A 72089-nucleotide genomic window follows, 5' to 3' on the forward strand; every position below is an offset into this window, starting at 1 on the left:
AGCCACCGATCCTAGCCACAATGCACCAATCCTAGCCACAATGCACCAATCCTAGCCACAATGCACCAATCCTAGCCACAATGCACCAATCCTAGCCACAATGCACCAATCCTAGCCACAATGCACCAATCCTAGCCACAATGCACCAATCCTAGCCACAATGCACCAATCCTAGCCACTATCTGCTGTACTACAACGGGTGTTCCTAGTAATGTATCTCAGCATCTTAGCAGCCTTGTCATATGCGGCTATAATCTGTCTATTTCAGGCCATTAATAACAGTTTGCAGTAACCTTCTTGATTTACTTCCGTCAGTGGGGTATCACATATTACTACTTAATATTAATGATTTCAATTACTTAAACTCTTCCCTGTCACGGCTCGGATCGAACCTGCATTACTTAAGACAAGAGACTACCTCTTATCGCAAAGGACTTATCTGGCAGGTATATGTGATGTGAAACGATAAGGAAAAATACAAATCGCAAAATGCTTAAGTTAGCTATACTCTTTTAACGATAAATAGGAGGGAGGGAGGGAGGAAAGGAAGCGATGGAGGGAAGGAAGAAGAGAATAGATAGATGGAGGGAGGAAGGAAGCGATGGAGGGAAGTGGGGAGAGAAGAGATGGAGGGAGGGAGGAAGGAAGGAAGCAATGGATGAAAGGAGGGAGAGAAGAGTTGGATGAAGAAAGGAAGGACGCGATGGAGGGAAGCAGAAGAGATGGACGGAGGGAGGAATGAAGGAAGCGAAGGAGGGAAGGAAGGAAGGAGACAAGACATGGATGAAGGGAGGAAGGAGGGAAGCCATGGAGAGAAGGAGGAGGGAGGAAGGAGAAGGAAAGACGAAATGGGAAGGAAGGGGAGACGAGAAACAGATCGAAGGAGGAGGAAGAAGGGAGAGAAGAGATGGAAGAAGGGAGGAAAGGAAGAAGACGATGGCGGGAAAGAGGAAGGAAAGGAAGGAAGCGATGGAGAGAAGGAGGGGGGAGGGGAGAGGGAAGGACGAAATGGGAGGGAAGTTCAAAGGTGGAAACTGAGAGGGAAAGGGCGAGAAACTGATCGAAAGAGGAAAGAGGGAGAGAAGAGATGGAGGAGGAGGGAAAGGAAGGGAGCGATGGAGGGAAGGAAGGGAAGGGGAGGGACGATATGGGAGGGAAGTGGGAGTAGACTGAGTTGGAAAGGGCGAGAAGATCGGAGGAGGAAGGAGGGAGAGAAGAGATGGAGGAGGGAGGAACGGAAGGAAACGAAGGAGGGATGGAGGGAGGGGAAGGAGAAGAAAGGATGAAATGGGAAGGTGAAAGGAGAAAGGGCGGGAAATTTCGGTGAAGGACATAGAGCAGAGGACGCTTTCGGATGTTCAACACTATTCGGCAAAAATGGCCAAATTCAACCCAAAATAATTATTAAACTCAAAACCGAATCACCCTATCACCGAATCCGCATTACGTATCACCTTACCTAACACAGTGACAACATCAACTCGGCGAAATTTACGATGATGCCGAGTCACTTGCATAACCTAATTCACCTTCACCCCCACTCGGCCCTCACATCTCTCTCTCTCTCTCTCTCTCTCTCTCTCTCTCTCCTTACCGCATCATCTTCACGCCTTCTGCTTATCTTTCACCTCCAGACAACTACGTATTCTTCCTGGTTCAAAACACCGTTATTATCGCTGAAGGAAATGCGCGTATATTTTAGGCGCCCAAAAGCGATTCTTGTTCTCCCGCCAATTTTTTCTATGACGTCACATCCGCTTTTATTCTTCCTGGGTAATTTAAACACCTAATTATCTTTGCAGTAAATGTGTGCGTTTATTTTTTTGGAGTCGAACACTTTTTCTTGTCCCTCCCCGCCAATTTTGAATCCCAGTATTTCCCGCCTTGGTGACAAGTAAAATCGATGTTTATTCTTGACGTCACACAAGTTAATTCAGTATTCTTCCTGGATCATAAATGTCTCGTCATATCACCGCAAAATAAACACCGTACATTTAAGTGTTTATTTTTGAACCAATATGCAAATCTCGTTAAAGTACCGCTATGTTTTTCCCGCCTAACGAAGGGCAGGATCAATGTTTACCTATGACGTCACAATATGGCCGCTGTCCCCTAAGCCCCTTCCTGTTTTTTTCCTCTTCAGTACGACGACTTTTTAAAATCATGCTACTAACAAAATTTTAGTAACACTGGAACTTTGCATGGATCGTTTGTACGAAATGGGTGACAACGTTTATCTATTTATCTCACTGTATCTACTCAAGTTTCGAAGTCATGAAATTTGGAAAAAAAAAAATGCACAATAAATACGAGAGAGAGAGAGAGAGAGAGAGAGAGAGGAATAAGGTAATAGTCCAACTGTACACTGAAGTAATTACGGTACCAGGTCATTAACATCTCGTTTCTGTAACCACATATTGCCGGTAATTACATGGTTAAAATAAGATAGTTACTCCATTTAATTATTCTCTCTCTCTCTCTCTCTCTCTCTCTCTCTCTCTCTCTCTCTCTCTCTCTCTCGCACTTTCACACACCACCTCTTTCTCACGCGCCCATTTTCACACTCTCACCTCTCTCTCTCAAATTTCCACTTCTCTCTTTCACCATGACATACGTCACTCTCTCAGTTTCTCACTCCCTCGCTTTTACACAACTCATAAGCTGTGCAACACCAGGCAGCCATACATTCACCTCTCTCTCTCTCTCTCTCTCTCTCTCTCTCTCTCTCTCTCTCACACACACACACACCTCACGCCTCACGGATCCCTTTCAGTCACTTCTCTCTCTCTCTCTCTCTCTCTCTCTCTCCATCTGGAACTACGTCAGTTTATTTCTGGTTTCATATCTACCGACGTGAATGGAAATATTGGGTGTGTGTGTGTGTGAGAGAGAGAGAGAGAGAGAGAGAGAGAGAGAGAGAGAGAGAGTTCTTTATTTTCTCTAACCTGTGTCTCTCTTCCATCCAATAGAGAATTCAAGCTGTCTCTCCCACCCAATAAAGAATTCAAGCTTTAACCTGTCTCTCTCCCACCCAATAAAGAATTCAAGCTTTACCCTGTCTCTCTCCCACTCAATAAAGAATCCAAGCTGTGTCTCTCTCCCACCCAATAAAGAATCCAAGCTGTGTTTCTCTCCCACCCAATAAAGAATCCAAGCTGTGTTTCTCTCCCACCCAATAAAGAATCCAAGCTGTGTTTCTCTCCCACCCAATAAAGAATCCAAGCTCTGTCTCTCTCCCACCCAATAAAGAATCCAAGCTCAGTCTCTCCCATATCTATCTACCTATGTATCGATCAATTTAAGTAATACCTAAGCAATCGAATCAATGGCACAATCATGCATAATCCCGCGAATGTCATGCAGTGACAAAGCCTTCTCTCTCTCTCTCTCTCTCTCTCTCTCTCACACACACACACACACACACACACACACACACACACACACTTTTTTGACTTATAAAAATGCAGGGGTTAAGATTGACCCGTATTTCTTCAGTTAAGGACGCTCCCTTACACCACTTCCTATGCGATTTACTTTATTACACCTTACTCTTCTATTCCGAGTTATATAAGTCCTTCCAATACGGCCATATACTCTGCATAAATAACGTGCAAAGGGATACTAACTGGCTATATGCAAAAGGAAAAAAATAAATAAATCGGTATGGATAAGACGTTAGGGCGCCTCCATACCTGATGAGAATACGCTTCCAGTTCATATCTTCCCAAATTAATTAGATAAACCTTCTGGAAACTAAGATTAAGCCAAGAAAATGTTAAGACTTATTCAACTCTCCCAGTTTCAATTATCTCCTAGGTTATATACAATATCTAAATATAAGACCGTACGAAGATAAAACAAAATATTAATTATGACTTATATAACCTCCTCTAGTATGAAATATCCCCAAGGGAACAGGAAGGAGGGCATAAGGAGGAACTATAACTAAACCATAGTAATTGTACAGTATATGGCACTAAAGGAGAAGGAAGCGGGAGAAATAATCAAATGTATGATGTGACGAGCAGTAAGAAGTTATAATATGTATGATGTGACGAGCAGTAAGAAGTTATAATATGTATGATGTGATGAGCAGTAAGAAGTTATAATATGTATGATGTGACGAGCAGTAAGAAGTTATAATACTGGAAATAGAAACAGCAGGATATGAACCTAGAAAATAAGGAAGCTGTGGGGGGGGGGGGCGACGTAGTGAGGAAAGTAAAGTGCTGGAGTGTGGACGAGCAATAAAAAAAGACGCGACATACTCCCATCGTAAATATTATTGTTTCTCCCTAGTTAACTTAATAAAACGGTCTGGAAACTATGATTAAACCAACATCCCTGAATGATTGTGTCCCACTTCGAAGAAAAAGAACTGATGAACCACTTACTGTACTGTATTGTGCTAGAGCAACAAAATCAATTATATGGAAAACAGGTCTGTTGTCACTATATGACTTCCTATACAGGCTGTTTATTACAACCTGTAAACCTATCTGTTAAAGGATATAAATGATTTAATTTCAAAATTTAAAAAACTGGTAATATGTAACCCATCTTTTTTTTTTTTTTTTTTTTTTTTCATTTCGAAAAGACGCTGTCAACGTGTTTGATTCGTCAGCGTAAAGGCGGAAGCGACTGTCCTAACCTAACAGTTTCACAAAGCCTTATCTAACCTAGATTAACTGTACCTAATAATTTAAATTATCCTAACCCACTTAACCTCCGGTGTGGGAAATTAGGAAACGAAATCCACCTTTCAGTACGTTAAGATTCTTCCATTTCACCGGAAACAAGTGTAGGCACGTTTTAAGGAACTTGATGATAATAACGGGTGGATTTCTTCTGCAGAAAAGGGTAATTACAACCCTGAATAAATAATACTTGGAACAAACTGGAGGAATACGAATCGAACTGGTGAAGTATTTCTGCAGCTTCAACCGTACATATACCGGAACAGTTTTAATGACTTACAATTAAAGGTCAAAACCACTCACAAACACATCCAGTGCTTGACAAAACACGCTGGGCACTAGCAATTCTGTGGCTAAACGTTTCAGAAGCGAAAAACTGCACAAATAATAGCCCAAACGGTCAAACCAATGCATAGACGACGAAGCACGCCGGTAATATAAAGCATGCATCAACTCATCTCTCTACTTTTTCCCTTTTCCCACTCAAAAGTAAAATATCTACTTACCAAGGCAGTCACTAGTATCCAGAGTCTTCATCTTCGACGTCTATGGAAGCCCAAATTGTCTCCAAAAGCTGTTTTGTCAGTGTAAAACAAGCGCAACACACTCACACACGCCATTTTAAACTCTCCCTCTTGGTGGAGTTGGTCCCATCTTGCTTCCCGCACGAACGGTTTATTTTTCGGTTTCTCCGAAAATAAAGGCAGTGGAAACAGATTAGGTTGGCTGGTCCAATACATTTTTCTGGACTCCATCTTGACGGATTTGGAAGAAAATTAATGTATGCAACGACACAAGAGCAATATTCACACGTCTTCGCAGCGCTGTCACTATTATTTATATATATTTCAAGGTAATAGTCTCCTCAAGAAGGATGCAATAATTTTCACGGCCATTATTATAATTAAATACTTATCATGCGTCAACTGCAATCTTAACTTCTGTGATGACCATTACCAACTTTCCCAAAACTAGGCTGATATTGGGCATTCAGATTATTTCATACTGGTTTTGTATATCTGCATAATATAGTAATTTCCCCTTAAGGTCAAGCATTTTATTCTTCTGCAGTTTCTTAACCTTCACGTAGCTCTGTGGCATAAAAAGGCAATGCTATATGGCTGTACAGCCTCTCCACATCACTTCCTTGTGACTAGCACGTGTTTGTGTTAATACATTACTACAACTCAGTATTTGGGATGGAAGGATGGTAATTTTTGGTCAAACTGTAGTAAAATGAGAACAATACACCTTTGCTACCAGCCTATTGTAGAGATATTTACCATCTACATTATCAATGCTGAAGAGGGACGCCGTCATGTGGTGGCATCAATATAACAGGCGGCTCCGCAGTCCAACTACAAAACGTCCCTTAGGTTCCTCCCGATCCTCCAAAAGGTGGGTGGTGAGCTGCAGAAGAGAAACCTAGTGGCCTGCAGTCCATGTTCAGATAAGCCAGGGGTCACATCTATATATTTCACAGCCACATTCCAGCTGACTTCAATTTCACAAAGTGAAAGTTGCCAGTGAACTAAAATGCTTACTATCCACGTCACTCCCATGCAAAATGTCAACTAGGTAATATATAGTACCGATGTGAGTGTGTGCATTTGTCTACAGTATGTGCAAACGTATATGGGTGAAGTACACATCACTGCCTACATGAGCATGAGCGTGTGTGTGTGTGTGTGTGTGTGTGTGTGTGTGTGTGTGTGTGTGCTTCAAATATGGAACCCTGAATTTTATATGTACTTTACCAACTGCTTTACAGTATAATCATATATTTGAAGGCAGGCAACTCTTTCTTAACTTCTACTTACGGCACCTTGCCTTCCAAGCAACTTTTCCAAGTTTATTCTTAGCAGTCTTGACCACCTTCACTGCTGCTTGACACTCATCCCTAGCATCTCTCCCTCGCCAGTTTGCACTTTATCCCTAAACATTTTCCATAGCGGTTTTTGTTTACAGCACTTTAATGCATTCCAAGCACCCATTCCTCCCCAATCTTGTCTGCGGAATTCTAATACATTCCTAGCACTCATTCCTCCCGTTTATTTCTACTTACGGCAATGTAATGTATTCCTGGCACTTTGTTTCTGCTCATTATTCCTAGCCACTTTTCCTTACCATTTTTGCTTAGGAAACTATCGTATTCCTAGCACATCTTCCTTTCCATTTGCTGGTTGCGATATACTAATTTCCTAGCATTTCTTCCTTACCTATTTATTCTCTTTCAACACTTTATATCCCTCCTACATGAAAATGCGACTTTACCAACATTCCCACACATCCACACAAGCCTACAGTTTGAAAGCTAGCGATTATTCCATGCTTGCTTGGTTCAGCCTTGTTCAAAGTTAATGGTCGCTTTCCACGCACTCTCTACCATAGTTCTCATGACTTAGTGCTTTTATTTTCCTGTTTTGGGACCCTACATACCTCAATGTGTGTGTGTGTGTGTGTGTGTGTGAAACAAAGTTAGGTGATATGAGGACAGTGGTAACGATAGGCTGCAATCGTATCAGGTGGTGTGTGCAGTATGTCCTTGGTCCTTAACATATTTCCACAAGTACACCTCACTCACGTAATTATCTTCCAAATTTTTACCCTTGCGAGGACCATTGGGTGGGGATGGATCATTTCTCCATGGAAAAATTCTGGTACCTCAGACTAATGATCAGTTTTCCTTCACATCCACAAAGCACAGTTTGAAAGTGGATACAGGTATACGGCTACGTGCTAATGTCAAGCGTGTAAAAACAGGCCATCACAGTACAGTATATACATGACTTTTTTTTAAAGAGATGAACTGAAGAAGGAAAAACAAATTAAATAAAAAATCACACATCAGACTATAGGTGTCCCCCATTCATTAAAAAAATAATAATAATAATAAAAATCTATGCATGCAGATCTGTAATCCCTTCAGTCCAGTGCCACATTGTACATTTTATATTTGCACTCTAAACATGACATCATTCAGCTCAGTAGACTTCTTCAACTGGAGGAATTAGACACGGCATTAACACATCCACTACTACCTAGGCTGAATAAAATCGCCTGGTAATGGAATTATTTCAATGAAAAATGTCACTTGATTGAAGGGGTTATGATTTACTGTACTTGGCAAAAATACCTACAAGCTTCTTCACTGCATCCCAGAGTCCAAAATTATGAGCTTCACCTGACAAAACTTCAAACAAGTAGGCATATCCATAAAGAAGTATTCATATCCATTGAACATACCTCTCATCTCCAACAGTCCATTTTCATCCAGTAGTAGTAGTGGCAGTAGCAGTAGTACATGTAGTAAACCTTCCTGTGGGCACTTCGCTAGTAAGTTCGGCTTGGAATTCTGTTATTCTACCAGTTTATCGTATTGTTATGATACAACACAACGCCAGTGAGGGACACCTTCACACATCTGGGACTATACAATTATCCTTTTAATCACATCCTCAAAAAGGAGACTGATGGACTGAAGTACAGTTCACAGGATTCACATTCTGATGAGCCTGGGGTCCCAACAACTCAGTGTCCATGCTAAGGTCTCATTCAGGATTGGTGTGATTATATTACCGGCAATGATTTTACGACATGCTGTTACATCTTGGGGGAACACCAGTGACAGCAGATTAACACAGCTCACAAACCTGGTTACCAGTTCATCAGGTGCTGGAGAGGTAATGGTGATACTGATATAACCATATCCCTCCAAAGCCCTGTTCTTAAAATGTCCCTCATCTCCCTCCCTAAGCCTCCAAATGAAGATGGCAGACTGCTAGAGAAAGGCAACTTCAGCCTGCAGCCCACTGGGACCTGCAGATAAGCCTGATGCCTCAACAAGATTAACAACAACATGGATGGTGGGCTGAGAGATAGTAGTGATACTGTGTACAGTACAAATGAGATCTACCTTTTGAATCTTCACTGATCAACTACTTTAGATACAACTCAGTGCTCAGCAAACATTGGTCAAAGTTTACATCTCTTTATCATTTTGATATTTCTACACATTCCTTTATGCCTTAATCTCAATTATCTACAATAAATGTGGAACATATAGAAACAAAAACTTGTTAATTTAAATCCCTGTGTTAATATTTTGGTAAGAAAATGGTATCATACAGAAGTGTCAAGGCTCACTTACTATCCTCACTGCTGTCAGTTCCTGTATCCACCAATCAAATGTGTTATAGAGTGTGACCTCAGCGATAAGGGACTGAACTAGGAGACTGCCAGAGATCAAGCAGTGTGGAGAGCTGCCATTAGGTGACCAAGGCCAATGCATGCAAGGATGTTGGAACCTTTATAAATGATAGGAACAATATAAACAACATGAGGTCATCAGCATAAGAAAAACAATCAACCAACCATTGTATTTTCATACTGTTATAAATGATATGAAAGAATAGTGGTTACTGTTATGTGCAATGTTTTTCCTTTCCAATTTATTGCATGTGCATTATTTTTTCTTCTTAGTAAAACCTTTAATAATCACATATTTACTACTTTTCCCTTGTATGCCCCTCCCTGTAAAACAAGTAACTCAGAGTCAAATAGCCACCCCGTACGGGATTATGGCGTCTAGCAATAGAAAGATAGATAGATGTACAGTACTAGTATTTCACTCTACGTTAAGTTTCACATTCTCTCATCTCATAATTCAGAAAGATCATGTTCAATAATCTTCTCATTTCCTAGTATTCTGTGCAATATTTTAACTACATTTCCCTTATATGCAGTATTATTCCACTCTCCATTAGCCTTGCCATTTTCTCCATCTTAATTTTGACAGATAATGTTCAATAATCTTATTTCCTACTGTTCTATCCACTATTTTCCATCTTATTACTAAGAGCAATAAGTTATCATGTTTCTCCCTTACAAGGAGTAGTATTTCACTCTACATTAAGCTTGTTATTTTTTCCAGTTCTTAATTCTGAAAGGTAGTTCTGAATTTTCTTTTTAAACTCTATATTTAAATAGAACTGTTCATTGTATTAAAAAAGTCTCTCGGCAGTAGAAGATGTAGAAGTGTGTTGTGGCAGAGTGAGATGTGGCAGCGTGAAGTGCAACAGTGTGTAATGAAGTGCATGTGAAGGTGTGGCAGTGTGAAGTGTGAGAAATGGTAGTGTGGCAGTGTGACAGTGTGTGGTGTAGTATTGTGGCAGTGTAAAGCATGGCAAACATGAGGTGTGATCTGTACTGTGGACGTATGAGTTGTGTCAAAGCTTGTTTATTTTCACATGAAAGAACTAGGCCACAGCCTGAATACAGTACAAAGTCATGGCTACATAAAATTATGAAGAAGGAATTAGTCTCTCCGGTAACCGGTTACAGTGACCGTCAAATGACCGTCAAATCCAATTATGCTTTGCCATCAACTGAGATGAAAAAGGTTTCAGATCTTCATCAGGTTTGAAAAAACATGATAACATCTTCTACTCCAAAGAGACCTCCTAACAAGCTGACAAGGATCCTATTATATCCAACACTTCTTAAACTATCAGGTACTTACCACATACCTATGGCAAGTGGAGGTTAAAATAAGCTTGCAATTATTTCATAATCTTTTTTAATAATGACATTTACGACTCGTAAAATTTTGCAACGCTTGGTCTTTTGCATAAAACATACATATTACTGTATACTGGACAAAAATACAAAACAATATCTGTACAATATATTACAGTTGAAAATAAAATGAGATTTATAAATGTTTTGTATCTTGACAGTAAAACTAAGCCTACACGAGGCTCTCCGTTCTGCACTAGTTATGACAGCTTCTGAAAAATGAAAGAGACATGAGAGTTATACAACCTTGGCACTTCTTACGTCCACAAGCTGCCACAACACACATGGAGGCAGCACCACACTCTCTGCCACATTCTTAAACTAGGGGTCGGGAAGGTGTAGGTAAGCACTGAATTTCTGACAATCATTTGTGAAACTTAGGATGAAAGTAAAGCATTTATTGTCTCTCTCTCTCTCTCTCTCTTCCAAATGAATGTACACTGTTATGAGGCATGCAGGTTACCTACAACCAATTCTCACCACTGCTCAAGTTTTTAATATCCTTTTAGAAACCCAAGATGAGAGCAATATGTGTCTGGCTTACCTACCATTGCAGAACATACACTGTATTATGATATGGAGGGTCACTGCATCAACTGCTCACAACTCTCTGGAATGATAATTACAAAGTGGGGTGCCTCTACAAATCTTTACCTGTTTTAAGGATGCATCTGTTTAAAGTACCCAAATCTACTTCAGTCACATCAAAGGTACAAACATGACTTCGAAAATTAAGCAGATGTGAGAATTCAACATACTTAGCCTACATGCCAAATTACAGAGGACTCTCACCAGTCAAGCAGAGACTCGCTAATTTACTATCATGGATTTCACAAGTGGGAGTCAGAAATTGGGTTGCACTGGGAACTGGATGTGTTTAGCCTAAAATGCACATTAAAGGGCAACACAAATGGTTAACAGACTGGATTGCAGAGAGAACTGGATATGTTCAGCCTACTGTTTACATTACCTGGCAAAACAAACAGCTAACAGAAATAGGACAGCACTGGGAACCAAATGTGATTAACGTACAAGCCAATTTACCAAGCGGATTCATCCACTAGGTAGAGAAACCAAACATTTACCTCCCATCACAGACTACACAATGAGACTGACAGAAACTGGATGACTCCCTACACCTACCCAATGCCTGGTTTTAAAATACAGCTGACACAGGGTTGCCTTCTGGGTGGAAATGAAGACATTGTGGGACCTCTTTATGTAGCAATTTACTTTTCAACAAGTGGGCTGGTGGAGGGTTAGTGCCCCTTCCTGGAAAACCACTAACTCAACGACAAATGGCCACCCCTTATGGGATTATGGCATCTGGCTATAGACAGATAGATAGACTTTTCACATCACACTATTGACTTTTGCAATGTTATGTATAAAAATCTCTTCTTCTTCTTTGGTGGTTTATTTTTCATCCCACATCCTTTTTATAATGTTATGTACAGTATATCACCTTAATACCAACAAAAATGGCATCAATAATGTTCTAAAGGATTATTTTTGATCTTACATGTTATTTTCTCCAGCAATATTATGCATGTCTGTTTAATAATGACAAATTATGCATCAATAAAGTTCAAGAGATTAAGTTTCTCATCTTAAACAATATTTTCTCTTTCAATGCTATGTATACCTGCATATCAACAAACTCTGAGTCAATAATGTTCAAGAGGATAACATTTGCTCTTGTCATTTATACCTACTTAATACTGTCAAGTGGGGTTGGTGGAGGATTAGTGCCCCTCCCTGTAAAGCAATTAACTCTAAGCCCTTGGCCACCCCGTTTGGGATACATGGCGTCTGGCAATGAATGAATAAATGAATACTGACAAATGCTGCATCAAAATCGCTCAGGAGGATACCGAGGTGTAATCTGCAAAATAAATCACTATGAAAGAAGCACTACAAAATCTCCAATCCACATAGAAGACAAACCCATACATACAACCATCAAGCTCCCCAGGCCAACTCTCCCTCACCCCGATCCTAACGACAGCAGGATAGTGGTTGTGGTTTTTAATGTACCAGTGATCCATCCAACATTGTGTCCACTAGGCATACACGGGATTATGTACATCATCATCATCACCCTAACCTTACTGTCCCACTCAATAATGGGATGAGGATGGAATATGTACACACATACAAACACACATACATACATACTTACTGAACACATACACACACACAAGCACATACATACATCTCACCGAACATCACCTGTACAAATTCAGTGGGATGGTAGACCTCTGGGACAGCCTAAGAAAATAACACAGTCACCTGTACCACGTTTTCCTTCCACAAAAACCAAAATATCAACCCTACCGCATTTTCTACTCATAACAGAAGATGGCAATACTGAACATTTTAACTTTTCAATCTTCTGGCTTCTTTGTTTTTATTCTGCACAGATATCTAAAACTGGAGGCATTTGATAATGAAAATTAGCCTTTTCCCCACTAGATAATCTATTGATGATAAATAAAATTGTCCAGAGGCAAAAAACATGAAATTTAAGAGACATCAGTATATTCAATAGGTTAAATATACGAAGCCTCTTGTTGCACGACCTTTAAACTTAACCATGGAGGGTAATGTTTGAAATGCAACATGAACAACACATTTTGAAACTAACTCACTGTGCAATCTTACTTTAATCACAACTACAGTAACCCAAGGTATATTTTTAAAGCACTTTCCTGCAAGTGGTATAAAAAAACATTCCCAAAAGTAATAAATACTGTAAGATGATACAAAGAATACAAGAGAAAGTAGTGTTCCCATGCCAAATTCCTATGCTGTCCCCATAATAACATATATATTTATATATATATACTATACCTGTATGTACAAAATTTTATCCCTAACTAAGCTCCTGCATAAACAATAAATCCTCCATATATGTCAGGGATGTGTTCCAAAATATAACTTTTTTTTTCTACATCTGGTACTGTACATTGGAGGAAACCAGCAAATTAGCTTTAAAGCTTGCAAATTAACTTTCATCCCTTCAATCTGATGTACTTTTGATTTTATTCTTGCTATTTCCAAATGCTTTTACTCGGATCAAGAGAGGCTTTTGGGGCTAGAGGGATTAGATATAGTTGTCACTAATACTTTTGAAATAAGTAATCTCTCGTAAAAGGGACACAACTATCAGAAACTATGAAGAAAAATGCAAATACTATAACTGTCATGAAAAAGAATGGCTTGACAGACATTTTTGTTTATTTTTCCTTTTTTTTTTGAACGTACTGTGGAATTATTAGCAAAAAAAAGAATCTAATGAAGGCAACAGATAACAAGATGTAAAAATACCACTCCTCGTGCTACAAACTGACACAGTGCTGGACTAGAGCTGCAGGCTCCAGGCACCTTCAGCCCCCCCTCAGTCATGACAGCTGTGCATTTTATTCTTACTAAAAACAGACGACATTTATTTAGTTAGGGGGGAGACCCCGCAAAATGATGAGAATAAAAACGGGAGAAACACCACATACTGATAAGAATAAAGCAGTCTCCATTACCTACTTTAGTACAAAATGTCTTCCCTTAGCTGAATATGATATCTGCCAATAACAAGATAGTTCCGCTAAGGGGAGAACACACGACAAAGACAGTAGAACAGTAACTTTTGTCTGCTTTAATAACAGGCCTTCTCTTAGCTGAATATAACCATTAAGCAGTAGCAAGAATAAAACAGACGTCACCAGCAAGGGTTAAGTTCCGTTTTGGGGGCAGGGAGGTGGGTGGGCTGTGGGGCAAATTGATTGGCATACACTGCATAGAGCTGACACACACCCCTGGCTATGTGTTCAGACCAGTGGGTGGCAGCCAGAATGTTATCAAGCTGCATAGATTAACACCTCATGTACCGGTACCCATTTACTGTATTCTCAATTTTCCTACTATACCGATGTATCTGTATAAACGAAACAGAATTGTATACAGCTCTGTGTAAAGTATTTATTTAAGTGGTTCAGAGAGGAAGCATCTAAAATACCCTCACAAAAATTCTAATAATTAAGCTGCTTAGATGAATATAATGTTTTCAAATTAAACATATGTATATATATATATATATATATATACTGTATATATGACCTTTTTACTCAAAGACGCAGCTTCTAATACATCCTCTTTTTAACCAACAACTAAAGAGGAATTCAGAATCTCAAACTGCACAGATACACACACGGTCAATGGTCTCTGGATGTAAATGTTTGAAGACACCATCCCCAACCACCATACTCTATAAATACCCTTCAGTAATCAAAGGGGCGGTATCTAAAAAATGGAGTGTCACAAAATTTTTGAATATCAAGCTGCATACAGTAGGTTAACACCTCAAAGCCTATATTCTTGCTAACTTAGGAGGCCTTTAGCACCTCTTTCTTGGCGATTTATCTTGAATATTACATCTCAGTATTCTCTTTTATGCTATTTACACCATCTTAAATAAGGCAAAACGAGAATCTTAAAGCCAGGTCACTGCTTTCCAACTGTCATCTGAATAGTGATGTGCATGAATTAACAAGATTTCCTCAGTCCCTATGTAGTTTTTTTTTTTTTTTTTTTTTTTTATGCAAGTAAAAAGGAACCAAAGGCCTGAAGCCCACAAAACTGTTCCCTCCAAAAGACTACATAAATAACAAACAAGAGAATATTCATGTGCCACACACAAAAATAAAATGGTATGGAAGAGGTGTTGGCAAGCCTCCTAAACGGATGAGAATACAAGCCAAAGACACCATACCCAATCACCATACCCATATACACAATGTCCCATGAATGTATATCAAATTTGAGAAGGCTATTCTTGGTCCAATTTTAGCGTAATATATGGTATACAATGAGAGGTTCACTTCTCAACCATTACTGAACTACAACAATTGACGACCTCGTGGGTGAATTATGAGGGATACCACTTCTAGCCATACGGTCTTCAGTAACTGTTGATCCACAACTGCACCCATGATGATTTAGCACTGAGAAGATGGAGGATGACAACTTTTAACTCGGAATGTGTAGCGTGTCCTTGAATACGAGGCCTGGGGAGGCTAGGATTATGACTGAGGAGTTGAAAGGATGGATGGGACTGCAGTGTATTGATGCTGTAATGAGGAGGGGTAGATTGAGAGGGTTTGTGCAATTTGAGAGAATGAAGATTGATAATTGCGTGCAGAAAGTGAGAAGTGTGAATGCTGGGGGTAGTGTTGTGAAAAGCAGACTGAAAAAGACTTGGGATGAAGTCACAGAGTGTGACCTCAGGGATAAGAGACTGAATTGGGAGGCTGCCTGAGACCAAGCAGCATAGACAGCCGCCGTTAGGTGACCTAGGCCAAAGCATGCAAGCACGTTGGAGATTTTATAAACAATACAGTATGATATGATACTCAAAATCGGTCCAAGATTAACCACCTTAAGTCTTGCACACATTTGAGAACACCGTGTATAGCTGTATAACCTTTGTATTTGAGAGCAACTTTTAAAATACCTGTACTCTTGTTTTTGATGGGTTACCAGGAATTTCAAATCCTGAAGTGCATAGATTCTAGTCTCATTACATTATATATAAATAGCTCTGTGTAAAATTTGTATGTAAGTAGTTCAACGAGGCAGCATTTAACAGATATATATCTTTTTTTAACTGGCAGTCTCACAAACATTTTAATTATCAAGTTGCATAGATTAAGAATATTCTCCCTTTAACAATATTTACTTGTATATAAATGTCTTTACTTTCAACCTCTGTATTCAGAGAGACAGTCTCTAAAAATTTTTCTTCCTGACAGCCTAACAAAAATTTGGATTACCATACTTCACATGTATTTACATGCAACCTTTACGTACAATGACTCTTACTGGAGGAGTGACTTTGAAAGCTGTGCCTAACATAAATTTGGTACAGTATAATGAGTTGCATAAATATAACAACTGATGAAACTATTACCAACCACAATACTTATATACCATATAATTTTGCAGAACTTAATTATGAATGATTCATACACCCAGCATTTAATATATTCTCTTTTATTTGCCAACCATCAGAATTTTGAATTATCATACTGCAGAAATGACAAAACTTTCAAATTATGGAACCACCCACCTTACCCATAATGTATTTTCAACTCTATGGAACCTTTAAATTTAAACAACCAGCATCAAAAATATCTTCCATTAAAAAGTAACAACAAAAATTTGAAATGCTGAACTTCAAAGATTAACACAAAATTCTGACACCATAACCTACAGCCATACTCTTTAACTCTTACTATGACTGATTTGAGAGGCAGCATCAAAAATACTCTTCTTTATCATTATCAGAAACAATATTATTAACAATTACCAGTTATCAGTTCCAGTCTGATGACAAAACAAAATACTGTCAGTTTAGTAAGTGTCATCTGCAGAAACTAGATAATTACAAATCACATCCCAAGATCCAAGATGAATGCTGAGCTGCCAATTATATAATACTAAGAGAAATAGCTGACATACGGGTGATGAAGACAAAAGTAGTCTGTATAAATACCAAAATACTGGAATATAAGTTGTGTATAAATTATATAACATCTTGAACACTATCTTTCACAAGCATGTACATATGTACATACACATGTGCATGCATGTACATGCACACATACACACACATGCAAACCCACACACATGAATATTCACTCACACATATGCACACATCCACACACAAAAGTCATAGTTATGGTACTCTCTCTCTCTCATGCTTAATTTCTTCAATACAATGATGTCATTCTTATTCTACTCTTGCTACCATCATACAATTTTGTTCAGGTTTTGAGGGTTTTCTGATACTGAAAAAGTTAAAAGCATTCTCCATTATACTCTAAATTACCAGATGTCTTCCCAAATGTCAAAACATAATATAAAGGCAGCATGAATATGAAAGAAAGAGACATCATCCTAACATGGTTTATATTCAGCAACACCGGATGCAGAATACAGAAACACTAACCTGTATTGGTAAACACACTTCTGATAATAACCACATATTACTTTCTCTTATTGGAGATCCGGATTAAGGTAATATCCTGTACATCATGCCTTTATAGTGAATTCCCACCCAATATGAAACAGACATTCATTCTTCAGGTCCAACGTCAATGGAACCATGGGTAGTAATGCTTCCTTTCACGCCTAATTTTTAAAAAGCAGTCAAATTTTGCCCTTTCTTAGAGCATTTTCAATCACCATCATCATCTCAATCAGCAATACTTTTTTAACATTTGGAGGCACATAAACGCTTGTGAGAATATGACGCTAATGGCCATATTTTTAAAACTAGGTGTGCATAGGTGTAGCCCTAATTTCTGACCATCATTTATGGAATACCGTCCTTGTAATTTGTTTGATGTGCTCAGCCTGTAATCTCACAATCGAGTGTCATCAGAAATATACAGACAGACCAGACACGTTTGACCATTATCACAACCTTCAGAAATTTTAAGGTTCAGGCTTTTCCATACCATTACTGTCTCACTTTTAATAATTTGGTTCTATGACACCTGTTGTATGCTGTCTCCTATCACATCCCCATACCCACACAACACACTGCAACTTCCTACTTCATACACACATTATCTTCCCCACCTAATATAAACACACACACACACACACACACGCACTCTTTTTCTAAACCTACATTTCTCTATGTATATACTCTTTCTGATTTTCTCTCTGTCTTACTCTTTTTGTGTATATCTCTTTCTATGACTCTCTCTCACTTGCTCTCTTTCATTCTTTCTCCAAGGCTGGGACTCTCACTGCTCTCTTTCTGTAATTATACTCTCTTCTCTATTTTTTCACTCTTACGTTCTCCTTAATTCTCTTTCACTACGTCTACTATGTCATTAAAAAAGCTAGCTACACTTATTATTTTTTTTTTTAACTTCCTCTCCCTTACGCTATATTTACTTCTGTCTCTCTCTAGGGCTGAGATCCCCATTAAAAAAGTAACTACATTCTTTCCTTCTGACATTTTTTAGTTTCTCTCAAGTTCTCTTAAACTGTCTCTTTCTCTACAAGTTCTCTCTAATTCTGCTTCTTCTACAGGACTGGGCTCTTCATTACAAAACTAGTTAAGTTGCTTGTGCGAAACTGTACAAGGAATGACTACGAAAAAGACTGGGCCTTATCGCGACAATGTGCCGCAAGTAACTACTGTACTGTACTATATTTACAATTGTACCACACCTCTAGATACAAGTGTGGTAGCAGTAATAGCCCTAGGTCATCTGATTGTGAACCTGATGGACTGCGAACTTAAGATCCCCTTTCTGCAATCCATCCTATTTCATTCAGGGGTAGGGAGGGAGATGAAGGATGTTTGTATGGCCAGGCAGAGGAGTTGCTTGTTTATATCAGTGCCACCACATGAAGGCATCCCTCTCCTGCATCAAATATAAATGTAATACTCCAATCCCCCCTCTCCTTCATCCATCTACCTCTCTATCCACCAACCACCTTTTACTGCCCCACCAGGAGTGTAGGGACCAGGGGAGGGATTCCTTTGAAATTTTTAAGGTGAGAGTGACCAGTTACTCCAGCATGAGTAGCATTATGTGAGCAGAACACCCCAACCACCCCCCATATGCAAACCCTCATGGGACACATATGGCTGAGTGTCTTAATTTTCTCCCTTACCACAATACACTAACCTCTCTCATATGTTCTCCCACCTAGTTTAAGTTTTCCTCTTTTTGTATTTTCATTAATTTCACCTCTCTCTCTCTCTCTCTCTCTCTCTCTCTCTCATATGTACAGTCAACTACAAAAGTTAACAACCCTCACCTGCCTCTTTGATCGCTGGAATTGCGTCATCGTCATCATCATCACCATATTCCCACCATCGAACAAACAATGCTCAAGATATTCCTCAAACGAAAATAGTTATGGCCGCAGATGGACAAAATAATGACAATACAAGAGATACCAAACTCAAAACAAAATAGAATCTACGAGAGCTGAAACTTGTTCATTACCGTGTATGATAAAACATGAAAATAAATCTGGACGAGGGTTGACTTGGGCCAGAGGTGTTGCATATTTACAGTACACAATTTTAATATATGGATACATTTCTATCTATCTACATATGTGTGTCTGTGTGTCCATCTACCAGCCTATCCATCTACCATCAGATGCCGTACTCGTAGAACGGGTGGCCACAAACGAACTGCCTCCACGTCACCCTGTCCTCCATTATCAGGTTCCCCTCTCTTTAACTAATCCCTACTCCTCTCGTATAACTTTCAACTCTATCTCGTAATATCATCCTTGGCCTCCCCCTCCCTCTCCCCCCAATAACTTTCCACCCTATCCCACATCATCATCCTTAGCCTCCCCCTCCCTCTTCCCCCTCCCATCTCACTCCCATGCACTCTCCTAGTCAGTCTCATGGTCTCCATTCTCTCCACACGGATAAAATATCTTCCATACAGCACCACCCTAACACCAACCACTTCAAAATTAATACTATACTGGATTTTACACGAAGGGAAGGCAGCCTATAGTTACCATTATACATTTAGGATTAAGTCACCATTTCAGATGCAACTGCTCCAATATGCATACATTTAGATACATTCTTAAACCATCCCACCCCCCCTCAAAAAATAAATAAATAAATAAATAAAATAAAAACCAAATGCAGATCAATGAATATGATGTCAAAATGCTCAGCTGTCATCTATCTATCTATCTATCTATTGCCAGACGCCATAATCCTGTACGGGGTGGCCATTTGACTCTGAGTTATTTGTTTTACAGGGAGGGGCACTAACTCTCCACCAACCCACTTGACACGTAGGGAGCTAAATCTCTCATGTGAGCTTCGGAGATACCCTAAGTTTCTCTAAAGCACGAACTGCGCTTCACTATAATGAGAATGGTTTTACAAGACCTGGGCGCCACAGGAGCCAGCCAGCGCTTGCAACTGCCTGAGTACAGCAGCTTACCAAGCGAGCCATCATTTTACATTCCCATAAAAATGGAAACATTAATACCTGGTAATAATTATCCAAAGGTGATGAAAAGAAGATTGTATCCAAATGCATACGTATCAGAGCAGCAATGTCTGAAATGGCAAGTTAACCCCATCTATAAATTACAAATATATTTATCTATCTCTGAATAAATTCATGGATACCATCAGTGATTCTCACTTTAACATGAAACCTTTGAAATGGAAGCCAGGGAATTGACGCAATATTAGAGATGAAAGAAGTTCTATGTATGAAAGCAACAGTAGTAGCAGTGGTAGTAGTTCCAAACCCTGGCTCGTCTCAAATGAGAACCTGGTGGACTGTGGCCTAAAGCTGCCCTCAACCTGCAGCCCACCATCCTCCTTTACGGGATACAGAGTGACATTTGCGTAACGAGGCAGTGGAGCTCCCCAGTTATATCAGTGCCACCACATGAAGGCATCCCTCTCCACCAGCCTACATGTCAAATGGAAACAGGGTGCTTGGAACTCCAGAGACAAATGTGCTAAGTCCAAGGCTGAAACTTGCAGATTTTACTAATACAGCTGACTTCTTTTCACTTGAGGGAACTGGTCCATTCACACAACTTGTATGTTCTCTTGTGCTTGCATGTATCTGATGAGCCCCCACCCCCCTAAAAAACAATAATAAATAAATAAAAAATATCATCTGGTGGTAAATAATGTGAAAGGAACAACACTGAACTGAAGAGGATAAAAGTGAGAGAGGAATTGGAAGATAAAACCCCTCTCCCCCAACCTGACATTACTGACCTTGAGGCTAATGATGTACAAGGTGAGGGGAATACAGTTGGAATACTATTCTCATCTGATATGGAAGCTCCTGAACACCTTCTTCTAAGTGATTTATTTTGCTTACTACACCTTACTGTCCCAGTCCATGTTAAATAAATCCTTCAAATATCACCATACCCTGCATAAATAATGTACAAGAGGATATTAACCAGCCACTTCAAAAATAAATCACTAAGGAAGAGATGCCAGGGAGCTTCCTTAACTGACAAGAATACAGGTTTAAAATAAAGTCTGCTTGCTTCTCTGTGTTAAATGTCACCAGGATCAGAATGAATTAACACTCACTCACTCACCTACTCACTCTCTCTCTCTTTTTCTCTCAAAGGTACATACGAAGGAAGGTTGTATGTCTGTCCCAAGGAAAAGAATCCACTAACATTCTCCCTCATCCCCTCTCAATGGAACACAACAGGTGGAAGGAAGGCTGTGTGAAATGTCCCTAGAAAGACTATCCATTTTCTCCCTCAGTGGAACATAACAGGGTACAGAACGGTTGTGTTAAATGCCCCACGAACATAGTGCTCTTATGGAAACTCTCACTCTCCCTTAGCCTCCCTCAACGAAACATAACAGAAGGTGGCACAAGGGTATCTTACTCACAGAATGCTTTTTTTGGAACCACTCACTCTCTCCCTCAATGGATCATAAAAGGTTTGTGTGAGGGTATCTTAGCTACTCACAGAATGCTTTTACTGAACCACTCACACTCTCCCATGTCCTCCCTCAACAGAACATAAAGGAAAGTTTGTGTAAGGGTATCTTAGTCACTTACAGAATGCTTTTTTTTTCTGGAACGACTCACTCTCTCCCTCAACGGAATTATAAAACGAAGGTTTGTGTGACGTTATCTTAGCAACTCACAGAATGCTTTTTAACAGAGCCACTCACACCCTCCCTTGTCCTCCCTCAACGGAACATAAAGGAAGGCTGGCTGAGGATGTCCTAGCTACTCACAGAATGCTTGGGGCAGAGAGACTTGAAGGTGTGGAGGTCGAGGGTCCACTGAAGCTGCACGGCACACGGCACGTGGACCAGCTGCGTACAACCCTTGCCCAGGCACCCCACACTGGCACCCGTCTCCTGGCAGTTGCTGCATGACTGGAGGCACAGAGAAACCAGTGAGGCGAAGAAATGTTTGTAGAAAATATTACTGGCATCATCCAGGAAGGTGAAAAATGCTTTGTCAAGAATATTACTGCTATTATACTTAGGGCTGGATGAACAGAGTGAAGTTGGAGTCACACAAGTGTATTTTCTAGTATAATTTTGCTTGGCAATTTGTTGTGAAAGGAATATATTTGGCCATATAAGTTGCACTGCTCAAGTGTCCTCCAGCACAGATAATAAACAAGAGAAGACCACCATGAGATTGGACAGTATATGAATTACATACATGCAATGCTAGTACTACAACATGATTGAGGCTACAGCTATTCTTACAATTTTATTACCAACAAAAAAGTATATTTTTAAGGTTGTACACACCATGGCCTTGGGTGGACAGACATGGTGTGTAGCAACATCCACAAAACACTTACACTATCCTGGGCCATAATTACAGCTTCCTGCAGCCCACACAGTTTGCTATTAGTGACATGCACTCCGGGCGCCCACAGCAGACACGCCTCATGCACCCAACACTCAGTTCCAGGGGGTCTTGGAAGAGCACTGGGGTCGCCACCTGGGTTGCCCGCCTCTGCACCACCTGTCGAGGAGGTGGCGGTGCTGGTGGGCTCGGTGGATGACTGGCCTGACCCGTCCTTACCGCTTCCGCGACCCTGGATCACCACACAGAGGAAAAATTAAAAGTGCATCATAAATATTAAGGTGTATTTATGTTTTAAGTTTTGGTGAATGCCTTAGAAAAAAAAAAAAAATCATTACCAAGGTACAAAACTAAAATCACTCTTTAAAAAATTGTAATTTCATGATAAATAAATAAATAAATAAAGTATACAGAAATAAAAAGTCCCAGGAAGAATTATAAAACTGAAAACCCTGCAGTTACTTCAGTTGGTATCCTAAATCCGCTAAACCACCAGGCACCCAATCCTTCCTAGCCTAACCTGATTTCTCACCATTTCACTGAGGACCAAGAACCAACTAACGTACAGGAGACGAAAACACAAAGGATAGCATTTACAAAGAGTTGACTGAATGAACTTTAATAAATACCCACAAGATCTGATGCCTTTTTTCTTTTTTCTCGCAATCTCCAGACAATTTATTCAGCTCAGGCAAAAGTTTCAGAACAGGCAATGTATACTTTGCATACGTTAATAACAATTCATGTAAAAGTACATCAATTTTTCTACTTCCAGATGAAACAAACTGGTAACTTTATAGGAGGTGTCCCTATTCAAACATAGTGATGTGCCAAAGAAAAATATTTGGCCAGACGAGCATATTATGGCTAATGCCCATGCTGACCGGAAACAGCTACCATCAACTACTGTGTGGGGCAGAGCTTGTGTTACCATGTTTCTGGCCATCCGTTAAGCATGAACACTTTTTAAACTACAGTATTTGAAAATGCAGAAAATGAAAAATTAGGCAAGAATCTAGAGGGCATGCCTGAGTCAAGGGGTTAATTCCCCTAGTCAAAAAGGTCCTTTTTAATTGGGAAAAAAAAAAAAAAAAAAAGGAATTTGCAAGAAAAATGAATGCAAGAAAACTTAGGATGTCATCATATGAAGAAGCTATTTTTAAACATAACATTGGCGCTTTCACCACTAAGTCTCTCTGCTGCACAAGACTTCTAAACAACAGCAAGAATAAAATGTTATCTGCACAGCACTGACGGGGTAAATGAAGATAATTTTTTATTCGTTTACTACCAGGGGTTCCTCCTTAGAAAATTTAAATTCAATAAAACAAATAACACACAAGACAAATGCCCCTCAGTTAATTTAAATTCAATAAAACATATCATGGCACTGAAGGAGTTAATAAAGGATATTTGTAATCCCTTCACTGTTAAAGATTCCTATTAGGCTCCATAAAAAAAAAAAATAATAATAATAATAAATAAAAAACTAAAGCGAGTAAAAAATGGAGCTGGAGTGACAAGACACGATCCAAAAACATTAATAGCAAGTGAAAAGTGGAGTGCATGAGAGGCAAGTGAAACAGACAGAGTTTGAGAAGGAATGCAATATCAATAGGGGAAGCAACACCACCAGAGGATGCAATGTTAACAGGCACAAGTGGACTGGGGATGCAATATCAACACAGGATGCAATGTTACAAGTGGACTGGGGATGCAATATCAACACAGGATGCAATGTTAACAGGCACAGGTGGACTGGTGATGCAATATCAACACAGGATGCAATGTTAACAGGCACAAGTGGACTGGGGATGCAATATCAACACAAGATGCAATGTTAACAGGCACAAGTGGACTGGGGATGCAATATCAACACAGGATGCAATGTTAACAGGCACAGGTAGAGGGGGAATGCAATATCAACAGGTACCGGTAAAGCAAAATCAAAAGAAGAGGCAATGTTAATGTGGAATGCAGCATCAAGTGTGGATACAGTGTCCAGGAAGGATGCTGTGTCAAGAGAGAAATAACACCTTCAGGATTGTCTCATATTTTACAGAACAGTCACTTGCAGTCATGGTACCCTGAAGACTGACCAGAAACTGCAGAGATTTTTTTTTCCCAAGAGCACCAACTGCACTAAAGATACCACCAAATATCAATTCACAGGATGCACTTGACATGGCGATAAGTAACAAATAAACAACTCATAAAATGACCACAAACTCTGAAAGAAAATTAAGAAAACACTGCTCTGGCAATCCCAAACTCGAGGTAAATGTTTGCTTGAGTACAAATGAAATATTGTACTGACATCTTATTCCTGGGAGTACTAATAACCTGACTATTCAACCATTCAATACAAAGGACTTTTTACGAAGCTGAATATAATCATATGGAAAAAACATGAAAAAAAAAAAATGGACGTCTGTTCACCACTCAGGCTAGAATATTACAGCAACTACTGGCTGGAAATTTTTAACACAAACTCCTTCAACCCAAGACCTCTTTGACGACAAAGATAAAAATGAAAAACAAACAAACAAAACAAAAAAGTGTGTCCTTGGGCGGAAAAAATTAATGAATTTTTTTTCCATCATGATCAGTCTAACAAGTCTCTCCTATACTGAATAAAATCTTCTGGAATTAGCTAGAAACACACAAGAAATAGATCCCATAACTGCAAGCATTTTTAACTGTCACTGATATTTGGTGTAAGTCCTGTAACCTTTAAAAATCTATCATAAATACTCATCAGCAGCAGCAGCATTGTCATCATTATCATTATTCCATTTCCCAGTATTATATGAGGTACTGTCAATAAGATAAAGAAGAGAAAAAAAATACAAATACACACCAACAGCAATAAAAAAATGCTGTTAACACTGAAAATGCTAATGACGAATGACAGCATCTGCAAACCTAATAAATAAATAAGTAAATAAAGCATAATCATGGTTGGCAGATCCACTTAAACTATCTTGAAACTGTCAGAACAAAATGGCCATCTTCCTAAGCAACCCAAGACATGTGGAGAAGCAGCCACTGACAAGAACTGCACCAAATACAAACCACAGTACAAAATAAACTAGGGGATTACACAGATGAGTGAAAGAATAAAAGCATTCATGTAAAAAATGGTCTAACAATAATGATACCAATAAAAATAACAAGAGAGAGCAATCAAGAATAACTGGAAATGTTTTCAGGGCAAAGTTCAATATACTAAACAACAGACTGTGACTTCAGGAATCAGGGACTGAATAGGGAGGCTGCCAGAGATCGAGCAGCATGAACAGCCGCCAACAGGTGACCACGGCTGACGCATGAGAGAATGTTGGAGCCTTTATAAATGAAACAAAATGAAACGATGATAACTATACATTTATACTATGATAACACAGTCCACTATGCCCTTTTACCTTAACTTGGCCCAGATTTTTGCCCTTTTGATGCTAACTTCAAGGGGCTGAGTGGCAGAAGCAGACAATATCATGGCTTCACATCCTCTCCAAAGCACTTCCTCATGATCAGCATCAATTTCTAGTGCTAATTCAAGGCTACAACTCAGCATTAAAGATGGAGAGATGGCAATTTCAGGCCAAGTTAGCATAAAAGGAGTACTGTACATGTACAGTATAGAAATCATGAGTGGCAGAAAAAGACAATGTTAACGCTTCACTTCCTCTCCAAAGCACTTCTTCATGACTGGCATCTATTTCTAGTGCTAATTCAAAGCTACAACTCAGCATTAACAATGAAGAGATGGCAATTTTAGGCCAAGTTAGCATAAAAGGAGTATAGTAATCACGATATCTATAAAGTTAATAATAAATCGGACAGTAATGGTGCTGGAGAGGGATGCATTCACGTGGAGGCACCAAAAACGGGCGGTGGAGCTGCCTGGCTATATAAATACCCCTGACTCCCCTCCCTATCCCCCCAAAAAAAAAGAGGATGGCAGAGTGTGGAAGCGAAACTCTGATCTGCTGTCCACCAATATCATATAAGCCAGAGGTTGTAACTATCTATCAATCTATCTATCTTCAGAGACGCCTGGCTTTGTAACTATCTATCTATCTTCAGAAAAGCCTGGTGTTGTAACTATCTTACTATCAATCTTCAGAGGAGCCCTTAACTATGAGGGGTTGCTCATATAAATAATAATAATAATAATAATAATAATATTAATAAATCCATCCATCCATCATCCAATCCTACAAATAAATAAATACAAAAAAAGTAGTGTCTCAAAGTTACCATAATCAAAATAATAATAATAATAATAATAATAATAAAAAATGTACAATCAAATTAAAGACGTTAGTGTTTAGAGAACATTAACATATAAACATTACACCATCATGCATCAATGCATTAACTATACTCCTTTTACTCTAACCTGGCCCAAGTTTTTGTTCTACAGTTTATTTCACGTAACTCTGCAGCAGCAGGAGAAAGTATCATGGCTTTACATATTTTCCATTACACTTCTCTGTGACTAGCATAATAATCATGCATCATCTTTTCTTACAACTGGGCATTCAAGACGGAGAGATGGGAATTTTGGGCCAAGTTAGAGTAAAAGGAGTAGAGTATAATTATGCAATATGGTAGATTAGCATGTACTATAGGTAACTAGCCAATGCTTCTAAACCAGGAGATGCAGGATAATTCACAGGGAAAATTCTCTCTCTCTCTCTCTCTCTCTCTCTCATCTCCTCAACTGTTTATTACCATCACTATCATCCTATTTCCCACTACCATAAATACTGTGTGTCGAATCTACTAACAAGAAAATAAACAACCAAGAAGGACAACCATCATCATCATCATCATCATCATCATCATCATCATCATCCTAGCCCCTATTTCCCACAATCATCTGGACCTCCTTTTCCTGGCCTTGGGTGGAAAAGCAGGTCCGGATGATGATGATGAAAAAAGGGGTGGGTTGGATCAAGAAACAAAGAGAAAGGAAAATTCAAAAATACAATCATCATCATCGTCATTCCACCTAAAAGTTTTCAATGTTCAAAAAGCAAACATCTTTATTATATACCAGGCCCTTTCTATTCATCCAGCAATCATTGTATAAACTGAAAGAAAAAAAAAATAATAAATAATAATAATAATAATAATAAAAATAATAATAATAATAATAATAATAACAACAATCATCATCATCATCTTACCTTTGCTCAGTAACAAGTATTGAAACAACTTGGAAAAATTCTAACTCAGGTCAACTTTACACTTTACCTTCTGAATTAGAAAATAAGAAAAACAAATAAACAAATAAGTAAATCATTATCATCATCCTTTCCCCAATTCCCACCTAAGAATACAGTAAGTGACATTTATAAACACAAAACAGAAGGCACATCAGTAAGAGAAATATTAGCAGAATGCCCAGAGAAATGGATCGAAAACACCTCTAACTCAAGCCTCTGATATTTTGGCTACCGGTATATCTCAAAATCAAGAGAGAACAACATGCGATAACATGAAGGTGCAATGACAAGCAGTAACTAAACAGCCATGCATTCAAGCAAGCATGAGAAAAATACAGATAATAATAAATGAAAACCATTAACAGATAAAAACGATGCATGAATAAAGCAGATAAAAAATAATAATAAAATATGCATGCAAGCAGTTACATAGGATATGACAAGACAGAAGTGGCTTATAACTGTATTATCAGCACAAGAAGCACCGACTATATCTCCCTACTTGTTATTTATACATGTGTTATTTACATCAACTACCTAATTAGCTCATTTGTGAATCCATCATTACCTCAAGATAACGGACATTAATTAAGTAACGTATCGCAGCCTACACTTGCAGAGGTGTCCCCTAAGTACAACCAACATCAGCAAGAACACATTTTAAGACATTATGGTACTGAAGGGGTTACGATACAATTTTTACTCTAACTTGACTCAGATTTTCTTACTTTTGCGGCTTATTTCATGTGGCCCAGTGGTAGAAAAAGACAATACTACGGCTCTACATTCTTTTCACAGTGCCAGTGACCGGCACCATATTCTAGTTATCTACTGTTACAGCACTGCAATCATGATGGGGAGATGACAATTTTAGGCCAAGTTAGAGTAAAAAGAGTACAGAGATAGCTTTCAATCCCTTCACTACAGATGTCAAAACTAAGCTGAACAAAACTGTATGGCAGTATGAAGAATAAATACAAGGTGGTCCGTATATTTTGCAACTCAATTATCATTTGTTGAAAGGGCAGATCAGTCAGCACTACTTTTGTCTACCCTGCATCATTTTCCACCTTCCCTAACACTGTGCTTAACTTTATCCTCTCTCTCTCTCTCTCTCTGCCTATTTATTGCCCTAACACCAAACTTAGCAGCACAATCTCTCTCTCTTCAGTCCACTTATTGCATGGTAGATTTTGTGAACCAGCCAAAATGTCCTTGATCCTCACACAATCAGGCTGCCATCCCCACAACACACAGGACTGGACAGCAAAAAATACGGACCACCCTGCCTAACAGATGTCCTAATACTAAGGGCATCAAGGGACACTATTTCAAACCCACTACCATAAGTCTCGCATAATATATATTCAAATATCTGACACTAGGAAGGAAATTCAAGACAACAGCTCAAGACAGGAATTCAAGACAACACAGCTCAAGACAGGAATTCAAGACAACACAGCTCAAGACAGGAATTCAAGACAACACAGCTCAAGACAGGAATTCAAGACAACACAGCTCAAGACAGGAATTCAAGACAACACAGCTCAAGACAGGAATTCAAGACAACACAGCTCAAGACAGGAATTCAAGACAACACAGCTCAAGACAGGAATTCAAGACAACACAGCTCAAGACAGGAATTCAAGACAACACAGCTCAAGACTGAAATTCAAAACAACACAGCTCAAGACAGGGAACCAAGAACCTGCCAGAAAATGGACACTCAGAAATAAATTGACAGGGAAGAGGACCTAGGAGGCTTTCAAACCCAATGTAAATAAAAAGGACTAGTAGACCTGATTCTTGGATCAATCAAAACCCAAACTATACCTAAAATAACAATACCAATCCATTCAATTCAAATGATGGCCTATTGTAATATTCTTTAATCATCTGGTGACTTTATTCATTGCAGGACTTTTTAAACTAGAGAAGGTTAGTAAAGATATCAACAACCCTTGTAACATTAAAGACTTTTCCTGAACTGAATAAAACTGCATGAAGAGACAAGAACAAAATTTAATACTGAACCACCAGAATGAAGGAAAAAAAAATATATATACTACTTCCAAAATTAACGAACCTAAAAAAAAAAAATAAATACAGGTAAATAAATAAATAAAAAAGATAATCACAATACTCAACAAACACAAACTTTTGTCCACAGAAAATAACAGTTTCTTTCCATCAGTCTCTTCATTATAATCTGAATAATATCATCTGGCAGCAGCAAGAATAAATAAAGTACAAAGAAGCTGTGATACTGATACTGACAGCGACATTACCGTAATTCTAGTGTCAACCAATATTGACAATAATCATGCCCTAATAAGGCTGGGAATTTATAAACTGGAAACAAATGAACAGAAAATGAAGGAATATGATAAAATAGCCATGATAATATGCACATGGAAATTGAAACTTTTTAAATATAACACAATGTCTATAATAATGTTATTGAAAAACTGTATAGCATGTAACCAGGTACTGTACAAAAAAATGCTAAGTGTGCAAGAGGGGTGATGGGACAGTGGAATTAAAAACAATGTGTGGGAAACAGTACAGCAACGAGATGAGGAAGAGATACTGAGAGAAAGAACACCAAGGGAAGGGTAAAAGGGGAAGCAGAGATGGGATGTCAGAAATTCCAAAGACAAAATCAAACCCAATGTGTAAATAAGCATGAAAATAAAATGCAGAACTTGATGAAAGGGTGAAAATAAGAACAAAGTGAAGAAAATTGTGCAGAGGCAAAGTGCGAAGGAAATGCAACGAGAAAGACAGTAAACAATGAGTTGAGAGAGCGAGGGCACAGAAAAAAGGTAAAAAGGGGACAAGGTGCAGGAAACAATGCATGATGAAATGAAAAGATACATAGAAAAGAGAAAGAGAGTGGAGAAAAGAGAAGCAGAAAGATGAACTGTTTAAAGCACCATGGGACAAATCAAACCAAAAAATATACATGAGGGTGGATGGAAAGCTTAAAAAAAAGAAGAAAAAAAAAAATGATGGGAGCAATAATTAAAAAGGGAAGTGCTTGAAAAATTGCAGCAGTGAGATACAAAGAGATTCAGGAGATAGAAAGTGAGAGTACATACTGCATTAGCTAACAAGATAATCAACTGACGAAACCAAACCATATACGATGATCTAGGTGGAAAGAGAACGTAAAGATACATGAGAAGTGGGACATACAAGAGAGACATCAAATAAGGAGAGGGAAGGTGATGGGAAAGTGAAATGGAAGGAAACTGGAATTAGGAGGAGGCTAGGGAAGATAAAGGGGAGATAAAGAGGAGTGAAAAGAACAGGGAAGGGAAGGGAAAAGAGGAACAGGAGGGGGAAGAAGAGAAGGACGCAAAGAACCGATACAACTCACAAGAGGGTGGGTAAGAATATGGGGAGAAGCTATGAAAACACTAATCTAACATACGGATACTGGAGGGCCAACTAGGATGAACTAAGATTCAGGCAGAGCAGGGCAGTCTACAGGGTAAGGAGGAATGCCTATGGGTAGGGTGAGACTAGGAAGGTTTGACAAGAGGGGGCTGAGGTGGGCCAGAAAACTGTACAAATGCTGAGAAGATTGGGTGGGCTGAGATACATGATTCATAGGCAGGGCAGGGCAGGGCAGGGCAGGACAGGGCAGGGCAGGGCAGGACAGGGCAGGGCAGGGCAGGATGGATGGGTAGGACTGCAGGATACAGGGGTACTCACCAAAAGTAAAGGTAACTGAAAGCAGGCTATGGGCATGATGGGGCAGCATGGCGATGGGTACAGCATGGTTATGAACATCAAGGTAGGATAAGCTAAATACATGACTCACAGGTCAGGATAGGACAGGAATGGGGTGAGAAAAACTGGGGAAGGGTGTGACAGGCTGGGCTACCTTATAGGAATCCGAGGATGGGCTGTGGACGGGGTAGAGCGAGGCAAGGTGAATGAGGGAGGGAGTATGGTGGCATTAAGTGAAAGAAGTTATGTTAAGGAGGGGAGGATGTCAGGGTAGTGGCATTTGTGGCAAGGCTAAACAGAAGGCTGAACTGGGAAGGGGAATGAGGAACTTAATAACAAGGTGAAATGCTAAAAAAACGTCAGGGCAAGTGGTGGGATGGTTGTATAGGTAAGTTATTGTAAGGTTGTGGTATCCAAGGGCAAGCTGGTGGGGAAGGCAGGATATGGTAAACACGTCAAGGCAGGGCTAAACAAGGAATGAAAGGGTAGTGCAGGGCTAGACACGACAGAACAGGGTTGGACAGGGTACCACAGGGCAGGGAGGGGCTTGGCAGAATGAAACAGTAAAGCATGACAAGCAGGACAAAACAGTAAGAGTATCCCATGGCAAGATATGGTAGGGTAGGGATAGGATAAGATAGGGCAAGGCAGGGTAGACTAGAACATGAAAATGCAGGGCAAAGTGAAAAGAGGGTAAGGCAGGCCAGGACAGGCTACAGCAAAACACAGTAGGGTAGGGTAAGGTAAGGTAGGGTAGGGTAGGGTAAGGTAAGGTAGGGTAGGGTAGGGTAGGGTAGGGTAGGGTAGGGTAGGGTAGGGCAGGGCAGGGCAGGGCAGGGCAGGGCAGGGCAGGGGCATAGGGGACCTTACCAGCATCCTGGCGGGGGTGGCTGCAGGGACAAACCTCCAGGGGGGGGACGACCCACCCAGCTCCAACTGAGGCAGAGACCCCACATGTAAACAACAACCACCCACAACAACAATAACAACAACTCATCCTTTTACATACACTATTTTAAAATTATTCTGGTCTATTATTATTTCTCAATTTTTATATTCTTCTACACTTTCTGGCATATTTATTAACATTCCTCAAACATTTTCACTGTATATATATCCTATCAACAGTTTTCTCCCCATTAATTAACATTCTTCATTTTCTTTTTATACACACTGTACATTCTTTTTACACTTTTCTGCCCTATTTACTAACATTTTCCTCCATTTTTTTTACACACAAAAATTCTACTTACATTTTTCAGGCCAACTTACTAGCATTTCTCAATTTCTTCTTATGTAGGGACCTCAGCTGCTTCCATACAAATCTATTTTCTCTTTATAAATTTTTCTAGTCTACTTATTAATGTTAGCCAATCTTTTTTTAATAGCAAAACTTCACCTGCCTTATACCAATTCATTCTCACTTACATTCAGATTCATATATCCTTATAATTATCCACACACACTCAATTATTTCCGGCTTGGTTACAAAAATGTCCCTCAAAGTCCCATCCTATCCCCCCAAATGGGGATGGTGGCAACAGCAGTGCGGCAACTCCAACTAACACTCCATCAGGCTTACATTCATATAAGACTGGGGCCACAACAACATCAAATTTTCTATCATAACAACTGTATCTTTTACTTCATACAAACATTATCTCTGTCTCTATTTTAAAGAACTATTTAATTACTTTTTTTTTTACATCAAGGCAAACTGCTAAACATTATTGCACCCTTTCAGTCTGCTGTCATCATCATCATCAACTGTCATCGTCATCATCATCATCATCACCATTATCACTCTATCAGTTAATTCCAATAGGATACACAGACTGACACACATCTGCACAGCCATGACACACTTTCACTTTTACATGCATCACTCCCTATAGACTCCCATTCACTACTTGTGCTTCTCCAGCATGGGAAAGGGCTCATTTGGGTTATCATTCTCCCTTCAGATTATACAGCAATTTATTCACTTTAACTTGGCGGAGATTTTTGTTCTACTGAAGCCCATATCTCATGGCTCGATGTCCGAATATGAAACTACTAAGGCCCTGCATCATTTCCATACCACTTCTTCATGCCTAGCACCATATTCTAGTATTCATCTCTTATTAAATTCCGATATTCAAGATGAAGACGCACCAATTACACCTAGTTCTTTCTTAAATGAGTTAAACTGTAACATCACATATTTATGTCATTTATGCCAATACAGCTGTTTGCCTTGCAGTATTATGTGCAATATAGTAACTAGTTAATATCTACCAGAGGTGTGATAAGCTAATGAGGCTGTGTTTGCTTACGATACTGATTTTCAAAGTCATAGCATTGTCCTATTTTCTACCAATACAGCAAATAGGTCTTTATGGCATTATTTTACTGATAATAACTCTCACTTTCACTATCAGAATAAACACCTATTACCATATTACCACATACACCATCATCATTAAATATTCCATCATCATTATTATCGTATTTCCTAGTACTAAGTGAGATGGGTTTTAAAGATCAGCTTCCCATTATATGATCCTGAATTATATAACACCTTTACCCATATTGCCATATACTGTACCTCACCATCATTACCTTCCACCATCATCATCATCATCATACTAATAATCTTTCCCACAAACTTGGAGGTTAGGAAACAACACTGGTTTATTATTTTCCAATGAAGACCAGTCACATCAAATCATCATAGAAAAATATGTATCACTAAGTTCATAACCTTCATCTTTATTATGGCCAAATGCTGATTAAAACGAGGGGGAAATGAACACTGGAAGATAAAAATTGCAGTGTGTGAGTGCCTAGTTTCTCCTCCACATTCCAAAGTTCCATATAACCAAGGAAAATAATACATCAGATACGTTCAACACCAACACCTCTGTTATGGCTAAATGCTGATTAAAAAAGGGGTAGACGTGGAAACTGGAAGATCGACAGGCAGCGTACAAGTGCTTAGTTTCTCCTCCACCTAAGGACCCCAAGACTCATAGTCATCAGGTAAGGAGGCTCCCTAGCACCTCTTCCTTAGTGATTTATTTTCCAAACTATCTATTATCCTCTTTTTTTTTCCTATATCTTTTTAATATCTAAATAAACTGCATGGATAACTCACTAGAATATAGCAAGGGAGTAGAATCAGAAATCATCTAGTAAGGAATAGGTGTTAGTAAGCTTCCTAACCACACAAGAATATCATCCCAAGTTCTATAAGAGATGCAGTCAGCAGTCAACAAACTATGCCATTAGTAACAGCATACAGCCTTCCTATGTAGCTAGGCAGCGCTGTTAATTTCCTACATAGTCATACAGTGCTGTTAATTTGTTAGTACCTCTACTCTGGAGGGATCTAAGTGAAGTTAAGAGCCAAGAGAAATGAAAACAAATGCATTCAAGAGTTTAGTGCAATGCTACCAAACCCCCTATATCATCTGTTCATTCTACTGTACATTGTAAATGGGAACACAGGCCCCAGATTACCCCTTGTGGGTGTGGGGGCCCCATGCTAAACTAACAAAGACCAGAATATTGAAAGGTTAGTAATTAGACTATGCCCCTGGTAAAATAATAATAATCACCATCATCATCATCATCGCCTTGTTTCCCAATCAGACTTCCAGCTGTCAGTTCACCACTATCCTCCTGGTTACCTACAGATCACTAAAAACTGATCCATTGCCATCATATATCTAAGCCGTAAAGCAAAATTATATCCAAACTTAAAAGCAAGATTCAAAAGCTTATCATCATCATCACCCCAATCCTTATTCCCATCTAACAACGATAGGAAGGGGTTTAACTTTTCATATTAACTAATTATATATGATGCCCTGCCTAACAATCAGGGCTGTTCACAAAATAACTAAAGGAACAACAACATTAATATCAAATATGGTACATACCTAATAACAAAGTTCATACCTATATATCTGATGGCAAAGGAGAGGGACTGGGCATATATGTAACAGATAAAGATTACTGTAGTAGATTGGTGGCTATCACTGACCCTGGGAGGTACTACTATGAGAGTGAAAGGCAACTACAATCTTGGTAACTAGCCAAACAGCCATCACTCTGGCAGGACACACTCAGCCAAAGGTGCAGAGAGCCAAAGTCCAGCTGAGACTCTTAACACTGCCACAGTTCTTAATAAATATCCCAGGGTTCTTTTTCCCAACAGTTTCTGGCAAATGAACAAGCACTTAGCCGGTTGTGGTACTTGGCTTAGTTTACGGTCCATAAAATAAATAAATAAATCCACTGTACCATGGCTAATCTCGACAGGGGGATTTCTTTAACTGAATGATTAAATTCCATACACTAACTTGACAAATACAGCATCACCATTATCCTAACCTAAATTCCCGCTTTTCAAAAGGGTGGGTAGGATCCATGAGAGAAAATATTAAGAATGTAAATTATCACCACAGCATATGGTATCTTTTCAAAACTCATCACCCAATGCTGATTTCCCACTAATTTCAAAAGGTTAACAGACTCAGAGAAAAAAATACTGACATGTAAATACTGGAAAGAAAACTGCTGTATGAAAATAAAAATGCTAATACTACACTCCTTTATTTCAATGGATACTTGTAGAATAATAATAAAAAAGGTACTGGCATAACTCTGTAGGAACCTGAACAAGAGAATTTTCAAACAACTGTAAACCAGCTACTCAACAATGCTACATCTCCATCAGAAAATGAAGAATTATAAAGTCTTGCTCTGACATGGAGAATTTGAAGCTGCTCCTCCTTAGCTATTTTTTTTTGCATATTATGCCTATATATCCTCTTGTATGTTACTGAAGCAAAGTGTGTTGATATTAAAACCACTGACATAACAAATAAAAGAATGCTAAGGCATAATAAGCAATATAAATTGCTCGGGAAGAAGTGCTATAATGCCCACTCTATCATTTAGAATACGACTAATATTCAGCTCAGGTATTGGGTATCAAATCAGTAACACTCTTGGTACGCTGAGAAGGGAAGAAATCTGCGTGAAGCCGCGTCAATCACACATGATCAAAGGTGACTAAAAAAGGTGATTGGAAAAGCATGAAAAAGTGACCAAAGCACCAATTAACTCCTTCAATGTGGTGACATCTTTTTGTACAGAGTGTTGTGAGGAGGGCTTAGGATTACCAACATCTACCCTGCACCACTTTCCTGATTCCTATGTCCCTTTTCAGATTTATTGTGACTGCATTACCATCCCCACTGATTAGATGGTTAACTGGTAACTTCACAAGCAGCTATGTTCTCCCCACACCAGCAAACTGAGCCATCCCCACATCACGAGCTAGAAAGACAATATACGGCCCACCCTATACGCTATTCTTGCTGCTACCAGGCATTTTACATAGACTGGGAGAGTGCATTACTACAGTGCATTTACCCTAACCTGACAAAGATCTCTAACCCCTTTCAGCTCAGTTGATGGCCAGGTGTAGTCAGACTGGAGGGCAGATTTGACTGATAACCGAAGAGACTCATTCCTACCCCACAGCTAAGGCCAATCAAATTCAAAACAATGATGATTCAATATTAAAGCTGAGTGATCCAGTTCCCTTACATGAAAATAAACTGACTATTGTGACAAAATTAATGAAGGCCATGCAACATCTTTCTAAGCTTAAGCATTCTCTCCACGACTGAATAAAACTGGACTGGACATGGCAAGAATAACGTTAAGTAATATATGTAATATATACCAGTGACATAAATACCTGTACTACAACCTCTTTCACGCTCTCTCTCAGCTAGTACTCTGGTAAATGGTAATTAGTTTTACAGGTAGCAAAAGGCCTTTTACAAGCAATTTTTCTGTAAAATATTGTGAACCTCAAAGCAAAAAAGAACATCACATACAGTACGAAGACATATACCAAGGACTTTCTGTAGTCAAAAAGACATCACCATATTGAAGGGGTTAAACCAATCTGCCAGTCTGACTCAGGTGATGATCAGTGCAAGCGTAAAAAGTGGTGATCAAAAAAACCATCAGGCATGGAAAAGTTGAACAAAGTTACAATGAAGTTCCTCTTACCTTGCGACTCTCCTGTGACTGATCGGAGGTTGACTCTCTCCGCTGTGACCGTTTCTTGAGTTTTGCCATGTCTGGAGGTGACGAGGATTCCACTACTTGGCCCTCCACCACCTGTGGGAACTGTCGCTTGGTCAGTGTCAGCCCCTCAATGAAGTATGGCCCGTAGAGGTCTCCAAGTTGCTTCGCGTGGCTGTAGTTCTTGCAGAAGGAACAGTACCAGGTTGTATCCTTGGAGAATGCATCGTAGTTATTGTGTAGCGTGCTGTTGTACCCCACTTTAGCTGTCTTCTGTCTGGCCTCAATCTTACAGTAAAATTGGATACTACTCTTGCGCATGGTCCTCTCCTGCTCATCCTCGTTTGGAGCATTTATGATTATTTCCCTCGTGCGGGACTTGTCTAGCCGCACTACAGGCCCCCGACGCTCTGTGCTCTCCCCCTTCTTCTTCCCTTCCTCCCCTGCCTTCTTCTTCGTCCCTCCATCAAATTCATCCTGTCTTGGCTTACTCTTGACTTTGCCCTTGTGAAGTTTGCCCTTTTTCGAGTCTTTCCCCTTCTTGCCATTCTTTTTGCTCTTAGGCTTGGCTGATCCCCCCTTATTAGTGCACCTATGAGCAGCACAGAGAGAATCAGCCTCCCCTTCAAGCGAACCTCCCATGCCTGCTGCCTCCTCATCACTGGTTTCGTCATGTTCATCCTCACCATCTTCCTTCCCATCTGTGTCTGGTCCATCATCACTCTCTGCCGTGCTATCTAGGTTTTCTATATCCTTGGGCACATAGTCCTCATCTTCACTCTCCTCATCCTCCATATTCAGGAGCATTAACAAGTCATTCATCTCATTCTCATCCATGTTCCTTGGAGGACGAGAGGATCGCTTAGGCCGCTTATCAGCATAGCTCTCCTGCCCTTCTTCGCCCCCACTACCTCCAGGCTGGGGTATGCTTGAAGCCGTCTCCTCCAAGAACTTTGCGATATTTTCCACCGTTTCAGCATCAACGTCCATGTCTATCGCGCCCTGGGGGACCTCTAAATTGTCTGGTGTGATGGGTGGCTGGGGCAAACAGGCATTATCTAATTCATTAGCCACACCCCCCACCGCTGCCACGTCCACCATATTATCACACACGCTAGCTGCCGCGTCACTCACATTAGTCTGCCCAGGGTTCACTGCACTCGACGTTTCCTGAGTTAACAGATTTGTGCCACTTTCCTGGGGCTTAAACATAAATACATCATTATCACCACCACTGTGGGTCCTAAGCTGCGAGTCATGGCAATCCACCGTTACATTTCCCTCACATTCAGACACTGCACCAGTACCCCCCTGCACCACTTTCTCATCCTGAACCTCTGCCTTTGCATCCAGGCTCTCAAACTTGTGTTCCTGAGTCCTTACTGCATCGGGCATTTCACTCTTGGATTCAGACTTAACAACATCAAACTTGTTAGTGTCCTGTTTGGCACTGGCACTGGCCCTGCGCGTTCTAAGTCTCCTGCCCCCATGAGATTCCGCCTCCTGGGTTATCACAGATGAACTTTCCTCCGAGGTGCCCTGGGTCACGTGATCTATATCAGCTTTGTTATTGATAACGGCCACAGGGCTGACCTGAGATGCCTCGACCGGCTCAAGGGTCTTCCTTCCTCGGCCTTTGCGTTGCAGGTGCTCACATCTGACTCTCGAAGGGTCACCGGAAGAAGCAGTCAGAAGCATGTCATCGCTTGGTTGCCCTCCAAGTTCCATGTCCTGCTTCCCTGCCACTTCTGCCTGCCTCTCTGTCACTTCTGCCTGACTCCCTGCCACCTCTGCTTGCCTCCCTGCCACCTCTGCTTGCCTCCCTGCCACATCTACCTCTGGGATGCCACCCAGGCCAAATGCGTCGTCAGGTACACTTTGATACTGTTTGGTTTCATGTGGAAGCACATTGGTTACGCCTCTAGTGGATTTCTTCTTATACGCTCCTTTCTTTGGGTATTTTGGCCCCTTCTTCTTCTTTCTCTTAGTTTTCCCTTTGGGAGTTTTGGGTTTTGTGCTGGGTTTCTTTGCAGGAGGGGTAGCCATCTCTGCTTCCAAGACCGAGTTGCTCAGCCCAGAGTGTTCTACTTCTGCCTGGCTCTGCTCTACGCCACCCTCCAAGCCCTGGGGTTGCGTAGGCATCTCCTCTACTTCTGGCAGTGTCTGTGTAAGGCTGCTGGGGTCTGGCTGAGCTGGGGGAGCCTTATCCTGTGTTTCCTCAGAGGTGCTTTGGTCTCCTATGCCCCTCAGGGCCCTCTTGCGTGCCCTTGTCCCAGGAGACCCCAGCATGTCTCCTGGGGTTGAGTTTCCCATTGATGTCTCCATTTTCTCCTCACCTAATGCTGTGGAGGGGGAACTGGAGGAAGCAACTGTGGATATATCTACCCCTGAGTATGGTATTGTGGAAGCCGGGGTATCTTGAGGTGGGGCAAAGTGAGTGGGACCTGGGACAGGTGTGGTGGGAGGTGGAGGAGGGGTGACAGCAGGGGTGCAGACAGTGGTGTTAGTGGTATAGGTGGTGCTAGTGGAGTAAGTGGCACCAGAGGAATATGCTGTGGTGAAGGGAACAGCTGAGGTGAAGGGGGTAACAGTAGTGGGAGGGGGAGAGGGGGAACTGGAAGTTGTAGGGGTTGTGGCAGTCACTGGGATGGGTGTAAATGATGAGGGAGAGATTGTGGTTGAGGGGATGGATACGGATGTGGTGGTGGAAGGTGTTGGTGTGGTAGGTGTGGTGGTAGTGGTGGAGGTGGGAATGGATGTCATCTCCTGCCCAGCCTCCAGACCCCTGATCCTACGGCTGCTCCTCCTGGGGGAGATCATGATATCCATTCGCCCAGAATCATTGTCCCCCATGGATGTCATCTCACTCTGTCCGTCCAAATGGTCTGCCACAATCTCCCTTGAATGGTCTGCCATGGCCTCCCCTCTTGAACATTCCTGTAGGAGGGTCTGAGTGACTGGGGCAGAGGGATCTGGTGGTGTCCTTGTGAGATCTCTATTGGGGGAGGAAAGGTCCTGAGCAGAATCCTTGCACCGGTCACCCACAGGGCTGCGTGTGCTGGAAAAGAACTTGGGTGACCTGGGGGACTTGGCAGACTCTCGCGGTCGGGGACTGAGGCTAGATTTGGCCAGGTCGTGAGGGGACTTTGAGTTCTTCCTGGGACTGTAGCCTTTCTTCCTCCCTCGCTTTCCCTTCCTTCCCCGTCCCACTCCATCGCTGTCAGTGTCGTTGAAATCATAAACATCTGGGCTGCACGGTGCAGCTGTGATGGGTGGGGGACCGGGGACCCTTAGATCAGGCTCGGCAATTTCCACATGTAGTGGCTCAGTCAACCCCAGTGCCTCTGCTCCTCTCCCTCGGCCCCGCCCCACCACCCTGGGGTTGCCCCGGCCCCTGCGACTCCCTGTTGGAGAGTTATGACAATATTTCCCGGGGGAATCTTCCTGCAGTGGGATGGGCGACACTTGAGGCTCTGGTAGGGATGGGGCAGAGGTGCGCTCCGGGCTGGGGTTGATATCGCGTCCCCGCCGACCCTTCTTCTTCTGTGGGGCGGAGTCCAGGCTGGAGTCCTCATTCATCTCCAGCACAGGGTCAGTGCCATCCTCAGCGTAGGACACAGCACGCTTCTGCCGGGTGCGCCTCTTGTTATCCCCACCGGGGTCCTCCGTCCCAGCCTCGACCACTCCTATATCGCCATCACCACTTTCACTTTCAGATTTTCTCTTCTTGCCGGGCTTTCTGGGACCATCCAGGGAATCGTGGCTCCCATTGAGATAGTCTCGCTCACTGGCCTTGTGCCCGGGGTGACCCACACCTCCAGCCAGATTGTTTACCATCCCACCCCGCCCTCGCTCCAAGTCCTCGCATAAACCACCCACTCCATTAACTGGAGGGGCATCTGGGGCCAGGGCAGGGCTGGGGCTTAAGGTTCGAGGGGTGAGGCTCTCTGGCCCCATGGCCTCAACACTCTCCATACCCATCCCCATCTGATCATCCGGCACCCCATCCATGGCACTATTGTTACTATTGGTGGGTGGAGGGGTGGGGGTGGCAGACACTGGGTGGTCGGGTGGAAGATAGCGCGGGGAGCATCGACGTTTCTTGACTGGCCCACTGCTGCCCTCACCACCAGGGGGCGTCTGTACCCGCCCCATCTCCAGGTCAGGCAAGCAGGGTGGGGCTATAGACTGGGAGAGAGGGCGGGGTGACTCCACAGGGCTTGGGGTGTGCCTGAGGCTGGGCTCCATCAGATCCGTACGCACCTGCAGCTGGGGCTGCAGTGGGGGCTGGCTGGGTGGCTGGGCAGGGGGCTGTGGTGGGGGCTGCGGGGGGACCTGGTGCGGTGGGGGTTCCTTGTGGGCCACCTGCATTAACTGGGCAGTGTTGAGGTGGGCTGCCAAGAAGGGGTGGGCCAGGGCATGGCTCATGGCCTGACTCATGGTGGGACCTCCCGGTGGGAAGGGCTCCCGGGGTGGCAGGCGATGGGCGGGGTCAGCAGGTGAGTTGCTGCGCAGGGAGTCATGCGGCGAGCCACGGTCCAGCACTGGGGGTCGGCTCACCAACACATCATAGCCCTGAGAGTCCTCAGAACTGGAATCTCCACCTCCACCTGGCCCGGGGTCAGACTGGGCAGCGACGGGGTAGATAACACTCTGACGACGTGGCTGCTCCTGCTTACGGCGGTGGCGGGCACGCTGGTCACCCTCACTCTCACTGCCGCTGTGGCCCCGCCTGGCCTCACTCCCTGCATCCATGCTCTCATTACTGTCCCCGGCCTTTACCGACCCACACACCACCTCCTGTGATGGCGCTGGTGGTGCATGGGCTGACAGAGGACGTGGCCGGCCTGGGGAAGGCAGGTCGGCCTTCCTATCATGTGGTGAGCCCTGCTGTGACCGATGAAGGGCCACACCCTCCCCATTCAGGCCAGCAGTGGCGGCGGTGACCAGGGCAGCGGCCTGGTGCTGAGGCAGCCCCTGGTGATGCTGCAAGTGCCCCTGGTGGCCACGGCGGGCACTCTGCTGCTGGGGCTGCTGCTGCTGTGGTGGTGGCTGCTGGTGGTGATGCTGCTGCTGGGGCTGCTGCTGGTGATGGTGGGAGGGCATGGGTGGGGCGGGGTGCAGAGTGGCAGCACCTGGCAGGGCACCCAGGGCGGCAGCAGCAGCAGCATACTGCCGGGCAGCCAGGAAACTGCGGTAGACTGTAGCCGGGTCACCACCACCCCCTGCCACCAGCTGCTGCAGGGAGGCCAGGGCAGACCCCACCCCTGGGGCCATGCCAGGGGGTAGTGGTGGAGTGGCTTTAGTCTCGCCCTTGCTGGGCACTCGCCGACCTTCACTGCGGCTCTCACCCCGCCCCTCACCACGCCCCTCCACCTGACTGTCCCCGTAGCCACCATAGCCATACAGGCGCATGTCACCACCACCACCTGTGGACAAAACTAATCCGTTTGAACCTGTCTCAAACATTATACTATACATTAACCTACATTCTATTCCATCCCATACTATTTTGTACAAAACACTAATACATCTCACACTACTACAATACATTTAATACAGGACACAACACACAGCAGCTACACAGCCTTCACCCAGCTGTGTGCTGTAAGGGTCCAGGATGAGGTCATTCAGTGATTCACCCAACAGGCATTATGGCAGCAATAACTTCTTACTTTCTCTACAACCTGTACAAATTTGGGGGATAAAGAATACTACCTATGCACTGTCATGGTTTCACAGCCCTTATACAGTACTCGTTTAAATGGAAGTGTGACATTCTATCTATCGCAAGCCGCATTCATCTTGGAAGGGGTGGCCACATATGAATTCCTCTGTGTCATCCTGTCCCTCATCAGCAAGCTGCCATCTCTTCAACTCACACCCCTTTCTCTCATATACCTCTCTACCTCATCCCTTGAACTCATTCATCTTATACTGAAATTGTAGAAACTGTGAGGATAAGTGTTTCATCTCAACTTGTACTGTCAGACTGAAATTAACACAACAGTTATAATTCGGACCATGTACTCGCAAATCTCTCTCTCCCTCTCTCTCTCACACACACACACACACACACACACACATTAAAGGGGGGTGTCAGTCTTGCCCAGTACGAGATATCAATATGAAACTAGCAGCTTCAGAACAATACTCTTTTCATCTTAGCTTGCACTGGATTTTTGTCCTTTTGCAACTTACTTCACATACCAGAACCTCAATAGCAAAGTATGATAATGCTACGGCTCTACATCATTTCCACAGCACTTCTTCATGACTAGCATCATATTTTTGCATGAATCTGTTGTCTCAAACCAGTATTCTGGATAGAGATGGCAATTTCAGGACAAGTTGAAGTAAAAAGAGCAAGGCAACGTTAACCATCTGGCCAGAAACAAGGAAAGAGAAAGTGAAGGAACGTGGGAATTATCAACAGCCTGTCCAGTGAAATGCCACAAACACATGATAAAAACAAGACACAGAGACTACCATAGCACAGATAACACACAGATAAGAGAGGCTGGCAGATAATCAAAAGGCATGATGTGGTTGAAGTAATAGCTGTCGGTGTACTAGTAATAGTACTACTAGCAGGAGTAACTGCAACCTGAGACTCATCTGAAATATGAACCAGGTGGACTGTGGACTTAAACCGCCATCATCCTGCAGTCCACCACTCCCCATTCAGGTGACAGGGAGATGAGGGATGGTTGTAAAGACGGACAGAAGAATTGCTAAGTTATAACAATGCCACCATATTAGGTGTCCCTTGCCACCACCACCCACAATATAAATGTTGGGAGAAAATAAGTTTTGGCTTCACGATGATTCTCCTCAGGAATGAGCTGGGACAGAACTAAATATATACTTTTTCCAATAAACAGGATTTCTTATGTGGGTGTAACTTCATATGAACGATGCAGTGTGTAGTGCCAGAGAGGGATGCCTTCATGTGGTGGCACTGGGGAGTGGATGATGGAGCTGTCCAGTTAGCCTACACAAGCATCCCTCAGTCCCCTCCCTATCTCCTAAAGGATGATAGTGGACTGTGGAAGAAGGGCAACTTTGGCCTGCAATTCACCAGCTCCTTAGGTTGCAACTACTACTATTACTACTACTGCTACTACCACCACTATTACTACTACTACTACCATGACTACTACAACCATCACTACAATGGTACTACTACTACTACTACTACCATGACTACTATAACCATCACTACAATGGTACTACTACTACTACTACTCCCATTACTACTACTACTACTGTGCTACAACTTGGCTACTTCAACACTGTGATAGCAAGACAAACAGGACAGTGATATATCCCACCTTGCCAGGCTGAGGTGAAGGGAGGGTAGTTGTTGTACTGAAGTGTCCTGCTCAGCTCCCCCCAGAGTGCAGCATTGGCGGCCGCTGCCCCACCGTGGCCGCCACTGCCACCTCCACCCGCCCCACCACCCCCTCCACCACCCGCCCCGCCACCACCACCACCTTCTCTCCCACTTCGTTCACCACCACCACCACCATCATTAAAATCTGGAAAAAATGCCATGATGTAATTCCTTAAAGTATATTCTGATGCAATAAAACACTTGATATAACATTTGCAGAAGTTATTCTGTTGATCTATAGCTTTAAGCCTGTAAGAGTGGTCACAAACAAATCAACTCCATGTCACCCTGTCCTCTGCCGTCAGACTACCTTCTCTCCAACTCATATCCCCCTCTCTCATATACCAGTATCCCTTCCCATCCCTCCATCTCATCCTCAGTCTCTCCCTCCCCTCCTCCATCTCACTCACTCATGCACTTCTAGATAGTCTCTCACTCACCAGCTTCTCTATATGGCCAAACTATCTGAAAGTGTTACAGTATTTAGAAAAGCACACTGCATCAACTTAAACTATCTGTATTGATAAGGACTCCAACAACATAAGAGCAGAGGTTCATCCTAAGTCCAAACATCCATTTCCTGCACTAGACCATCCTTACTGCATTGATGGATAATACAAACCCCACACAACATACAGTTTATTACCACAAATTATGAACAAAAATACCATACCTATACTTACAAATTTATAATGAGGATTCTCTGTAATGGTAAGGCTTTCGTTAATTCCAAACATCAACTCCTTGTACTGGAATACACAAATCACCCTATTTACATCAATGACAGAATATGCATACACCATATGTCATACAGTCCATTACTCCACTGTACAAGATTTACCATTACACTTACTTGCAAACTGATTCAGGGCTGTAGCATACTGCGCAAAACTACGCTGTCTGTCACCCATCGTGTTTCCTGAAAGACCAACAAAACATTAGAAACTGTTACAATGAAAAGATTAACAAACTAACAATGAGGAGGAATACAGGTAACAGACAATACATCTGTAAGAGGCCATAGTCATGTGAAGTGGTATCATTATTAAACCCATTTACCTTTGGAAATTTCTCTATAAAATTTTCATCTATATCAAGAATAAGACCTGCAATGATTCCACCCCTTCAACTCCAACGTGGTGCTAGACAGGGATGCCTTAATGTGGTGGCAACAATATTACTGAGCTGCTCTGCTGCCAGGTTATACAAACCTCCTTCACTTCCCTCCCTATTCCCAAAATGAGGATGGTGGACTACACAAGGAAAGCACGTTTAGCCAGGAGTCCACCTGGTTCACGTTCAGTTAGGCCTGAGGTTGCACCTACTACTATTAACTATGAAGCCCTGCCTGTACTGAACACCCCCTGTAAACAAATCAAGCTTGAAACCTGAAGTGTGTGCACTGAGTGAAGACTTTGAATCTCTTCACCTCCTGTGATAGAGTGCAGGGAACTTTCATGTTATGGCCATGCAGTGGAGGAGTATACCCTGGCCAAAAAGAATTTTTTTTTTTTTTTTACAATTACAACTACTCCTAGCACATCTGTTTTATTACAAGACAGATCACTTGAAGGTCATGAATTAGACTCAATTTTCACTTGATGTTAAGAAGTCATATTTTTTTTTATACCAGTTGGCAGTAAAGCACAACTCAAATGTATTGGAATTAATTCAGATAGTATATACCGTACCATACACTGCCTACAGACTTAAATGAGGACTCTTAAATACCATACTTTAATCTGTTCTAGGAGCAATGAAAAGAAATACTTTTCATATCCAGCAGGTCACCACCCTCAAGCTTATCTTCAAAATGTAGGCTAATTAGAAAACCACCCGAATTACCAAACTCCTACCGCACTCTCACTACATCTGAATCACCTGACTTACCAAACTCCTACCTCACTCTCATTACGTACGGTGTATCATAACTAGGCCACTATACCACTATTTAGCAATGATAAGATATGCAGGTCAGGAGCACTACATTTTTCACACCGGTACTTAACCATGATACCAGGTACAGAAATGAAATACGTATATTGTACATGCATGCATACATACATACATACATACATTATATATATATATATATATATATATATATATATATATATATATATATATATATACAGTACATATACAGGTATACATACTGTACACACTCCTAATTCACTCTTTAAATCTGGTACTTATATAACTGCAAAAAATAAATAAATAAATAAATAAAATAATAATAATAACTGGATATTTTAACCTCACCAATAAGTGTCTGTAATTACCTAATGATTTTATGTAATATCCCTCCACTTCACATGAGGGTTAATGGACTAAGGGGTGAGGGAGGTCATCAATCATCATCATCACCACCACCATGCAATTTCCTAAGTCCACATGGGGAGGTGATCAAAAGTAAAAGAGGGCCCAGATTAAATCCTCCCCCTCTTGTGCTATAAAAAGTACAGAATACAGAATATCGTACATTAAAAAGAGTGTCCACGCCTCTCTCCTGTCCTATCAATATACAGTATTACCGGTATACCATCTCTATCTATCTATTTATCTGTAGCCCATGCAGGGAATAATTAAACAACCAATCCCAAATTACCCCATCTGAGGTGTATACTCCCGAGGCTACGATATTATAATCCAGTATATTTAAGGGTATATGACCAGCCTATCTCCCTGGTGGCATTATAAAAAAAAATAAATAAATAAATAAATAAATAAATAATCCCTTATTGGGGTCTGAACCTATTTTTTTTTCACTCCATCTGGGGTGTTCTATCCACTAACCATCATGCAGGGAATACATGGGTAAACCGTCCCTCTATCCCCAACGGCATAAAAATTTGAGGGGGAATCGAACCTGGTGTGTTGGTGTGACTGGAAAACGCTGGATCCCACCACATCCCACTGGTAGACAAATAAAAGGGACTTGTTTTATATGCAAATACATGCTCAGGTTACTGACACCAATTTCCAGGTCAACACACTGTCAATGGTGCAAATATAGTATAAATCAAGTCTCTTAAAGTGAAACTGTGTGCTGTGGTGTGAGAGGTGACACAGTGGTATATCAGAGGCACTGGACCAGTACATTATTCAAGTAGCTATTTGGGGGTAGCTAACTTGTTTCTTAAAAAGAAAGAACCAAAGGATGAATCTACAAAAATATTTCCCTCCCGCAAAAACTTGACCAAGGGGAATGCTGTATTCATTCATTTCAACATGCCTGGGTGCTGTATTTAAAAGACTGGTCACTGGCAGTGAGAAAGACTGAAGAAGACAGTTCCTGATTTGATTAGTCGCATAATCTTCCATGGTTACTGAGAAATATATAGCTATACAATCTGAATGTAAACAGTGCTATAAGGGTAAGGTGTAGCTAATGCAAAGTGGACAGCACCATATGTTGTGTGTCACCTGCATCAATACATGAATGGATGGTAAAAGGTCTCCACTATCTTAACTAAAAGTATTTTAATGTTGGGACCAGCAGTACCTACACTGTGCATAGTGAGGACAATTATTTTTCTATCAATCTATCTATAGCCAGATGACTTTATCCCAATCTCTGGAGGGGGTGCAGGGGGAAAAACAAAATCACCTCCACATCTCCACACTAACCCACCCATTCATCTCAAACACTTCACTCTCGCTCTTCCTTAAAACTAATACAAAACAATACTAATACAAAAACAATCCACTCTACCCTCACTGCAGCTTAAGCCATCTCTCACACCACAATCCACTTAGTCTCCTCACATACTTCACTCTCACTTTTCCTCAGTCATCATCATCATCATCATCATACAGTCCTCTTTTTCACACATAAGAACAGAGTGAGGTAGGGTTCAGACAGCATGAAAAAAAATGACAGAATAAGACAGTAAACAAAAATCTACCATATTCTATTAAGTAGGTCACACTCTCATTCACTCACCATACCAGTCAATGGAAACCTAACTCCCTTTCCTCAATACCAATACAAACCAACCACAACTCACAAAACAATCCACTCTACTCTCACTGTAAAGCTGCCTCTCACAAAACCCACTTCTTCACCTCAAGCACCTCTCTCACAACACAAACAAACCTTGACTTCCACATACTCTCTCATCAAAACACCTCTGGGAGTGCCCAAATGAAGTGGCACATGTTCCGCAATTGATTTAGTTCACATCCAGATAAGCCGGGGTCACAACAACGACAACACTAACAACCTCTCACACTTCTGCTGCTCAGTACTGAAAGAACAGTGAACAGGGAAATAATAGAGTGTACACATATCAGTGACTAGACTAAAACAACAATAATAACTGCAATAATAACAAACAAATATAATACATTTTGCCTGATGAATAATGAATGAATGAATGAATATACTGTATGCTTTATAAAGTGTTTCCTGTTAATCATTTTACACTGAAAAAATTGCCCACTGACCATACGAATTCCTATGGGTCAAAAAGACTCCCTCACACCCCTTCCTCTACATTATTTATTTTATGATATGGTATTAATATTCTCTAGTACCGGTATGCTATTTTGTACTGATATTAAAAGACATATGAAGCAGAAGGTACTGTACAAGTTAATATAAAGGTCCAACATAAAAAATAAATCTATGAAGAAGTGTTAAACAGCCTCCCAGCCCACTACAATATGATATCCACTGTACCAAAGCTGCCTGTATTATATTATATGTTCTTTGACGGCTAGCCCGACTGACCAACTACCAACCACTTACCACCTTGGCTAAAAGCTTTTACTTTCACTGCACACATTAACATAAACATGTGATGGTGACAGATACCAATGGGGACACACACACACACACACACACACACACACACACACACACACACCTGTGATACTGACTTGTTCTACAATAATGCAACATCACGCAACTGTCAACACCACATTACAAGCAGAGCAGAAGCTGGAGAGAGACTCCTTTATGTGGGGGCACTGATATAACCAGAAAGCCCCACATCCTGGTTATACACACATCCTATGGCTCTGTCCCTGTCCTCTATAAGGAGGATGGTGAACTGCAGGTGACTTCAGCCAGCAGTCCACTGGGTTCACATTCAGATGAGCCTAGAGTCACAACAACAAGCAAAGCATCACACACATCAGCACCATCACAGTTCATGCCCCTAGTAACACAATAGCATTAAATCTGTGATGCTGGCTTATTACATGTCAACACAGCACCACAGAACTGTCACAGCACACTTCCTAACAGCACAACACACTACAGCAGAGCAGCACTATGACAATATGCACAGCTAACATCAAACAACTAGTATTAAAACACCCGAAGTATTAAACCTGTGGTGCAGGCTTGTAACACATCAACACAGCATCACACAAATGTCACAGTACAGCACTTAACACAGCACCACATCAACACCTTGCAACACTGCACTATTGTATTAATGTCAAAACTGCAAAGACATTTGATCTGATACTGGTTAATGATACTGTATGAAGAACACAACACACTTGTCACACTATATCTGAACACAACATCACTCACTACAGAAGCAGCATAACACAACACACCACAACACTACACTCTAATGCTAACTACTGCCATGGAGTGCTAAAGAGGAACACCTTCACTGAAATAACCATGTGGCTCCACTGCCCTGCTATACAAATGTCCCTCAACTCCCTTCCCTATCACCTGAAAGATGGATAGTGAGCAACAGGAGAGCAACTTCAGCCTGCAGTCCACCATGGTCACATTCAGACAAGCCTGGGATTGCAACTACAGTACAGTATTACAAATATTGTGATACTTGTTTGTTACACTTCACCACCACACCATACAACTGCCACATCACATAAGTGTACACGGCATCACAGGGCAGAACAGCATCAGCATTAAACTCTAGCACTGCATAACACAGCAAGTCACACTAACATAACACAACACCAGTCATGCCATACTAACATAATATAGCACCTGTCATACTAACATAACAAAGCACCAGTCATACTAACATAACAGCTAGTCATACTAACATAACATAGCACAAGTCATACTAACATATGTCATACTAACATAACACAGCACCAGTCATACTAACAACACAGCACCAGTCATACTAACATAACACTGCACCAGTCATACTAACATAACACAGCACCAGTCATACTAACATAACACAGCACCAGTCATACTAACATAACACCAATCATACTAAACATAGCACCAGTCATACTAACACAATACCAATCATACTAACATAACACAGCACCAGTCATACTAACACAATACCAATCATACTAACATAACACAGCATCAGTCATACTAACATCACACCAGTCATACTAACAGCACCAGTCATACTAACATAACACCAATCATACTGACATAACAGCACCAGTCATATAACATAACACAGCACCAGTCATACTAACATAGGCTAACACAGCACCAGTCATACTAACATAGGCTAACACAGCACCAGTCATACTAACATAGCATACCATAGCCCCAACCATACTAACATAACATAGCACCAGTCATACTAACATAACATCAGTCACACTAACATAACATAGCACCTGTCATACTAACATAACATCAGTCACACTAACATAACATAGCACCTGTCATACTAACATAACATAGCACCAGTCATCCTAACATAATAGCACCAGTCATATTAACATAACACAGCACCAGTCATACTAACATAACAAAGCACCAGTCATACTAACATAACACAGCACCAGTCATATTAACATAACACAGCACCAGTCATATTAACATAACACAGCACCAGTCATACTAACATAACACAGCACCAGTCATACTAACTTTAACAGCACCAGTCATACTAACTTTAACAGCACCAGTCATACTAACATAACACAGCACCAGTCATATTAACATAACACAGCACCAGTCATACTAACAACACAGCACCAGTCATACTAACTTTAACAGCACCAGTCATACTAACATAACACAGCACCAGTCATACTAGCAACACAGCACCAGTCATACTAACATAACACAGCACCAGTCATACTAACAACACAGCACCAGTCATACTAACATAACACAGCACCAGTCATACTAACATAGCACAGCACCAGTCATACTAACATAACACAACACCAATCATACTAACAACACAGCACCAGTCATACTAACATAACACAGCACCAGTCATACTAACTTACCGGTACCGTAGCACCAGTCACACTAAAACATCCACATCATTCAAGTTGCGATGCTGTTTTTTCCATACATCCCACTGCAGCATAAAACACACTATAACAGCACAACTACCCACAACATGGCTTGTAACACCACAGCAATTTAAATGATTAAATATTTAAACTTGTGATGCTGGCTTGTAATGTCAACACAGCAAATCACCAACGGCATAACACAATATAGCAGCACCACAGAGTTTACAAGGCATGTATATACATTAACACAGCATCACATACCTAGCACAGCACAACCCAACCCAACATCACAGTCTACAGCACCACAGTCACAATTAAAACAGTGCATGACACAAGACCAGTCATACTAACACCCACATCATAAATTTCATATTGGTTAACTGTTACTGTCAACACAGCATCACACTTATCACAGCACATACCAAAACTGCATCACATTACAGCAGCACCATCACAATTACCTCATAACAGATGCTAACACACTCACATATAACCTACAGTGCTAGCTTATTATATGTCAACACAGCATCACATACCTATCACAGCACATCCCAACACAGCATCACACTAGGTTAGAGCAGCACCATCAGTCAAAACACAGCATCCATCACAGCTACAGAACACCCATGATGCTTTACTACCACACATCAACATCACACAACTAATACAACACATCCCAAAACAACATCACACACTATAGCAGCACATCTCTAAACAGCATCACACTAAAACAGCAATTATAATAGGTCTGTTATTATTTGGCAGAGATCCCTAACCCCTTTTAGTTCTGCTGATAGCCAAGTGGGACCAGAATGGAAGGTGGATTTGACTAGTAACCAAGGAGACTCCCACCTCAAAAGGCAAATTCATATAACAACACAGCATTCAAATTGTGGGAGTGACCTACTTCCATCAGATATAAACAGACTCTATTATTCTTAACACAGCAGCAGCTAAATGTTATAATGCCTAAAATACTGTAACTATAATACTGACTTATTAAATGGCAACACAACAGCACAGAACTATCACAGCACATAACACCAACACAGCACCACAGGGTCAAGTAGCAAAAGCACAAACACTGAACAGCAAAGCACATATTGTACTGAAACATCACAGCATTTAGCTAACAGTGTTGGTCTATTACATGTTAACACAGCACTACAGAAGAGTAACATTTGCTAACACAGCACCACAAGGTAACACAGGACTATCCCCAACAAAACAGCTTGTAGCACATCAACACACCCAATGCATTAGTTCTGTGATGCTGGCTTTATATGTCAACACAGCAATATCAAGAACTGTCACAGAATATTCTAACACACCATTATTCACTATATCACACTAAAATATTTCATAACACCACAGCAGTTATGATGTAATGTTGAAGAAATACACTTGTGATGCTGGCTTGTTACATGTCAACACAGCAGCACACAACTGTCACAGCACGTCCCTAACACAGCACACAAGGTCCAGCACAGCACACAGGGGCATCACAGCACCACAGCCACAACCCCAGCACCCCAAATATCATCCCAGAAGTGCTACAACACCCCAGCATCACCTATAAACACAACCCCCATCTCACCCCCCAACCCACTCCCAAATTCGTTCCACTCCACAACCCCACCCAAACCCCACTACCCCACAACTCCCTAGGCCCCTTTGTTAATGGGAGGGGGCGTGTCAGGGCTAAGGGGACGTGCTAAGGGGTAAAATAATGGTAATAAGGAAAGATGGGAGAAGTAGGCACATGGCCGCTGGTCGAGCCCGTTGCTACTGTCCTCTCCCTCCTGTCTTCCCAGGACCCTCACGCCCGCACCACGCCCACGTAACCCCTTCCACGCCCACACCTATATTTCCCATCCCGTTCCCCACCATTTCCACCATTCCATGTAAGTTCCAGGACCGCTTGAAGGAACTAATCAATACAGGACCGAGTCTGGGTGTTAGGGAGGCGAGGGGCGGCCGCTCCAGCCCTCCACAGCCCTTCACTCCACCCCTCCCAGCCCTTCACTCAGCCCTCTCCAGCCCTCACTCTCTCCGGCTTACCATGCGTACATTGTTCCTGGTCACCACTCACACCATATTTATCGACACACACAAAATAGTCCTGCCAAATCACGGTAATTTTTTCGTCCTTGGAGTGAAGCGAATAAAGCAGGCGGACTTCCGACGCTGGCCGCGAGATGGCACCCCTTAGAGAAAACCCGGCCATTTTAGGGGGATCTCGCCTACACTTGTTTGGGGACCATAACTCCTGTTTTATACTTTCCTGTCAACCATATGTCATAAAACCGCGTATCCTGCATTTGCAATCTGCTGCATTAATTTCACAGAAACTACAGGCAATGTTAAAGATACATGAAAATAGGATTTATTTTCCGTTTTATATTCCAGCTAATAATGATATCTTGACCTATTTAGATAGCTGTTATCAGATTCAAAATTAAAAAGGTTATCAGTAACACCTAAAGTCCTCACTAACTACCAATAGATAAAACATTATGAAATTACAGTTGGTTTCTCGAGTGAAGAAGGGATAAGGCAGAATGGTGAAATGAGCTGGTAGTTAATAAGATAGCTTACAATGCACTGAGAGTGGATTATAGTGTTCTGTTATATACTGTATATTAAAGGAGTATGTTTTGAAATTGAAATTGAATGTTTGTGTGCTACTGTATAAACTTACAAGAGTGGAAGAAAACAGCCTATTAGAATAATGATTGCTTTCCCGTTCCCTTGCACTGAAAGTTTGATGTCGCAAAATGATTCCAATACGGTACTATATATAATCATACATCTAATAAAAGAATTTCAAAAAGGGAGTGAGATGTATGCAAAACACTAGTCAATTTTTTTTTTTTTTTCTGCTACTTTTCCAAAGGTTTGAATTGTCATGAAGCACAAGATTTGAAAACGTTATGTTGCACGGATTGTGGTTATCTAAGATAACTACTCCTATCACATATTACAAAACAGCTGTATGTAGTTACAGACGGCACAGGAATACAGAAACTTTGACTCTTTATATATTACTGCATGGGAATCGGAGAGGGGAGGGGGGGTGACAGGAGAAAGCGACATAAATCATAGGCATCTTCCGGTTGCAGATTGTCACCGTTTCAAATTTCATAGTACTTTTCACGAACAGTTAACCCTATAGATTTGTTATGGACAGGTTCAGCTATTTTCTATGTAAGGAAGGTAGTCAGTTAATATAGATAAATACGGTACAATTATGATACACATCGCAACATAAAGTAATATCACACCGTTTTTTTTTTTTTTCCTACTCAACTTGGTTTTTTTGTCATACATTTTTTTTTCTTTTTGGCTTTGTTGTATTTTTAGTTGAGGATAAAAAAAAGAAAAAATCCCGTATTGCATTCTTCGAAGTGTAGGGATATAGAAATTAGGGGTAGATGACCAGCCTACTTCCCTTGATGGCATTACGTGACAAGAAAAGAAAGACATCTAGTCACCAGGCGCATTTGTCATTTTGCTTCATTGCAGAGGTGCTGTAGAGGGATGCCTTCACATGGTGGCACCTAAATGACTGGGTGGTGGAGCTGCCCTGTTACACAAACGTCCTTCCATCCTCTCCCTACTCACCGAAGGGAGCATAGTGGCCTGAAGAAGGGTAATTTAAGCCCGCAGTCCACTGAGTTTACAGTCAAGTGAGCCTGGGGTTGCAGCAACTACTACTACTTACTACTACTACTACTACTACTGCTACACTTCTACTACTACTACTACTACTACTACACTTACTACTATTATTACTACTACTACACATACTACTGCTACTACCACTACTACACTTACTACTTCTACTACACTTACTACTATTACTACTGCTACTAGGCTACTACTAGTACTACACTTACTACTACTGCTACTACTACTACTACTGCTACTACTACTACTACACTTACTACTGCTACTGCTAGTCTACTACACTTATTACTGCTACTGCTACTACTACAGCTACTACTACTAATATCTAACCTAACCTAAAAGTTCCTGAAAAGCAAAAATTACTAAAATATCATTGGAGGGAAGCAGTTAGTGCCTGTTGACTCCACGAGGGTTAATAAGGAAGGCAAACTATTTTAAGCCCAAATCATCTAGAAAACAACGGGCAACAATCACACTTACCCTCCATGTCCCGGATGGTACTGGTTGAACACGGACAATGAGGGGAAACAGCAGTACAAGTGTGTTCTTACCTAATTGTTCTTACCTAATTGTATCTTTACAGGAATGAGTCAAGCTCGTGTGTGTGTGTGTGTGTGTGTGTGTGAACTAGATGTACCGCCCTCCCCCAAGAAAGGAAGGGCCGTATAATTAAAACGGTGTGATAAAATATTTCTGACCTTTATGTATCGTTGCTGACAGCACTCAGTTATGTGGGATGCAGGCTAATCACGTCGAAATAACAGGTACTCAACACCGTCAAAAATGAAATTTGTTTACTCCTTTGCATGTTCGTAAATGTTTATAGTTTAAATGATGACAATTCCTGAAGATCCCTGTTTAATGTTTAATTCCTTCATAAATTCATAAAATTAGGTAAAAATATTAAAATCACTTTCATACAGGAATGTACGAAGAATAGAAATAAATCTTGCTTAAACTCAAACGCCATGAGAGGCACGACGACATTTTGAAATTTCTGCGTCGGAAGTGCGTCATACTGTGAATTATTGTGGCCATCCCATCCGGGAATACCCTGGTGGCTATTGATAGACAGATGGATAGATAAACAGGCAGATAGACATTATCCTTACCCTATCATTACCGTAATTTTGTCTTCGGCAAGTTTTCTACCACCTTTCCACGGTGCGGTCACACACACACACTCCATATCGAAGTTTCTCTTGAGCTACTGCTAAGGGGCGCGGTGGCTCAGAGGTAGAGCGCCGAGCTCGTGAGTTCGAGCCTCGCCTGAGACTACCGTGCCGGGAGTGATAGCGCGTTCCTGTAACCTAGCGAGGCTATATGGCCATAGTTGCCTAGCTCTGGGATTAAATCTTGAGCTACTAGAGTAGTATAAGGTCAGAAGACACCAAGAATAAAGTGAAAATGACCCCATCGTATTGAAGTTCTTTGAGGGAGAGAGAAAGAGAGAGAACCTTCATGTTACTGATATAACAGGGCGGCTCAACTGCTTGGTTATACAAAAGGTCTCTAAGTCCCTTAACTACTTCCCTGTCTCCCTAGGAAGGATGGTGGACTGAAGAAGGACAACTTAAGTCTGCAGTCCACAGGATTCACGTTCAGATGAAACTGGGGCTACGATAAAAATTTAAAATATTATCCTTTTCCTCCTTGCGCTACTACTGTACTATCATTTCCACCACCACTACAACTACTGTCACCACCACCACTGCTATTACTACTACTCTACTACTACTACCACCACCACCACCACTACCACTGCTGCTACTACTACTAGTCCTAATTTCAGCTGTTACCTAAGCTTAAATATTATAGCCGATTCATATTTTTTTTCAGCTACTGATGTCATCGTTGTAGGTACAATAAATAGGGGAGTAAAAGAAGGGGGAAAATCATCATTTTCTCTCTCCCTCCACCTCATTGACGTACATTTTACTATTCCGTCTCCCACTCCTTGTTTACTCCATATGGCCAAACCATCTCAGGGCAGCTTGCTCCTCCTCACATTTTCAGCATCTCTATCAACACCTCAGCACTCCCTAACTTCATTTGTCCATCTCTCTCTCCTAATAACTTCACATGCCTTTTTTTGAGGACCCATTTCCACTCCTCTGACCCTTGTGTCCCTAACCACACAGCCATCACTTCCCTTCTTCCTTTCCTACCTCCCTTTCGACCTTCTTCCTTCTCTCTGTATCTCCCTTCTAAGTTCTCTCCTATAATCCATCTCCTTTTTTCTCATCATGCAATGCAGTACAATATATAAAATGGTATATTACAAACTAATTCACACTGGGAGCCAATAAAAGCCATTAAAATGTATAAGTTTTACTGTAGAATGTCTATAATCATATAATCACAGATTTCCTATGAAAAAACCATAAAGGGTTTGCCATCCCTTTCTTTAGGTAGCTCAGACTTAAACACAAGCTTGCTAAAATTAACCACAAAGCCCACCCATCCTGGCCACTACCTTCATACTCTGGACCCCTTCAATCTGAGGACGTTTTTACTTGTCATTCTTGCATTTTCAGGTTATTTTATGCAGCTTAGGCGAGACCAGCTGTTGTCAAGGAGATTATTAAGGCTATATCAATCACCTCTAAGCTGAATGAAACCATATGAAAATGGCAAAAACCTAAAAATTATGTTTGATTTCTTATGCTATCTCCAGACATTTTTTTTTTTTTTTTTCCAATTTAGGAAGGGCCTGTGTAAACAAAGGGGTTACTTTTAAAATACCGTATCCCTTCCAGTTCACAAAGTCTGTCATAAGCTGAGTAATACAGTCTGATGACAGCTAGAAATGTGAAAAATGGATCCTCAGACTGAGGGGGGTAAACAAACTACTGTACTGAGTACTGTACTGTACTTGGAATTACATCAGAGTCTTAACTCATATGATTCACAGTTGTCGCCGTGTAATATGGTATATTAACTGAAATACATACGTACCAAACCGCTTATAAAATTTCCAGGCATTAGTTCACTCCAGCCGCAAGTCAGTCTTTCCAACAAGTCTTTATCGCAGTGCACTGGAAGCCAACTCAGATACTGGGCTCTGCAAGCAATGGTTAAGGCAGCAGCTGAGACAACCCAATCTGAACCAAGCAAACAAGGCTTTGTGTGATATGTAACTTTCTGCAACCAGCGAATTTAGCATCAGGTTGATCTGATGTGAAATGATTCTTCTGACATGGCACTATGGACACACTGCAGGGTTTTTTCCTTCTCCTTTTTTCACTCTGCCATGATATGTGAGCACTATTTTCAAGGATGGCACTTCTGGTTGGATGACATGTTAATTTTTTTCTTCCTTTTTTTCCTCTCTCCAGCTACTGAGAGGTGGCATTTTGAACAGAGAACTCAGTTTCTTTTACTCTCTTTTTCAGTTTCTCTCCCAGCAATTAGCTAACTGCATTTTCTTATGATGGCACTTTCCTCCTCCCACTGTCAACTAAGTGATGTACTAGCACTGAAAAATTATCTTTGTTCATCTTTGAGCTCTATAATCAATGTGGTATGATGTGGACAGTTTGTGGGAAGGCAGGGTAGTAATTATTCTTTTCTGTCATTTACTCCTCTGTATCTCATTCAACTCTTTTTCTGATCATTCTTACTGCAGTTCATGTTCTCCACCAGCTTTTCATATTTCCAACCTCTTTTTGTTACCCTACTTCCTTCTAAATTACTTTCACTTCTTCTCTGTCTGTTCCCAATTTTGTGCCTCATTCCAAGAGTTTATCCATCTTATTCACTGGGTCTTCACATCTCCAATCTCCATACTTCATCCACGGTCAAAATATACTTCTCAGTGATTCCCTTTATCTATTCATTTCATTCTACGGCATTTTTCAGTTCTTCCTCAGTGCCATTCTTTTATTGATTACTGTCTTTGTCTATCATTTTAGGCATTTTTCAGTTCGTTTTTAGTACCACTTCTTATTTACATCTATGAATTTTCCATTATTCCTCGGCATCACACCATACGTAACCCTGCAGACGGGATGTGGGATTAAGGCCAAAGCTGGAGGCAACGTGTGTGAGGCCGAGTGAGGTAGTGAGGCCGAGGCAGGACTGTGGCAGGTTGGGGTTGGCTTGAATTCTGGGGCTCATACTGTACTAGGGTTTGGGAGGCTTGCTGTAGTTCTTTCACCTTAACTTGGCCAAGATTTTCATCCTTTTGTAGCTTATTTCATGTATCTCATCATCATCATCATCTGGACCTCCTTTCCCACCTTAGGGCAGGGTGGTGGAATATGACAATACTAAGGCTCTACATCCTTTCCATAGCATTTACCCATGACTATAGGTCTTACAGCTTAACTTGGCCCAATTTTCATCCTTTTGTAGTTTATTTCATGTAGCTCAATGGCTGAACAAGACAATACCAAGGCTCTATATCCTTTCCACAGAATTTCCTCATGGCTAGTACCACATTCTAGTGTTTCGCAATTGTTGCAACTCAGTATTTAAGATGGAGAGATGGCAATTTTGGGCCAAGTTAAACGAGCACAGCATCTCTAGTTTACCATATGGAAGATTAATATTTCATTGCAAGATTGATGCATTCTGTGTTCATACCAAAGACAAAAATAACATATAGAAGAGAACATCAAAGTGTACAATGTAATACAGAAGGCTAAAAATCTATAAAATTCTATTACCTGCAAGTTACTTAGGTAGTCTTATAGGAAGACTCTGTTCACGTAAAAGATGTACAATAAACAACATACAGCACAAGATAAAGTGAATATATAGCAGGGAAGGTTAATATTTTCTTGTATCTAATTTATGCAATCAACATAAATAGCATCCAAGAACTTATAAATGGTAATGGGCAATATATTTCCCTTAACAAAGAGACGCTATGGTTCTGTCACCTTAACTTGGCTCAGGTTTTCATCCTTTGGCAGATTATTTCACATAGCTCAGCAGAAAAGGACAATGTTTCACCTCTGCTATCTTTCCACAGCGCTTCTTCATGATTTGCACTCTATCCCGGTGTTAATCTATTGTTACAACTCAGCATTCATGATGGACAGATGGTAATTTTACGCCAAGTTAACGTGAAAAGAGTACAGTGTTAACAGAAACCAGTATTCACGATTGAGAGAGGGTAATTTAGGCCAAGTCGATGTAAAAAGAGTGCAGTGTTAATCTCTTGCAGTAAATCAGTATTCAGGATGGAGAGATGGCAATTTTAGGCTAAGTTTAAGGATATTGAGATAGTAATTATTGGCCAAGTTAGAGCGAAAAGGGTATAGAATGCCTCTGACACCCCAAAGTAAGGCCCCAGGAATGCTAGACTCCAACCTGCCATCTTTGACACTAACTAGATAAATGTATGGTTAATGGCCACTCCCATATCAACCCCTGTGATGTGTAGAGGGCTGAGGCTAGGCTGGGCAGTCCTGAACATTTAAGGGTAGGTGACTGGCCTACGCCCCTGGTGGCCCTGTGGGATAAAAAACCTCAAAAGTTACATACCGGATCCTTCACTTTAACAATCATTTCACTCATTTTAGTAACATGACTTCTTACTTCGCCATATTCTTGCTATTTATTTAGTAGTAGTAGTCGTAGTCATAGTCGTAGGAGGAGGAGGAGGAGGAGGAGGAGGAGGAGGAGGAAGAGGAAGAGGAGGAGGAGGAGCTGCAACCTCAGGCTCATGTAAATGTGAACCCATTGGACTGCAGGCTGAAGTTGTCCTCTTCCTGCAGTTCACCATCTTCCTTTTGGGGGGTTAGGGAGGGAGATGAGGGAAGTTTGTATAACCAGGCAGTTCTACCACCCAGTTATATCAGTGCCACCACATGAAGGCATCCCTCTCCAGCACCTTATTCTATTAAACTTAGGATAATGAAGACTCTATCTCTTTGAGGCTAAATAAAACAATCTTTAAACAGCAAGAATAAATACAGAGGAAGTCATCAGGGCAAAGAGGTTTCACTGCCAGACCACCAGGCATCTAAGTACAAACTAAATGGAAAATATAAAAAGAAATTGCCCTAAGCTTCATTAAATTTCCCTAAGCTTACTAAATTTCCCTAAACTTAAGAAATCCTCATACAAGTCATACTAAGAGAAAGCTGAGCAGATACAGTACTCTATTTTGATTAAATATATATATCTACTTCCATATAAAAATCATCCTACATTGCAACACAGCACTGAACACGAAAGGAGATTAATAATATTTTTTTTTTAACATATCAGCAATGAACACTTGATACTGATTACAAATTGGAAATAATGCAGAACACACATCTTTCTTACCAAAAGCTTGAAAAAATTAAATAAATAAAAAATCACCATCATCATCCTATCCCTGTTCCCCACCATACACATAGGATGGGTAAGCAACAGTAGGAAAAGAATATTACAGGTTAGCAAAGCAGTTACTACAGTTCTTTCACCTTCACTTGGCCCAGATTTTAGTCCTCTTGCTGCTTATTGCTTGTAGCACAGTGGCAGGATAAGACATAGCTACAGCTCTACATCCTTTCATGGCACTTCTTCATGATTAGCACCATATTCCAGTGTTAATCTGTCACTTCAACTCAGCATTCAAGGTGGGGAGATGGTAATTATAGGCCAAGTTAAAGTGAAAAGAGTATAGTAAGCAAATGACAGAGGGGCAAAAGTACCAGTTGTGTAATTTACTGGTTCTTTCAGTTAGGCTTTCTAGGTTGTATTGTTGTGAACTTAGAAGGCTCCCTAGCACTTCCTCCTTACTAGTATAATTCCTCGTATGTGACATTGATTCTCTCTCTCTCTCTCTTTCTTTTAATTAAGGTATGAATCATCATCATAATCATCAAAACCATCACCACTGTCTTAATCATCGCCACTGTCATCGTTACCATTCTATTTCTAGCCACACAACATTAATACTCTTTAATTAATGTTTACATCATCATCATCTTAACACAATTCTACCTAAACAATATGATGGGTGGGATCTAGAAATATATAAAATAGAAAAAAGGAAACTATGCCCAATGAAAAAGATCTCACAATCATCCACGCCTCTGAAATCTCAGACTACACATCACGGCTAAATGATACAACATAAATAACATACAAAAGAATACAGTATTAAGGCAAATTACGGCATAAATCACTGAGGAAAAGGTGCAAAGAAAGCCTCCAAAAATCACAAGAAGACAACCTTCTGCAACGAAATGCTTCACATACAGATGTCTCTTACAAAAATAATATTCCTTAACGTAACTAAATATATGGAAGCTCGTACATCTCAAAACATTTCTCGGTTCTCCGCTTACACTATGTTGATAGATATACGATAGGGCTTGGACACATTCATAAACCTTTAAATAATAACATAATCCATACTAATGCACACCATAATAATAATAATAACAACAGTAATAATGATAATAATAATAATAATATTAATAAAGATTACTCCACTGTTTAACAGCAGACTCTATATTGCCTCAATCCACTCAGAAAGGTGCCAAAACTCTGCAGTCCTTTCCCTGCAAGGAGTTTTAGTGACTTCATTCATGCTATCACCAACGTTCTTGTCACATCTACACTAACATTAAATAATTTCACCCCAGATCTCAGTGCTGGAGAGGGATGCCTTCATGTGGTGGCACTGATATAACCATGGGGGCTCAACTGCCAGGTTATTCAAACGTCCCTCAACTACTACCCATCCCCCGAAAGGAGGATGGTGGACTGTGGGAAAAGACCACCTTAAGTCTGCAGTCCACCAGGTCCACACTTCAACAACAACCCAGATCCCACATAACATCACCTGAAACAATCTCCCTGATGCTGGACCCTTGAACCTCTTTAGAACAATGATATTTTATACTATTCTAATCTTGCTCCTACCAGACAATTTTATTCAGTCTGGGATAGATTTCTTGGCCTGGCAGGGTTAGCTTTAGCCCTCAGTAAGCCTTTCACTACCAGACCTATCCCCTAAACCGAGAGGAAATCATCTTCACACAACAAGAACACAATGGAGGAACACATCATCACACATAAGGCTAACCTGACCCTGATACAAGCCCCTGATACCCCTCCTGACACTCATGCCGGTATCTTGTCAGTTAAGGAAACTCCCTAACGGTTTTTCCTAACTTATTTATTTTCCACCCCATGCCTTTCTGTTGTCTTGTAGGTTGTTTATATAGTTTCAAAGGCCAACAAGGAGGGGCAAAAATAACACAAACGGGATTATTAATGAGCTGTATTGAAAAATAAATTGGTAAGGGTAAGGTGTTAGGGTGTTTCCTTAACTGACGTGAATACAGACCCCAAACACCCGCTTAACTTAACTGCCCTGATTTTTTACACCCAACTCAACGTAACTTCAAAAATCCAACAACTACCCTGATTCTTTACATCCAACTGAACTTAACTTAAAATATTCAACAACTGCCGTGATTCTTTGCATTCGATTCTTCACATCTAACTCAGTGTCCCTTAAAACATCCAACAACTGCCCTGATTCTTCACATTCGATTCAACGCAACTTATCCTACAACTAACCTGATATCCAACAACCAACCTGATTCTTTACAGCCACCTCTCCACATAAAACATCCAACATCCAACCTGATTCTCAACATCCATCTCTCAATGTAACCTATCCAACAACTGACCTGATTATAAAACATCCAACAACCAACCTGATTCTTGACATCCTACTCAACATAACTTAAAACACGCAACATCCGATCTGATCCTCTACATCCGATTCTCAACCACTGAATTTTGAACACCCAACACCCGGTGAACTGACATACCTGCAGTTTTCATCATTATTCCAGGTTGTGTTTAATAATATCACATTTTTTTATCCATACTGTTGGTAGAATAAACTGGGAGAAACTGGCAAATGAACTTAACAACTAGTCATGGAGGTTTAATGGGGAATATTTGATTTACTTTTAACTTGAAAGCAAAAATAAATAAATAATAAGAGCATATAGTTAAAAAGTGACACAATACTTCATATAGCTGACAAATTTTCTGTAATTCATTGTGGACTTAGTCAACAAAAAGGAATATAAAAAATGAGGACATATCATAATGACTTATAGATATCGTACTATTAAACTTATGGGCGGCAATTGCTCAACAGATTATTCCTGTAACAACATTCATCACTGTAGGCTAAGGAAAAGATACAATATACACAATCATCATCATCATCAATATACCTCATCATCATCATACAGTACCTCTAATGAAACACTGCTAAGACTTACTAAATATCAGTAAACAGTAATGGCATTAGTTTATGGAAAATGCAGTACTATTACTCCTTCAGCACAATGTCTGTTTTAAAATATTCTTGCTACCATCAGATGATTTGATTCAGTAAGTAAGAGGCACCCTGCTGTAAAAGGGCTTGAAAATATCCATAAATCCCTTCAAATTTTCCTTAGTTCTATTGTAATGCTGAAGAGGGATGCCTTCATGTGGTGGCGCTGATATAACCATACAACTCCAGAGATCAGTTATACAAATGTCCTTCAACTCCCTTCCCATCCCCCAAATGGTGAATGGTGGACTGTAGGAAAAGGGCAGCTTATTCACCTCCAGATGAGGCTGGGTCCAAAGCAGCAAGAACTGTACAAAATGCCTCCTATATTTTCCTCCTGCTAACTGACAATTTTCCTCAGCTCCGCATGGATCTCAGAATGAAGGGCATATGAAGTAAGCAATAGAAAATTCAGGAAAAATGGCAGTTCTCAACTTGAAGGCTATGATGTGTGCTGGCAAATCCTACTCTGATATTAGGTGATGTGTGCTGGCAAATCCTACTCTGATATTAGGTAAGACATACTTTTGTTCATGCTGAGAGGCTGATTGCACAGTAAACAATTCACTTCCAACTTACAAAGAACTATACAATTAATCAATAGCAACTTTCATTGAAGTTATAGGCAGTTATTCATGAGCACCTACATTATGATTGTCATTTTTGTTAATTACTGCTATATCGGGTGCGATGGAAAGCCTACACATGGTGACATTGTGCACACTAGGTGGCAATGTGGTATCCATGTGGGAGCCAAACTTTTTTCCTGCACCTTGACATGGGAAAGGCCCCAGTCTGACCCCAGTGAGGTGCTGTCTACCAGAGGGATGCCAAATCCCTACACGAGCAACTGCTCACCTATGGCTGACAGGTCTTCTTGGCCAGACAGACTGTGGTTAAGCAAAAGCAACAACCTGGCAGAAGATAATGCTACATCCATACATCATTTCCATGTCTTCATAACTCACAACTTATTTATTTACCCATTTCCAATGAGTTTTTTATATATTTATTTATTTTTTCTTATTTCAATGTGTCCCATTCTGGGCATAGGCTTCACAACTTGTTCCCAAGGCCCATACCATACACCTCCATGACATGAAGTGGCCTTCCTTTTGTCCGGTGAGAGTAGTGGTATTAGTTGCAGCCCCTGATCCAATTAAATGTGAACCCAGTGGACTGCAGGCTGAAGATGCCCTCCTCCTGCAGTCAACCATCCTCATTTTTGGAGAGAGGGGGAGATAAAACATTTGTGTAACCAGGCCAGGGAGCTGTTTGTTTGTACTGGTGTCGCCACATGATGACATCCCTCACCAGCATTCAGGTGAGAAAAGTAGTTGTAGCCTCAGGTTTATTTGAAATGTGAATCCGGTAGACTGCAGGCTTAAAGATGATCTGCAGTTCACCATCCCCTCTTTCCAGGGAGTGCACCAGCTACAGCAAGAATAAATATAAAGTGACATCCTTGAGCTGAAGGGGTATCTACGCATGGCTGTGGTGAGCAAACTGGAGAGGCGATGCTTGGCTTGAGCAAGGTATAAAAAATGATTACACTTAAGCCTCCATTTGGGCGGACATTTGTGTGTAAGGCATATGGGATTATCAACCTTAAGAATAACACCCAGTTCCACGTTACCCCCTCTGAGGTGCACAGTCCCAAGGATATGTTGTTACAGTTTAGTCCTCTGATGACCAGCCTACTCCCCTTGGTGGCATTACATATACACATACATATCAATATAAAAAATAATAATGCCATGCTTCCATTTAAGAAACTGTCACACTGAGAATGGCCATAATATAGCTAAAGTTTTTACAGACTGGAAGCTAAACTAAGTGCCAAAATCAGCTACATAATGCTCAATAGTTGGTGGAATTATTGGGAAAGCAGAAATCTAATATAGGTATGTGAAATAAGAGTTGTAATGCTGGTGTCTCAGTTTGAGCTTGACTCTATGTATTTGTGGCTGAATGTTTCCTGACAGAGAGTAATCTATGTGGCTAGTCATCAAGTCTGCAGATACTTCACTCATGCATTATAAAGTAAAACCTTCAGTAACCCCTGAAAGTGACTGGATGATTTTAAAATAACTGGATGTTTTCTCATCACATGATAGTATGGTACCAATGGAAGTAGAATTGTCATCCGTTATCAGTGTTTTGAACTAGCCTCAGGTCCCTACACTCAAAGAGGCTACAATGGGACTGGATGTTACATTATTATCGTACACTACCCTACTTATCCTATATATCTCAACATATAACTGTTAAGAACCATTAGACTAACTCCCTCATCCCATACACTAACTCTCTCTCCTCTTCTCAATCACACTACAGTAATTGTATCTCTATTGCACAACATTGCACGACGGACTGGTAAACACATATGGCATAATCAGACCAACAACAAAATGACGTCTCGGCAAACTCCAAACATTCACTGACTGCTACTTATCAAGCTTCATCATCATCATCATTATCATCATCATCATCATCATCAGGACCCTTATTCCCACCTTAGATGGTGTGAGGTGCTATTCAGAAGTAGGGAAAAAGAAAGTAATGTATGAAAGTAGAACTGCTGTACTTTCCCTTCCCCTATTTTGTTGACAGACTGATTCATTATCATTCTGACCCTACTTCCACCTAAAGCTAGGGTCAGGTAGAATTCAGATTCAAAAACAAGGAAAGAGAAAGGGTGAAAACATGAGAACTAACGTGCATTCTCTTTCCTCATTTCTGCACATTTAAATACAGTACCATGCCTCACTGTGCCCCATATCTATCAACAGAGTACTCAGCAGACTTGGCCATACATCCATTTACTTTTCAGTCAAAAATGCAAAGTTCTCAGTTCTATCACCTTAAGCAATGCATGTTGGACACATTTTAATCAGGATTAAATTATTTAAATAAAAACAAAATGCATTCCATCCAATGTGGCTGCATTTGGAGATAAAAGTTCATTTACTTCCTCTCTGTCTGCTTCATGTTTAGAGCATGTCTGTCACTTTCATTCCCAGTTGCTAATGTGGCCTCAGGTTCATCTAGACAAGAACCCAGTGGACTGTAGGTTGAGTCTATCCTCTTGCAGTCCACCATGAAGGGAGGAAGATGAGGTATGCTTGTATAACCAAGCAGTGGGGGTTGCCAGTGATATCAGTGCCACCATGTAAAGGCATCTCACCCCTGCACACTGACCCTGATTTGTCATCAAAGAACATCATCTACAGGAAAAGAAACATGCCAAGCTTTTCCCAGATTAGAAATATTAGCTGGCAGAGGTAAGTGATGAGGAGGGGAATTTTTATTCCCACCTGTACCAAGGTCAGTGCTGTTTCAAGGACATCTCCAAGCAGTACACACATAATGCCAAAGAACTCTCAGCATCAAGGCACAAGCTGCATCAGGCTAACCTGTACAACACCATCACACCTCATGTAGTTTGGCACAGTGTTTATAGGGACAACTTACAACACTCTGAGGCTGTATTCTCATGGACTTATATTCATGCACAGATGATTTTTTCAGCATTGGCCTTATACTGAAAAGGTTACAGACTCACCAGCACCTCTTCCTTGAGTGATCCATTCTGCCGATGACAGTTTAACATTCCTCATATGCTATATATGTCTTCGTAATATGATAGTTTTCATATTGCACTTCAGTATTTTCCAGCTTGCTACTTACATCTTTTCAGTGCTGACACAGTTTTCATAAATAACAATCAAGAATGTGGCGCTGCGCTCGGGTGTCTGCTCTTTCCTCTCCTCCATCCTTCTTTCCATCCATCCTCTTCTGTCTTTCTTTCCTTCATTCTTTCCTCTTTCTTCTGCCTGCGGGTGACTTTACACTCCCTCTTGTGTCTTTCTTTCCTTCATTCTTTCCTCTTCCTTCTGCCTGTGGGTGACTCTACACTGAGTGACAAGCCAAATGATTTCCTGTACACCAGGAAACCATTTACTGTACTACGCTGGGTGGTAACCATATAACCAAATTTTGGCTCCTGGTGGTTTAGTGGGTAATAAAGGTGCTCCAGTTGGATTGAGCCGGTGAAGGTTTATATCCAAGGGATGGTTGGGGTTTATTGCTCACGTAATGCCACTCAGGGATGAGTGAGGCTGGTCACTCTCATCTTAAATGCCAGGACCAACTTTCCTAGTCCTGGGCTCCTACGCTCCTCATGGGGCAACGTAGGATTGGATGATGGATGGATGGGAATATTACTGCGCTATATGCAGGTATAAGATTAAAAAGGTGGTGTTCTGTAAGCCTCTGTGTCTATGAAAATACAGCCCTCAAACTTTTCAGACTTTTCATCATCATTATTGTCCTCCTCCTCCTCATATCATGATCATTGCAGTTTAGTTTTCACTGTTACCTCTACACTCCAGGCAAATAATTTCTTGGGATGTCACTCTTAGGAAGTTTTCTTCACTTCAGTTTACAACTTCACTGGGATGTGAGGGACAGACAAGTGTGACAGGATTGTAAGTCTTTCCCACATCTGTCACAGTGTTTCGGAGGCTTTCTGTTTCTGTAGCTTCTGTTTCAATAGCTTACACTCTCACTGGCATATGAGTGACAAAGAGGAAGTGTAACATCTTACTAACTCATAAGGATAAAAGTCTTGTCCAACTGTCACACTATTTTCCCAACCTCACTCTCACATATATAGTGAATGATAAAATGTAACATCTGTAATATTCCTAACCACATCTGCCACAATGTTTTTGCAGCTGACTCTCACCAACACACAAGTGACAGAGAAAACATGTGACATCCTGATAACTCGCAGTCAAAGTCGTAAGTCTGTTCCTCGTTGTCAAATCATCTAAAAAAGGAAAAAGAAAAAAATATTGAACACCATGACCTAACTCGATCTTAGTACACTTAATGCTGTATGATGATGAAATTTTTACTTTATTCTTGGTATGAGATTAAGTACAACTGATGTTATTCAGCTTAAGAAAGAACCATTCTAGTGAAGAGGTTACACATATTTAGCATCAGATTCGCTTTCTCTCTCTCTCTCTTTCTGTATACAAGAAGGATAAAGGTAGATTCAGCATTAGTTGTTGCCAGTTCTGCAGATGAAACATGTAGTGTACATGAATAAAGTTGCGGTGCTTGTAACTGTAAAGCTATGAATGTGTCTCAAGTACAAGTGAACTCCTAAGGAAGAACTGGCACTTCTGAAATACAGTACTAAAGACCATATCATCATCATCATTTTTATAAACTCTTCTTCTTGGCATGTTTAGGAAAGTGTGAACAGACTTATGACCTATTTTTCCCTGCAGACTTCAAATGCCTGAGAGCAGCACCATATACCTGTTGCCTACACTACACTATCACACCCCACACCACACCACAAGCATCACTTTTAAACCTCTTAGAGGCTAATAATTAACAGTAAACCCTCAATTGGCACAAGGCTGGTGTTTCTTTATGACCATCTATATCATAACCTTATTTTTCTTGCTATTGGCCTAATTATATTTAGACTGTATGAGACTTAAAGGGGTACAAACAGTCTCCAATAACCCTTGTCTGATCACCTTACTGTAGAAAGGCAACTGTTCTTGATGGGAGAGACTGTCAACTACCGACTGCCTCATTTGTGCAATGACTTCACAGACATTACCCTTGCTATCAACAATGGTATTATTCAGCTTGGTAGAGACCCCATGTACTGAGAGGGTTGGACACAACTACCTGTCCAATCTAAAACATTTTCACTTCATACAGACTAACTCATGGACATTTTTCTAGCTTCGGAAGGCTGTCTTAAATTTAGGGAGGCAAAGGGTTCTCAGACTTGGGGTTAAGGCTCTCTCGGTCTCATGTATAAGAACACAGTATCAAGCCAGACCTACAACACCAATGGAGGGTTCACTGTATATAAACACCGGGATTTATCCAGCGCTCTTAATCTAGGTTATAATAAAGGCCAGAACGTTAGTATAAGTTTCAGTATATAAACACCAGGCTTCCTCCAGTGCTTCAGTTTAGGCTATAATAAAGGCCAAGATATTAGTATTAGTTTCAGTTCATACTTGATAAATACCTGGATCCACCATGCACACCCTACAGACTGAAGTGAAAACCCAGACACCAGTAGAGTTCAAGTTCACTGTAAACACTTGGATCCATTCTTAATTCATCACGTAAACACCGGGATCTGTTCTTTGCCACTGATCCTAAGCTGTAAACACCGGGATCCGTTCTTTGCCACTGATCCCATACTGTAAACACCGTGATCCGTTCTTTGCACATGACTGCGTAAACACCAGGATCCATTCTTTGAAGAGCATCACACAAACACTGGGATCTGTGTTTGCCATTTATCAGCAGCAGTGAAGGTCTGCATACTAGTATAAGCTTTAATTCACTGTATATAAATGCTGGGATCCATTCACTGCTGCTGACCAATCCATAATTCGTCCATATTTACTTGATGGAGGTTTTTGCATTTTATTTTCAGAGGCTCAGTGGCAGAATAAGGCAATACCATGGCTCTACATCCCTTCCATCTGTACTTGGCAGTGACTTTTGCTCTTTTGCAGCTTTTTTTCTGTAACTCAGTTGTAGAAAAAGGCAATACTATGACTCTGCATTCTTTCCATTACGTGTTCTCATAATAAGCCCTATTTTGGGTGTTAATGTCTTGCTACAGCTTAGCATTAATGATGAAGAGATAAGCAATTTTAGGCCAGGTTAAAGTGAAGAGAT

General features: G+C 41.0%; 1 protein-coding gene across 2 annotated transcripts; it reads right to left on the reverse strand.

Annotated features, from left to right (window-relative positions):
- Nucleotides 1-10303: 10303 nt before the first annotated feature.
- Nucleotides 10304-43077, reverse strand: LOC145401615 (uncharacterized). Of its 2 annotated transcripts, XM_080273807.1 has the most exons (5): nt 37720-43077; nt 32515-32580; nt 22662-22901; nt 22078-22221; nt 10304-10486 (listed from the first exon to the last, which is right to left on the reverse strand). In XM_080273807.1, exons 1-5 carry the CDS (start codon nt 43009-43011, stop codon nt 10475-10477), a joined length of 5754 nt encoding a protein of 1917 aa, XP_080129933.1. In that variant the 5' UTR covers nt 43012-43077; the 3' UTR covers nt 10304-10474. The 2 variants fall into 2 exon arrangements, with proteins under 2 accessions (XP_080129933.1, XP_080129934.1); XM_080273808.1 differs by lacking the exon at nt 32515-32580.
- Nucleotides 43078-72089: the final 29012 nt, after the last annotated feature.

This window comes from Coenobita brevimanus, chromosome 56, assembly GCF_032717465.1.
Source record: "Coenobita brevimanus isolate Jiangsu-jjx chromosome 56, ASM3271746v2, whole genome shotgun sequence".
Taxonomy (NCBI): Eukaryota; Metazoa; Arthropoda; class Malacostraca; order Decapoda; family Coenobitidae; genus Coenobita; species Coenobita brevimanus.

Coding starts and splice junctions, on each gene's coding strand:
- LOC145401615 (XM_080273807.1), bottom strand. CDS start 43,011: ATGGCCCCAGGGGTGGGGTCTGCCCTGGCCTCCCTGCAGCAGCTGGTG. Junction 32,581..37,719: donor AGTCACAGGAGAGTCGCAAG/GTAAGAGGAACT, acceptor TCTCTGCCTCAG/TTGGAGCTGGGTGGGTCGTC. Junction 22,902..32,514: donor CCACCCCCGCCAGGATGCTG/GTAAGGTCCCCT, acceptor GTGGTGATCCAG/GGTCGCGGAAGCGGTAAGGA.